The sequence below is a fragment of the Lithobates pipiens genome, unplaced genomic scaffold, assembly GCF_037356315.1.
Source record: "Lithobates pipiens isolate NorthernLeopardFrog02 unplaced genomic scaffold, aLitPip1_a1.2 Scaffold_18, whole genome shotgun sequence".
Taxonomy (NCBI): domain Eukaryota; kingdom Metazoa; phylum Chordata; class Amphibia; order Anura; family Ranidae; genus Lithobates; species Lithobates pipiens.
The window spans coordinates 505,999,365-506,071,453 of record NW_027507758.1 but is presented as its reverse complement, the minus strand read 5'-3'; the positions used below and the strand labels follow the sequence as shown (position 1 = coordinate 506,071,453).

At 40.3% G+C, this 72,089-nt stretch overlaps 1 protein-coding gene across 2 annotated transcripts; it reads right to left on the bottom strand.

Annotated features, from left to right (window-relative positions):
• Window positions 1-22,875: 22,875 nt before the first annotated feature.
• Window positions 22,876-53,471, bottom strand: CLDN18 (claudin 18). Of its 2 annotated transcripts, none has more exons than XM_077488693.1 (5): window positions 53,197-53,471; window positions 37,084-37,248; window positions 29,755-29,893; window positions 29,515-29,625; window positions 22,876-29,190 (listed from the first exon to the last, which is right to left on the bottom strand). In XM_077488693.1, the coding sequence occupies exons 1-5, from the start codon at window positions 53,414-53,416 to the stop codon at window positions 29,043-29,045; spliced, it is 783 nt and encodes a 260-aa protein (XP_077344819.1). In that variant the 5' UTR covers window positions 53,417-53,471; the 3' UTR covers window positions 22,876-29,042. The 2 variants fall into 2 exon arrangements, with proteins under 2 accessions (XP_077344819.1, XP_077344818.1); XM_077488692.1 differs by lacking the exon at window positions 53,197-53,471 and adding an exon at window positions 38,826-39,118.
• Between the last annotated feature and the right edge of the window lie 18,618 nt (window positions 53,472-72,089).

The window sequence follows — 72,089 nt, the reverse complement described above, 5'->3', positions numbered from 1 at the left end:
CCGTACTCAGGAGAAGCAGCAGAATTTATTTTGGGGTGTCATTTCACATATGCCCATGGCATGCGTGAGCAATATATCATTTAGTGACAACTTTGTGAAAAAAAAAAAAAGTTTGTAATTTTCCCGCAACTTGTGGCAAAATATAAAATATTCCATGGACTCAACATGCCTCTCAGCAAATAGCTTGGGGTGTCTACTTTCTAAAATGGGGTCATTTGTGGGGGTTTTGTGCCATCTTGGCATTTTATGGCCTTCAAAACTGTAATAGGTAGTGAGAAGTGAACTCAAAAAATTACGCCCTTAGAAAGCCTGAAGGCGGTGCTTGGTTTTCGGGGCCCCGTACGCGGCTAGGCTCCCAAAAAGTCCCACATATGTGGTATCCCCGTACTCAGGAGAAGCAGCAGAATTTATTTTGGGGTGTCATTTCACATATGCCCATGGCATGCATGAGCAATATATCATTTAGTGACAACTTTGTGAAAAAAAAAAAAAAAAAAAAAAAGTTTGTAATTTTCCCGCAACTTGTGGCAAAATATAAAATATTCCATGGACTCAACATGCCTCTCAGCAAATAGCTTGGGGTGTCTACTTTCTAAAATGGGGTCATTTGTGGGGGTTTTGTGCCATCTTGGCATTTTATGGCCTTCAAAACTGTAATAGGTAGTGAGGCGTGAAATCAAAAATTTACGCCCTTAGAAAGCCTGAAGGCGGTGCTTGGTTTTCGGGGCCCTGTACGCGGCTAGGCTCCCAAAAAGTCCCACATATGTGGTATCCCCGTACTCAGGAGAAGCAGCAGAATTTATTTTGGGGTGTCATTTCACATACGCCCATAGCATGTGTGAGCAATATATCATTTAGTGACAACTTTGTGTAAAAAAAAAAAAAAAATTTTTTTTTTGTCATTATTCAATCGCTTGAGGCAAAAAAATAAAATATTCAATGGGCTCAACATGCCTCTTATCAATTTCCTTAGGGGGTCTACTTTCCAAAATGGGGTCATTTGGGGGGGTTTTGTACTGCCCTGTCATTTTAGCACCTCAAGAAATGAGATAGGCAGTCGTAAACTAAAAGCTGCGTAAATTCCAGAAAACGTACCTTAGTTTGTAGATGTGACAACTTTTGCGCAAACCAATAAATATACAATTATTGACTTTTTTTTTACCAAAGACATGTGGCTGAATACATTTTGGCCTAAATGTATGACTAAAATTGAGTTTATTGGATTTTTCTAATAACAAAAAGTAGAAAATATCATTTTTTTTCAAAATTTGCGGTCTTTTTACGTTTATATCGCAAAAAATAAAAATCGCAGAGGCAATCAAATACCATCAAAAGAAAGCTCTATTTGTGGGAAGAAAAGGACGCAAATTTTGTTTGGGTACAACATTGCATGACCGCGCAATTACCAGTTAAAGCAGCGCAGTGCCAAAGTGTAAAAAGACCTCTGGTCATTTACCAGCAAAATGGTCCGGTCTGAAAGTGGTTAAGGGGAACCCCGAGCCAAAATGTAAAAAAACAATGGCACGGGGATCCCCCTCAAAATCCATACCAGACCCTTCAGGTGCATATAATGTCCCTCGGTTGGTCCGAGGAAAAATTGCGGGGACGAAGGGCTCGATGCACACGGTCGAACCACAGCGGCTTGGTGACCGGCTTTCCTAGGATTGTGTTAAGGATGCCCCGGATCGATGGTTCAAGATCGTTGTCGCCAGTGGCCTCCGGGAGACCTTACACTCACAGATTATTCCTGTGATTTCTGTTCTTGAGATCTTCGAGCTTATAAGATGAGGCCCACTGGGCAAACACTAGTTGTGTAACCGTCTGTTGCAACTCTTTGATAGTGGAGGCCTGCGAATCCTGTCTGAGTTCCGTCTCCTCCACCCTATCCGGAATGTGCGCCATATCCGCCCTAACCCCCGGTAATCTCCTTCTTTATGGATTTTTCCAGTCCATGAAACATACCCGCCAATTCCTTCTTAAGGCTGCTGACTAGGCTTGACATGTCGGAGCCCCCTGGGGACCCAGGGTCATCCATAAGATCAGAGCAGTAGGAGGAAGCCGGTGAGCTTTCCCGAATAGATGCGGCAAGAGAGGAGGGGAAGAAGTTGCGCTTAGGGGTTCTGGCATGGCTGCCCCGCTCGCCTGACACCAATTTCCCTGTGGCAAGGAAATTCTGTATTGATCCAGAGCCTCATTGAATTAGTACGGGCCCCTTTCCAGATCCCTTGTTGGTTGTTGAACGAGATCTACAGTAAGTGACCGCGATATTGTGTCAATCTTGCCGCTTCTATCGGCGAGATTGACACCCTACGAGCCCCGTCGCGGGAGCCAGTGACGAGCTGGCTCGCATCGGGAAAGGAAAATGTTTCTTTTCCTTTCCCGATAAATGGCAAGCATCGCTGGCCGGGTTCACACTGGTGCGGGGATCCGAATTGGATTCCCGCCAATACCCTATCCGAGCATGCAGCCCGGCCGGTCAGGAAAGGGGGTGGGGATGAGCGAGCGCCCCCCCTCCTGAGCTGTACCAGGCCGCGTGCCCTCAACATGGGGGGGTGCCTTAAGGAAGGGGGGGCCGCGCGGCCCCCCCACCCCAAAGCACCTTGTCTCCATGTTGATGAGGACAAGGGCCTCTTCCCGACAACCCTGGCCGTTGGTTGTCGGGGTCTACGGGCGGGGGGCTTATCGGAACCCAGGAGCCCCCTTTAATAAGGGGGCCCCCGGATAGCGGCCCCCCACCCTATGTGAATGAGTATGGGGGTACAATGTACCCCTACCCATTCACCTGTGAAAAAAAATGTACAAAAAAACACAACACACAAGGGTTAAAATAGTTTATTGCACAGCTCCGGGGGTCTTCCATCTTCAGGGGTCTTCTTGCCGGACTCCTCCGCTATCTTCTGCTAGCTCTTTTACTAGCAGAGGAGCCCGGCTTTCTCCTTCGTCGCCGCCCTCTTCTTCCGACTTCTGGGGTCTTGTCCCCCTCTTCGGGGGACAAGAGGCGGGACAAAAACAAAAAACACACATGGCTGGAGAGGTGGTCGCGAACATCTGGGCTGTCGGGAGGCAGATGAGAAACATACAAACAGAGAACACAAGTGATTCCACAAAAATAGTGGTGTGTCTGTACCGCAATAATGGCCTATACTAAATATGAAAAAAACAAAAAAACACCACAACGATATTAGCAAAAAATGTGTAAGCTCCATCCAGGAGTGTATACATGGAAAGTGAGTCACAGCATATAGATGTATGCCTTAGCATCAAGTGTAAGATCATATATCATAGGAAACAGGTATTCACCCAGGACTATATACTTGTTGGGTGTCAGTTTGATTGTATGCACTCCTTCTATCATCCTTTACGATGGTTATGATGATGTAATATGAAGCATTTAATGCCTATGTAACTAACATCTAGTTTAGTTTCTAGTACTAACTATCAGTACTAACTATCAGATGTGGTTATTAATGTGGCCATTCTGTTTCATAGAATATATGATCTAACACTTGAAGCTAATGCATATTCTGCATATCCATCTATAGTGCCTTGCAAAAGTATTCACCCCACCCCCCTTGGCATTTTTTTGTGTTTTGTTGCCTCACAACCTGGAATTAACATGGATTGTTTGAGGATTTTCATCATTTAATTTACAGAACATGCCCACAACTTTGAAGATTTTTTTTTTTTATTGTGAAGCAAACAACAAATAGGACAAAATAACAGAAAAAGTCAATCTGCATAACTATTCACCCCCCTAAAGTCAATAGTTTGTAGAGCCACCTTTTGCAGCTATCACAGCTCCAAGTTGCTTTGGATAAGTCTCTATGAGCTTGCCACAGCTTAACACTGTGATTTTTGCCCATTCCTCCTTGCAAAACTGCTCCAGCTCCTTCAAGTTGGATGGTTTGCGCTTGTGAACAGCAATCTTTAAGTCTTACCACAGATTTTCTATTGGATTGAGGTCTGGACTTTGAATAGGCCATTTCAACACATTTACATGTTTCCCCTTAAACCACTCCAGTGTTTCTTTAGCAGTGTGTTTTGGGTCATTGTCCTGGTGGAAGGTGAACCTCCGGCCTAGCCTCAAACCGCACACAGAGCGGTACAGGTTTTGCTCAAGAATATGCCTGTATTTAGCACCATCAATCTTTCCCTCAACTCTGACAAGTTTCCCAGTCCTGACTGCTGAGAATCATTCCAACAGCATGATGCTGCCACCACCATGTTTCACTGTGGGGATGGTGTTCTTTGGATGATGTGATGTGTTGGGTTTGTGCCAGACATAGCGTTTTCTTTGATGGGCAAAAAGTTCAATTTTAGTCTTATCAGACGAGAGCACCTTACTCCATACATTTTGGGAATTTCGCAAACTCAAAATGTGCTGTTTTGTTTTTTGCTGAAAGTAATGACTTTCTTCTGGCCGCTCTGCTATACATCCCAACTCTATGAAGCGTACAGCATATTGTCGCCCTATGTACAGATACTCCAGTCTCTAGTGTGGAACAGCAGCTCTTCCAGGGCTACCCTAGGTCTCTGTGCTGCCTCGCCGATTAGCTCCCTCCTTGCCCAGTCCGTGAGTTTTGGTGTGAGGCCATCTCTTGGCAGGTTTGCTGTTGTGCCATGTTCTTTCCATTTGGTTATGATAGATTTGATGGTGCTCCTAGGGATCATCAAAGATTTGGATATTTGTTATAACCTAACCCTGACTTGTACTTCTACTCAACATTGTCCCTTACTTGTTTGGAGAGTTATTTGGTCTTCATGGCAGTGTATGGTTAGTGGTGCCTCTTGCTCAGGTGTTGCAGCCTCTGGGGCCTTTCAAAAAGGTGTGTATATGTAATGACAGATCATGTGACACTTAGATTGCACACAGGTGGACATCATTTCACTAATTATGTGACTTCTGAGGGTAATTTGTTGCACCAGAGCTTTTTATGCGCTTTATAACAAAGGGGGTGAATGCATACGTGCATGCCAATTATCAGTTTTTTATTTCTAAAAAATAGTTTTATGCATATATTTTTCTAATTTCACTTCACTAACTTAGACTATTGTGTTCTGATCCGTCACATATAATTCAGATTGACAAAACATTGAACTAAAGGCTGTAATGTAACAAAATAGGTAAAAAGCCAAGGGGGAGAATACTTTTGCAAGGCACTGTATGTTGCTTCAGTTGTTTCTGCACAAACATCCCCTACAAAACATACTAGACATTTACACCTGTGTTTTTGATTCATAGATGTAAACTGTAGGTAACAAGGCATCTGTCATTCCAAAATATCCTGAAGTCCTGAAGAAGCGGCTCTGACAGAAAAACGAGTTGACTTTTGGTAACTATGACAACTGGCATTACAGTTTTATATATGATGACACTGCTCTTTGGTTGTTACTCTTATGGCTATTTATATTTTATATAATCTTTTGTAAAAAAAATATATAGCTATTATGAATTTGGAGTTGTGTACAATTCCAACCTGGTCGGTCATTCATGAAAAACCCTTATTTTTTACTTTTCTTCCATTAAACTTTTTCAGGTTGATGATCCATATGTATGGCTGAGCTAGCATTTTCTTTGGCATAAGCCTCACACATATCTGTTTTTATTTTGTGGAGTCACCTCATTCCACAGCTACTAGGTTTTACTAGTAGCTGCAGTTACCGGTTTTATCCTCAGCAATACTGGTAAAATCTGGCATTGTGATGCATTGCTTCAGAGAACCATAGTATCTACATGGGCATAATTCATACCACCCTAGTTGCAACCACACTAGTATGTTATCTGAGTTGTGACACATGCTGATTATAAACCCATGCAGCCAACAAAACTGGAAAGACTTCTCAGTGTGTAGGAATCCTTCCTCAGCTCTTCAATGGTGGTAGGAGGTTATTTAGGTTGGAGCCTTGGGATATTAATAACATTTACAGCATAACAGTGGGCAGCGTTGGTATTAGAGATGGGAAAAATCCAGTTCCTGCTTCCTAACCATTGGTTTGTTAGCACTGGGGGTTTGAGTTGTGGCCAGCTGTAGGGTGGAGACAAGACATACCCTTAAAAGTTCAGTGTGAAGGACCACCTGGCACCCAACCTGGTGCCTCCACCAAGATACAGCTTCCTCCACTCTGGAACCAGGAACCAGGTATTATAGCTAAATATTGCATCCTAAAACTAGGACACTAGCTTAGGTGCAAACTGGAACTGACCCTTTATTGTGCATTCACACAGAATTTATACCACACACAATCAGGTAAGAGCTTGATCACATTAGCCTAAACTATGCAAACTGTAAACAGTAATAACAGTACATCTAATGAACAGCTGACATAAACATAAACAGTGATCTAATCAAACAGTAATTGAATTAACATAAACATATAACATCCCACAATAGTTTGCAACGAGGTGAAGCGAACACAATACTAGCAGACACATAGAAACAATGAGTGACTCAATTAACAGTGAGAATCCACATCTAGGAGGCACACAATGAGGAATTATACCATGAGAGAAAGACACCTTAATAAACAGATTATAGCAGGAGACCCCAACATCAGGTTGTTTTTAACTGATTATATTAACATTAATTCTGAGTCTCTGAGTCTAGGAAGGGGGTGAAGCAGTCATTGCTGATTTGGGCACAGAGGCCTAAATTAGAATCCAGGTTCTAGGTTCCCAGAGTCTGTTTCAGGGAGGCATGGACCCAAATCTGAAGCAAAACCTTTGCAAGCCCCCCCCCCAGGTGCATACCTTCCAAGAATAGAACTCCTTCAAAAGCCAGGGCCCATAGTCAGTAGGCAAGTGGCTAGCTTGCAGTTTCCAACAAAAGTCCCTGTCCTGGTTGGGTCTGTCACAGTCAGCAAGCAGACATGTTCTAGCGATTGAAAATCATGATTTGGTAAAGGGTCACCTCAAAGTTAAGGCTTTCTAAAGAATCTTAATGAAAGAAGCTTGTGTGTGCAGAGACACTTGAGCACTTTTTAGACTGCCATGTAAGCACAAATGGAATAATCCAGCTGCTCTCATTCGGTGACAATAACCCTGTAAAACAACTGCTGCACTGTACTAAGTAAATGCAGGTGGTATAACCATGATGGTACTAGTTACAATGCTGAGCTATAATTATAAACTATATGGTTGAATGGAATGTAATGACAGAGGACCAAAGGACCCTCTGGTTGGCCCAGCGTATATAAGGTAAAGCATCTTTAACCGGTTCCCGACCAGCGCATGCCGATGTACGTCGGCAGAATGGCACGGGCAGGCATATTGGCGTACAGGTACGTCCAATCTTCAATGCCGCCCTGCCATCGCGAGCGCGCCGCGGGCATACCCACGAGCGTCTCATGGGACGGCTGAATGGATAAATGCCGTTGTAAACATAATTTCTCCATTCTACCTAGCAACTAGTGATGCTGATCTCTGCTCCATGTGATTGGAGCAGAGATCAGTGTTCACTAAATGAAAGCCCAACACCCCACAATTAGTAACACACCCCTAGGAACACTTAACCCCTACACTGCCACCCACTGGTTAACCCCTTCACTGCCAGTGTCATTTACACTGGAATCTGCATTTATATAGCAGTGATTGCTGTATAACTGACAATGGTCCCAAAAATGTGTCAAAAATGTCCGGTGTGTCCGCCATAATGTCACAGTCCCAATAAAAATTATTTATAAAAATGCCATAAAACTATCCCTATTTTGTAAACGCTATAACTTTTGCGCAAACCAATCAATAATCGCTTATTGCGATTTTTTACCAAAAATATGTAGAAGAATACGTACTGGCCTAAACTGAGGGAAAAATAATGTTTTTTTATATATTTTTGGGGGATATTTATTATAACAAAAAGTAAAAAATAATGCGTCTTTTTCAAAATTGTCGCTCTATTTTTGTTTATAGTGCAAAAAATAAAAACCGCAGGGGTGATCAAATACCACCAAAAGAAAGCTCAATTTGTGGGAAAAAAAGATTGTCAATTTTGTGTGGGGGCCACATCGCATGACCGCGCAATCGTCAGTTAAAGCGACGCAGTGCCGAATCGCAAAAAGTGGTCTGGTCTTTGACCAGCAAAATGGTCCGGTCTGTAAGTGGTTAAAACGCTGGTGAGTGGGAGCTCTTGCTCAGTGGTTTTAATTAAGTTTTTGCTCTACAACTATACAAATACAGGGCCACCTACTGTAATTGACAATTTTCTAGGCTGTCAATTACAGAGCTTTTCCTGTCCTCTGTCACTGCAGCCACCTACCTCAATAGTTCTGCTAAAATGGCTTATACTGTCTGTTAGTGCTGCCTATCACCTACTGTAATATGAGTGCATTATACTACTTTTTTATCAATGAAGAGCTTTATACCGTGTCAAATATGGTGCTCTCTCTTTTGTTCTACATTTTAAGGGGCGAAGTCCCCACCCAACATATTTTGTTCAATAAGCAGTGTTTTCAGGCCATTTCTATGTTTCATAAAGCTAGTTAGTGCAGTAATGCAATTATAGAGTATTTTGTGGGTACAAAAGACAGTATCAAATGTGTGCAGTGTGTATTGTGAATAGGCTCAGACTCTTTTTAACCATGCCCCTCTAAACCACACCCAGTATTCGGCACTTTGTAGCCATAGTCAATTTTTACTGCAGCACACTTTGTGCACTGTGCTTTCTATTCACGCTCATGACAGTGAGCGCTCCTTCTCCCTTACTCCCACCAAGTGTATAAAATTAAGGGTTGACTGGCCAATATTCACAAGATTGCTCAGTGGAGTTGCTGTGAGTTTCAGATTTCACCTACACATGGCGACTGGGCAAGTCTGTTCCACACCAGCGATGTATTGTCTGCACAGACCCCCCCCCCACTAAGCCAAGTACAGACCCCCCCTCCTCACCCTGCACAACCCTGCTCAACTATGCTGAACCATGCATGTGCACACAAGGTGTGGACAAGCAAGCCATGCTCTAAGTTCCTAGGTGAAAGCAATGGGCTTTTAAGTGAATCTGGAAGTCAGAGGGTCCACCCACCCAAGGTGGGGCCCATGCCAGGCCCTCTGAGTTTCCTCTTTTACATACAAGACCACCGGGAGTATCTTGGTGCAGGTGCAGGTGGTAGTGGGTCACCACAGGTCAACGTTTGCTTTAGGGCCCACAAGCTTCAAGCTACGCCTCTGTTTATAAATATCTCCAAGTCTGTTCTGACTATACCGATTTAATTTTTATTCAGCTGACTGCTAATCTGAATTGCAGTCTTCAGTTTCTCAAAGCCTATGATACTACAGATCGACCTGTGTTTTCAATTTTATTTTTAATCAATGACTTGTTTATCCAGCAAGTGTCCTGTGCCCTCCACATACAGTACTGCCCTATTACATAAACATAGAGCCTACTGCTGTTGTTTAAAATTGTTTAAAATTGTTTAAAACATGTCTTTGCATGGAATCTGTGATCCACATTTCTACTCAATTGGTAAGTTTCCATTTTAGCTTCCAATCTACATATTCTGCAAATCGGATTAAAATAAGTGTGGTACAGTTAAAGAGCTATTGTTCACTAAATCAACAAATACAAACAGTACACAATTTAATCTAGTCACCAAGGTTTTAATTACTTCTGGACAGGGAGGAACAAAAGTGCTTATAGGTGCTATTTTGCTGAGAATGGTGCAGGGTTGGCCATAATTACTTTATTTCAGATGATCAAGCACAGTGCTTACAGCAGTGCAATGCCATAAAATTAGTTTCTACAAAAGAAATTCCTGTGAGGGAGTTATAATATTGTCTCCATCACCACCCACTAATGCTAAGGAGAGGTATTGGAAGAAACTCTGCAACGTGACATATGGATGACAAAAAATATGGAAAAAGGAAAAGTTAACAAAAATTTGCAAGTGTACATGGATGCATAGCATTTTAATTTGCAGTTTCATAGTGTTTGCATTCTTAAACATTAGGTACGCATTTCTCACCATCGACTGCTTTCATTTTATGGTGGTCCACACATTCTCATCCATTTTCCTTAGAGTATGGTTGGAGTAACATTGCAGCCAGCATCTTGTTTCACATATCTTTCACCTTCTGAAACAAATGCGGTGGTATGTTGAGACAGTGCTTCTTCATTGGCAGGCTGTACCTTGAATGAATGATATGCTCTACATTACCAGCACAAAATTGTTTCATGAAATGCTCATTCATGAGCCTCACATCACTGCCTCTCATCGTGGGTACTATTTTAACTTGGGTACGAACTTGCTCTGCCCCTGTCACGATCTGGAGTCAGGCTCAGAGACCAATAGCTATAGCAGCAGAGCAGATATTCACACAATTCACCCTGGCTGATGGCACGGGTTCACCTGAGGTGCGGGGTCTAAGCACTAACCGGTATTCACCAGAGCTCCCAAAGGTGGAGATGGGCTTGGCTGCATGTTAGTGCCAGGTCGCGGTCCTCAGGATAGCCCCACCAGGAGGTGAGCAAGCCGGGGGTCTGGTAGCAGATATAGCAGGTAGAGATCAAGCAGAAGCGTAGTTGAGAAACAAGCCAAAAGTCGGTAACCAATAGTTGCAGGTTGGGATTCAGCAGAAGCGTAGTCCAGGAGCAAGCCAAATGTCGGTAACGAAAGGTAGCAAGGATACGGTCGGCAGCAGGAGAGATAGAAGCAAGATATTGGCTGGTAAAGGCACAATATTCTGGCAAGGAGGAAGTGCAGAGACATGGCTTATATCAGGAAGTTCATTGGAGGAGCAAAGGGTTCAAGGTTCAAGGCAAACAAGATTCAAGACATGATCACTAAAGGAATTGTCCAAGGAGCTGTCCAAGGAGCTGTCCAAGGAGCTGTCCAGCATTCCAGGTGGCTCAGCAAGCAGAGTCACTGCCAGACACACCAGAGGTCCCAGGTTCAAGCCCAGGTCCTAACAGTACTCCCCTCCTCCCAGGACGTCCCCTGGACGTCTTAGGGCCAGGTTTCTGAGGAAACCTCTGGTGGAATTCCCTTGTTAATCTAGGGGCATGAACATTCTCCTCAGGCTCCCAAGAATTTTCTTCTGGCCCATATCCTTCCCATTGAACCAAATATTGCAATTTGTTCCTAGAGATCCTGGAGTCAAGAATTTTTCCCACCACAAATTCTTCTTCACCCTGTACCTCGACAGGTGGGGGAGGAGGATGAATTCTTCCAGAAAAAGTATTTTCATGAAATGGTTTGAGTAGTGATATATGAAACACAGGGTGAATCTTCATATTGTCAGGAAGTTTTAGGCGAAAAGTGACCGGGTTGATTTGAGCAGAAATCTCAAAAGGTCCCATAAACTTTTGACCCAACTTAGCACATGGAACTTGAACTTTTAAATTTTTGGTAGATAACCAAACTTTCTCACCTACTTGAAAAGTGGGAATTGACCTACGATGTCTGTCAGCAGCCCTCTTGTAATATTCCTGCGCCTCCTTCAATGTATCAGTCAATTTCTCCTGGATCTCATGTAATGAAGTTAGTCTGTTGGTAACAGCAGGAATTGAAGTTGAGATGGGGAGATCAGGAATAAAAACTGGATGATACCCCGTGTTTAAGAAAAATGGGCTTTGGGATGTGGAACTATGTTTAGAGTTATTATAAGCAAACTCTGCCGTAGGAAGGTAGTCCACCCAGTCATCCTGAAGATAACTCACGAAGCATCGAAGGTATTGCTCCAGAGTTTGATTGGTCCTCTCGGTCTGACCATTAGACTGCGGATGAAAAGCCGAGGACAGATTAACTGTTACACCCAAAGCTGAGCAAAAACTTCTCCAAAATTTTGAGGTAAACTGTACCCCTCTGTCAGACACCACATCATCAGGAATTCCATGAAGTTTAAAAACTTCTCTAACCATTACCTCAGCAGTATGTTCGGCGGAGGGTACCCCTTTAACTGGAATAAAATGAGCCATCTTAGTGAGACGGTCAACGACTACCAGAATGGTGGTCATCCCTTTTGAAAGAGGAAGGTCAACCACAAAGTCCATAGAAATTGACCCCCATGGTCTTGATGGAACAGGTAGTGGTAGAAGTAACCCCAGAGGAGAAGATCGAGGTGTCTTATTGCGAGCACAGGTTAGACATGAAGCCACATAACTCTTAACATCTTTCTTGTACCCAGGCCACCAAAAGGAACGTGATAAGAGTTCTTCTGTTTTAGAAACCCCAAAATGACCAGCAAGCTTAGAGTCATGTACCAACCTGAGGGCTTCTACCCGAACTGATTCAGGTACATAGAGGCAATGCGCTTGAGTCCAAAAACCATTGTTGTACTTGAGGTTAATGTCCTTAGGAGGATTATTAAGAAGTGGGTCATTCTCATACCCCTCCTTGAGAAGATTAAGAAATGTCTTTGAACTCATGGCCCCTAGAAAGTTCTTTTGAGGCAGGATTGTACATTCAGAGGTGCTTTCCTGGAGAGCCCCAGACAACATCCGTGATAGGGCATCAGCCTTACCATTCCTTGACCCAGGGCGGTATGAAATAACAAAATTAAACCTGGAAAAGAAAAGGGTCCAACGTGCTTGTCTAGATGACAACCTTTTAGCAGACCTAATAAATTCTAAATTTTTATGATCGGTGAGAACGGTTACAGGGTGCTTAGCTCCTTCCAACAGATGCCTCCACTCAGCAAATGCTTCCTTAATTGCCAGCAGCTCCTTGTTTACAATGTCATAATTCATCTCGGCTGAAGACATCAGTCGAGAGAAATAAGCACAAGGATGAAGCTGCATTTTTTCTCCCATTCGCTGAGAAAGGATAGCTCCCACAGCAGAATTAGAAGCATCAACTTCTACGATGAAAGGTAGTTCTGGATCTGGATGTACCAGTATTGGTGCAGAAGTGAAGAGAGTTTTCAGTTTACTAAAGGCAGCCTGTGCCTCAGGTGACCACAAAAAGGGCACCCCTTTCTTTGTCAACTGTGTTTGGAGCAATTACCCTAGAGAAATTCCTTATAAATCTTCTGTAAAAGTTGGCAAATCCAACAAATCGCTGTATCTCTTTAACATTCTTAGGAGCGGGCCAATCCACCACAGCTTTGATCTTATCGGGATCCATGCTTACCCCTTCAGAAGAGATTATGTATCCCAAGAACTGGATCTGAGTTTGTTCAAACTCGCATTTCTCTAATTTTATGTAAAGTTGATTTCGCCTTAATCTCTCGAAAACAATACAGACATGCTTGCAGTGTTCTTCCAAAGTATCAGAGAAAATGAGAATGTCATCCAAATATGCTATTACAAACTGATCAAGCAAATCTCGAAAAGCATCATTAATAAAATGTTGAAAGGTTGCAGGAGCATTGCAAAGCCCAAAGGGCATGACCAAAGACTCAAAATGTCCATATCTGGTTCTGAAAGCAGTTTTCCATTCATCACCGGAACGAATGCGGACAAGGTTGTATGCCCCCCGTAAATCTAATTTGGTAAAGAGCTTGGCAGAGCGGAGTCTCTCAAGCATTTCTGGAATCAGTGGGAGTGGATAGCGATTCTTAATTGTGATCTTATTTAAATCTCTGTAGTCAATACACGGACGCAGGGTGGAGTCCTTTTTCGTCACGAAAAATAAGGCTGCGCCAGCAGGAGAGGTTGAGTGTCTGATAAAACCCTTCTCAAGATTCTCATTAATCCACTCCCTGAGCACTTTCAGTTCAGGTTCTGATAAAGAATAAAGGCGACCAAATGGTATTTCTGCCCCTGGAAGCAATTCAATGGGACAATCATAAGAGCGATGAGGAGGCAGCTGATCTGCGTTCTTTTTATCACAAACGTCCCGAAACTCAAGATATTGTGGAGGTAGCTTGTCATATGACTGGATAGTTGCCAAAACTGCTTGTAAATCTTGGGTTGGTGGAGGGCTTATTTGATAAGATTCTTTGCAATGTTTCTTGCAATGGTCAGATGTAAAGCTTAAAGAACGTGTCTCCCAGTTGATGGAGGGATTATGGATAGAGAACCAAGGAATGCCCAGGATAATAGGGAACTTGGGTGATGTAATCAGCTCAAAGCTGATAGTCTCCTGATGGTCAGTTTCAATTAGGAGTTTAAGTGGGATTGTCTCGTGGGTAACAGGGCCTGAAGTCAAAGGTGAGCCATCCACAGTTTCCATATCAATTGGGGCAAGTTTATTTCTTATTTGAATGTTATTACTTTGGGCAAATTCGATGTCGATGAAGTTTCCCCCAGCCCCTGAGTCCAGCATAGCAGAGCAAGGTATTTCATTGCTTTCAACAATAAGCTTTATAGGGATGACAAAATGAGTTGATAAAGAATTAACTTTATTTGCTTCCTGAATCAAAGGAGAGATGGACTGAGAAATTGAGTTTATTTGTTCAGATACTGTAACATCCATTGCTGCAATTGTTCTTTTAAATTTATTGGGACAATTAACTGCGCAATGTCCAGAGTCTCCACAATAAAGACATAAGTTTTCTGAACGTCGTCTTTCTTTCTCCTGAGTAGTAATAGATCTTTTAATAGCATCCACCTGCATAGGTTCAGGAGTGTCAGAATCAGGAAAAACTCTTGGAACCTTAGGAGGATACTGAGTAGTAGAAAAACGCATGCCACCATTACTGCCTAGGATTCCCAGTCTCTCCTTTCTCCTTTCAGTAAGTCTCTGATCAATTCGAATACATAATTTAATAAAAGCTTCAAGGTCATCAGGACTTTCTACTCTGGCAAGCTCATCTTTTACTTGTTCCGAGAGTCCTTGACGGAACTGACTCTTCTGTGCTGCTGGATTCCAATTGGTATCTGAGATCCAACGTCGGAATTCAGTTGTGTACTCTGCAACAGAGCGTCTTCCCTGACGTAAATTGTGCAATTTTGCCTCAGCAGTAGCACAGCGGTTAGGATCATCGAAAACTTGGTTCATCGCAGTCACAAAAGAATCAAAATTATCCAGGATGACATCATCTTTCTCCACATAAGGGGAGGCCCAGGCTAAGGCTTCCTCAGTCAGGAGGTTGATAATAAACAGCACCTTTTTCCTGTCAAAAGTGAATGCAGCAGGTTGCATCTGAAAGTATATACGACATTGATTAAGGAATCCTCTATAATGGCGGCGGTCTCCGCTAAACTTGAGTGGTAGGGGCATTCGTGCATTAGTTTCTATGGCAGCAGTATCTCGGGCATGAAAATCCCGCAATTGTTTGTGTAGATCAAGGATTTCCTCTTGTAGACCTTTCATTTCAATTTGTAACTCAGAAAATTTTTCCTGGTAGTCAACACCAAATGCCTGTAACTCAGCGATTTGAACCCTGAGAGGAGCCACGGCAGCTGCTACAACGGCCTCCATGTTTTTGGCCAGAATATTCTGTCACGATCTGGAGTCAGGCTCAGAGACCAATAGCTATAGCAGCAGAGCAGATATTCACACAGGTCACCCTGGCTGATGGCACGGGTTCACCTGAGGTGCGGGGTCTAAGCACTAACCGGTATTCACCAGAGCTCCCAAAGGTGGAGATGGGCTTGGCTGCGTGTTAGTGCCAGGTCGCGGTCCTCAGGATAGCCCCACCAGGAGGTGAGCAAGCCGGGGGTCTGGTAGCAGATATAGCAGGTAGAGATCAAGCAGAAGCGTAGTTGAGAAACAAGCCAAAAGTCGGTAACCAATAGTTGCAGGTTGGGATTCAGCAGAAGCGTAGTCCAGGAGCAAGCCAAATGTCGGTAACGAAAGGTAGCAAGGATACGGTCGGCAGCAGGAGAGATAGAAGCAAGATATTGGCTGGTAAAGGCACAATATTCTGGCAAGGAGGAAGTGCAGAGACATGGCTTATATCAGGAAGTTCATGGGAGGAGCAAAGGGTTCAAGGTTCAAGGCAAACAAGATTCAAGACATGATCACTAAAGGAATTGTCCAAGGAGCTGTCCAAGGAGCTGTCCAGCATTCCAGGTGGCTCAGCAAGCAGAGTCACTGCCAGACACACCAGAGGTCCCAGGTTCAAGCCCAGGTCCTAACAGCCCCATTCCTACCAGGGTCACTGGTAGTCCCTTCAACAGAAGGCATTCTGCCACCTGCAATTCTGTTAGAAACATTCAAGGGCTTATCTACACCTCTTCAAAACTTCAACTCGCTCGGTTAATAGACCTTATCTTTCTAGGGTCTCACCTAGGACACCAGGCTAGCACTTTGATAACATATTTCCCTAAAAGTCCTACCTTGCTTATTGCAAGAGTGCAAGCATGGTTGGTGTGCCTGCTGCTAGCAACAATATTATTTCCTGTCAGGCTGGAATCCTAATGTATCTAAAAGACCTAATGCCATTCCTTGTGTCATCATCCCCTAGTGTACCCGCTATCACCATGACCTGTGCCTTTGCCATATTTGCGGCTTTTTCCACACAGTTCCCCAATATCTTATTTTTAACATCCATTTGGTTAGCTCCATTGTTGTGTTGAACATGTCTTCTGTGTATTATTGCACCAATGTGCCACCTTCACCACCATTCACCAAACCAGGATGATCCCCAAATAGTAGGTCAATGCACCTTATCCCTTCTGGGGATCAATAATACAGGAACTGGACCAAATAATCTCACCCCAAATTCTTCAGTCCCCTCAAAGGAAGCCCAAAAAGAGAAAAGCTCCAATAGTGTGAAAATGTAATTTTATTTTTAAAACACACAATAAAAACAAAGGCTTATGCACTTACATTATATTGTGCATTTCGCCTGCACAATGCTTTATCTTATTGCGGGTCCGCTACACCATACCTATTATGAGCCAGACTGCCTTGGTAGTTGGTAGAAGAGTTAGTGAGCATATGAATAATATTAAAGCGGGAGTCCGCCGGGAGTCCGCTGTTTTTTTTTTTTTTAAAGCCAGCAGCTACAAATCATGCAGCTGCTTACTTTTAAAACAATGACACTTACCCGCCCAGTGCGCCCACGATGTCGGCACCCGAAGCCGATCTCTCGATCGTCTCTCGGGTGCTGCCGCCGCCCTCTTGGTTATGGGAATCAGGAAGTGGAGCCTTTCGGCTTCATTTCCCGGTTCCCTACTGCGCATGGGCGAGTCGCGCTGCGCAATAAGGATGGTCCCCGCTGTCGCTGGGATCCGTATGTTTCCCAGCAGGCAGCGGGGGACCTTCGGAAAGGGGCGTAGATTCTGCGGAAAGGAGCGTACCTTCTGCAGAATCTACGCCAGAAGTGGGTGCAGATACCTGTACTGTACAGGTACCTGCACCCCCTCCCACCTGAAAGGTGCCAATTGTGGCGCTGGAGGGGGGGGAGGGTTCCAATGAGCGGAAGGTCCACTTTAGGGTGGACCTCCGCTTTAAGAAAGGATATAATAAGTACAGTGTATCCAGGCACTTTAAGCAATACTATAATAAAGATGCAAGCCAACAGATCTTTTATGGAATTGACAAAGTAAAAGTCCACTGGAGGGGACAAAACAAAAAATGTAAAGTATCTCAGAAGTAGACTTAATAGATTTACACACTAAATACAATAAAAGCAGCTGGCCTAAATATAGATTTGCATTGCTTTATTGTGAATGTTTAGGATTTTATTGTGATTTAATTAAGTCAGAATAATCGCAGAGTTCGCCATACGTGAACAGATGTGGCTGGTAAAATAGTGTTTTTATGAGAATTATTTAAGGTGTTTTTATGCAATATATGGTTTAAATTAGCTTTATATAAAATTAGAGTAAAGAATTATTCCAGCAGATCTGATTGAATCATTTAGTAGGATCAGCAAGTTGGTGTATGCACTTTTGTTTGGGTGTGCATTCTTATTTAAATAAAGGTTGGCAAGGAATATGGTGGCATTCAAAATACAGAATTAAGTTGGAAATTAAGTCTTAATGTATACAGTACAGTAGCGGAAAAGTTTATTGATTGGCAATTAAAGAGTTAACTGTTGTACTTGAGGAGTATTGAGACCAGAGCTTCCTATAATGCCTCCTGAAGATGTCATCATGATGAAACGTATGTCAGGGTGGAGCTAAAGGAAGTGATGTAATTCCATAGGAAGGAAGTGTCACCAGCACACCAGGATCTCCAAAATTGGGTCCAAAATTGTAATCACGTATTAATTTAAAATAAATATTAGCTACTATTTATTTTTTTGATAGTACGTGATTTAAATTTTGGACCCAATTTTGGAGATCCTGGTGTGCTGGTGACACTTCCTTCTCATGATTGCAGTTGGTTCCAGCAATTGGTCATTTTAAGATACAGCCATTTTTGCAGGTACGTGTACGTTGGGATTATTGCATTGGAGGTCATTCCATAGGAGACACCTGGAAGTGGTGAGATATATGCCCAGATGGCCTCGCAATTGGTATTGTAGAGCAGGACGGCAATGAGATAAATAGAATGAACAATATAATGTAAGCACATAGGCCTTTGTTTTTGTGTGTTTTAAAAATAAGGTTTTACACTGTTGAAGCTTCTCTCTTTTTGGGCTTTTTATGAGGATAAAATTTGGGGAGAGATTATTTGGTCCGGTTCCTGGCTTATTGATCCTCAGAGGCGATAAGGTTCATCTTGACCTACTCTATTAAGGGGGTCATAGTGTTTTGATGTGTTCTCTTGAGTGTTGGTGAAGGTGGCACATTTGTGGAATGATATACTGAAGAAATGTTATGGATGTACAAAGCAGTTTTTCGAAAGACTTTTCAGCACTTTACATTAACCACTTGCTTACTGGGCACTTAAACCCCCCTCAGTCCCAGACCAATTTTCAGCTTTCAGCGCTGATGCACTTTGAATGACAATTGCGCGGTCATACAACACTGTACCCAAATGAATTTTTTATCATTTTTTTCCCACAAATAGAGCTTTCTTTTGGTGGTATTTAGTTACAGCTCGGAGTTTTATTTTTTGCTAAACAAACAAAAAAAGATGCAAAAAAAAAAAAAAAAAAATCATGTTTTAATAGTTTGTTATAAAATTTAGCAAACGGGTCATTTTTCTCCTTCATTGAAGTGCGCTGATTAGGCGGCACTGATAGGCTGCATTGGTGGGCACTGATGGGCTGCATTGGTGGGCACTGATGGGCTGCATTGGTGGGCACTGATAGGCTGCACTGGTGGGCACTGATAGGCATAGTTAAGGCGGCACTAATAGGCACAGATAAGGCGGCACCGATGGGCACAGATAAGGCGGCACTGATGGGCAAAGATGGGCACAGATAAGATGGCACGGATGGGTGGCACGGATAAGTGGCACGGATGGGTGGCACGGATGGGCACTGATAGGTACCACAGATAGATGGGACTGATGGGCACTGATAGGTGGCACTGATAGGTGGCTCTGATAGGTGGCACTGCTGGGCACTGATGGGCGGCACTGCTGGGCACTGATGGGCGGCACTGCTGGGCACTGATGGGCGGCACTGGGGTGCAGCACCTGAGGCAGATTTTGGGTGGCACTGTGGGTGGCACTGCTGGGTGGCACTGTGGGTGGCACTGTGGGCACTGCTGGGTGGCACTGTGGGCACTGCTGGGTGGCACTGTGGGCACTATGGGCACTGCTGGGTGGCACTGACAGGGGGGCACTTACTTTATTTCAGGATGGCACTGCGGGTGGCAGGTGGGCACTGGCAGGGGGCAGGTGTCCTTTTACATTGCTGGCCGTGATCGGGACTGATGTCCCGAACACGGCCGCCGGCGATCGGCTTTTTTTTTTTCTCCTCGCGCTGTCAGCGCGAGGAGGAATACTAGCCGATTACCGGCTCCGTTTTATCACATGATCAGCTGTCATTGGCTGACAGCTGATCACGTGATAAGGGGTCGGGATCGACCCCTTACATGGATCGGTGATCAGGCGAGTCTCACGGACTCGCCGATCACAGAGCGCGCCGCGCGCGCCCCTCAGGGGGCGCGCAGGCCGCTCGTAACCGGGACTACGTCAATAGACGTAGTCCCGAAAATGTGGGTCCGCGCTATTGCCGTCATTTTGCAATAGCGCGGATCCCAAGTGGTTAATTAAGGACTTTTTTGAGCACCTTAAATGAAAATTGGTAATTTTCTAAATTATTGTTAGCACTTGTACTGGAATAAATTATTTTGTTAGTTTCACTTAGGAAATGGGGTGGGATATAGTAAAGCGCTGTGCACTATAAACATATACATTTTTAAAACACTAAGGGGTTGATATATTAAAGGTAAATCCACTTTGCACTACAAGTGTACTGCAAGCACACTTGAAAGTGCACTTGGATGTGCCGTTGCTGTAAATCTGAAGGGAAGATCTGAAATGAGGGGAAGCTCTGTTGATTTTATCATCCAATCATGTACAAGCAAAAATGCATTTTTTTTTATTTTCCTTGCATGTCCCCCTCGGATCTACAGTGACTGCACTTCTAGGTGCACTTCCAAGTGCGCTTGTAGTGCAACGTGGATTTGCCTTTAGTAAATCAACCCCTAAGTGTGTTTTACACAGCAGTATTATTTTTGAGGGTTGTATTTTGAAAGCACAGGTGATTTGTCTTTGTATATGCTGTGCAACAGCATAGCGTGCCTGTATCTTTCGTGGTCAGTGTAAGATCATGCCAACCACTCATCACTCCTACCTTGACTAAAGGTGGTGTCTTCCCCATTCAAGTGCTTCTCCCCTCCTCTTTGTAAAGAGGCTTGGAAAGGGGAAAGTGACGTAATACTGCCTGGTATGGTTGCGTTTCATTGCCTTGTAAATGTGGATGCCCGGCGGCAAAATTTCCTCCATTGACATAGATGTCCCACTGTGTTCACACACACCAGCAAGTCCGTGAATCGCTCAGTAACATACAGTTACAACGTGAACTGTATTTTAGAAGCCAGAAAAGTAGAGACAAGTTATTTTTTTATTTTTTTTAAGACACATGGATTTATGATACATTTACATTTATCCAATAAGTTAATTAACACGTTTTAAACTACTGAAGTTCACAACTACTTTAACAGATGCAGTTTGTGTATTATCTACCCTCTGGACATTTGAACATTTACAAAACAAGATTGGGATTCGCTGTAGGGGGCTGTAAGTGGTGCATATGCAGCTAGAGTCTAGAGATTACCTGAACGTGGAGCTCCTTGTGTTTTGCTAGTTAGTTCTGGGGTTTATTAGAATGCTTCTGATTTTCCTTCCCAGGGTACAATATCTATATAATCCTTTAAAGTAGGGGTCTCAAACTGGTGCCCCCCAGCTGTAGCGAAACTACAAGTCCCATGAAGCATTGCAAGGCGACAGTTAAAAGCATGACTCCCATAGGCAGAGGCACAATGGGACTCAGCTATAACAGAAAACAGATATTGCTTCAAAGGGCACTGCAGACTTCATATCAAAGCCTTCATTTCACAGCCCATTCATAAAATGCAGGCCATATTGTTGTGCCTGTGGTGTCTTACAGTTTTCCCTTTAACACATTGCAGAATACTCTATGATTGGAGAAGAGTTGATCACATGAATTTGATGGAACATGTGACTGGACTCTCCTCCAATTTTTTTAATTAATTTTTGAACCCTTATATTTTGTATCATTATATTGAGATGGAGCAATAAAACCTGACAGAAAATCCAACCCCTCCCGTTTCTATCTACAACTAAAAGACATTTTTGATGTGGTGTTGATTTGATCAGAAATATGATGTTTTTTCTATTATGTTTGCATCAACATGAAAAAAAAACTACACATACATGTCATATAAGAATTAGACTTGTTTTTACAAGTGAGCAAATATTTCTCATTGATAAACCAACTACAAAAGTATGTCTCCTTTCTTTCCTTTAAGTTAAAATAGGGATGTAGTATGGCATTCACAGCTTATCTCTGAAAGCAACATGACTCAGGAATTATATCTGAAAATGGTAAGTCATTCCAATATGGAATAACAGGGTTGGGTGGCTGATGTGAAAGCCCAGATAACACTCCAATTATCTACTGGTCGACTTAACTAAGTCAACATTAGGGTGCTACTTAGATAAAGGCAGGAACAGTGTGCAAGCTAACAGGTTTCTGTTGGCTGTTGTTCTGCTGTCCATTTTTAATTGTAAGGGTAAAATATTTGCTTGTATATGTTTGCGTAGGTGTTTAGTCAAAGGGTTTATTTAGGTTTACTATAAGTACAAGCCATTCAAGGCATTTTCAATGAAAAAATACGAAGTAGATATTGCAAATTGAATGTACCCAACTGGGAGCTGAAACTAAATGTTAAATTCACAATTTTGCAATAACGTTCCACTGAACATTATCTTCTAGGGCACTTTTTTCTACTAGGTTTCAGCTATATAAGGGGGTTATAACAATACATAATCTGTGTTATTTTTAAAAAGCTAGTCTTTCCCATAAGAACATGAAGTATGGGCATTTTAATGTGTTTAGAACAAAACCATGAGGAATTCAATAATCTCAACTTTATAGCTTCCTAGGCTAAGAAGCACCTATGTTCTGAATTTTGAAATGTTACGTTACGGTGACACCTTGAGCAAACAAATCAGCACAAACCCTGAACAAACCCACATTCCTGTTCTGGCTTCTTTCAACCAATCAGGCTAATATGAAATTCAGAAAAATAGAAATATACCTGAGATTATGTTGTGTATTTGAATTGAGCTTGTGCCTATATTAATTTCCTTGTTGTTTCTGCCCTTTCTAAATTTTTATCAGACAAATCCATAATGCTTTATAAGAGCTTTGCAAGAGCTGCAATGATTCTCACTCTTAATAGCTTAGAGAAAACATGTTAGATACATTCTGACAGTAAGTATAAATAAAATATGATTTAATCAATTATATACCTGCATGGCCATCTGTGTTGTGTGTACTTTCACTGATCTATTTTTACCAAATGTTGACATTGGCTGTGTCCATGCAATTACCTTTTTCACTTTAAAATTGAAATGTTTGAATGTCCTTTAAATCAGGCAAAGCAGAAAGCAAACTCTGAACAACATTTACCATTTTTCAGATTTATTGTTGAATAGCTACAATATAAACTATAATGGTAGAACATTTTCTATAAACGAAACTATCAAAGAAGTGGGGTTAATTTGGTATAGGGGCAGAGGCTGTTAATACAACAAAGTGTTTGTTCACTGGGCAAAGTGAATGTTAGTGGATAAGGTGAAACTGTTAATACCCAATTATGTGCTGGAAACATTTTAAAACAGCATTTTATGCTAGCACACAACTGTTCATAATAAAGACAGTGTCACGTTATTCGCTAACATTGACTTTTACAAAGAGAACATGGAATTTACTAAATGAACAGCCTCTACTCCTTTATCAAATCAACCTTGCGGTGTGTAACTTGAATGCAGTAACAAAAACTTGGTGTTCAATTATAGATTTACACAACATTTTATTAGCACTACAATATGATAAAAAAAGTAGTAGAACATGATATAGAGAACAGCACAACATAATCATTTTTGTACTTTATCTTAAAAAAAAAATAATTATAATATTTTGTGCTCAAATACAGGAGTGGAAACAGTGGCCATATGCTAAATGTTTTACTAAGATTTGCTAGACAAGTGATTACACTTACAATCCAACAAGGTAAGGTTTCCTTTAACCACTTAAGGATTTGGATCATAAGAGATACATCCTAATAGACTTCAACCAAGTTTTTGGAAAGCATCTTATATGTTCAGCTCCTTTTCATTGGCCACTGTTCACTTGCTACTATTACCTGCAATTGCTGGGTGTCAAAATGACAGCCAGGAATTGCTTTGTATTACATAGCAGGAATAGCTGGTCTGAAAATGTCATTGAGTGAATACAATTAATTATTATATTGTTTCATTGTATTTTCATTTTTTTTTCATATGTAGATCAAAGGTGCTGTCATCTGCATATGGCATTTGATAGCTGTAAAGGTGTTTTTATTTTTCAAAAATTTGAATCTTTCTTCCTAGTTATTGTTTTTTCTATTTTTTAAACATAAAAATGCACAATATAAAAAAAAATGTAATCTAAAAATAACTGGCATGCTTTGTACAAGTAACATCATGCTAATATAGTTTTAAATTAAACAGATTATAGAAAAAAATTATACTTTTTATTTCCAGTAAAAACTTTTTTTTGAGCTAACACTGGTCAGAACAGAAACAAAAAAAAAATAATTTTTATTTTTGGCTGTAGATTCTATAGAAAATGAAAAAAAAAATTGTAAAGCAATATTGCCAAATGAAAGCCTAGTTTTTCCCCAAAAAACAATGTGGATTATCTGAAGTAATGACAAAATTATCACCAAAAAAACAGGTGGTAGAAATGGGAAAATTGCTTTGGTCCATAAAGGGTATACAGATATACCTTGAATGAGTGTTTCCACTAATCATTACCTTGAATGGGTGTTTCCAGTAAACATTGATTTTAACCTCATTCTCTTTTTGGAAGCAGTGATCTCTCTGCAGAGTCCTGATGCGCCTCCTATTGATTTAGAGATAGAGCGCTCTATTCAGGCTAGGAGCTTTGCTGATAGCAGAGCTATAAGTGTGACTCAACAGAGAATTGTAAAATGTGGCTGCTTTCTAAAAATAATGAAGTGTATGGCTATGCATTTCTTTAGATATACCTGAAATATAGTTAGCAAATGAAAACTGAAATTGCAGCTGCACTTTAAAAGATCATAAAGCATTATTTAATGTAAATTTTATGTTGATTTAAAAAGACTATGCCACTGCTAATGTTACAGAAATGGTTATGAGAAATTATCTTCTACCCCTTAGGGATTACTGTTAATGTTATGGTACCATTATTTCACTTTTGTCATACTATTATTTATTATATATACACTTTCATTTTAAAACCTAACTAATATAATGCTTTAATCTAGGTAATCAGATGACAATTTTTAAAAAATATTAAAATTTGTTTCTTTTTGAGTGATGTTACAAATAAAATATCAAGCTTTCTAGAACTATCACAATTCAGTGCAGCAGAGAAAAAAACACAGTTCTATCTTATCCAATATTTATGTTAACATGGAAAAGTACAGGGCTTTTTGAAATGAAATCCATCTTTATTCAAAGAACAGGAGTAGAATTGCAAATTAAACTGTAGTGATATTCCATATAAGCTTAAAATGGTGCAACTCACTGATTGTATATGACAATAAAATCCTAGAAAAGTCTGTATTTGGCTTTCAAAATGCAATAGAGATGTTTCCTCAATGCCTCTTTCTTGCTTTGCTATAAAACGTCATAGAACTTTGACAGTATGTAAAATCTGAATTTATGTCATTTTTAAATTTACAGGAGGAAATGTTGTTGCATCAAGTTTGCAGGAGCTATGCCAGCAAAGGAATGAACTGAGATATAGCAGATACCAAAATATGAATAACAATTGCTTCATTCAAAGGCTGTTGAAAAATTCTCTCTCCTGTCCTGGATGTTCTATCACAGAATTTCCATGTTTATAACCTTGACCACCTGTGAGGGAAACTTATTTTGGATTGCATACTTTTTACCTATTTTTGTATGGAATTTTTAAGAGTTTTGTTATAAGTTATAAGAAAGTATAAATTGAAAGAATAAAAGTTTTAAAAGTTTTTAGGTTTATAACAGTGGTGAGCAACTAGTTAAAAATATCTGGATGAGGTGTTTCTACTTTACATAAAATATCTTATACAATTTAAAATAATTTCTACATACATAGAGGAATTAATTTACTAAATTAAATGTTTGTTTACAAAGTTAATGTTCATTAAAGTGTTACTAAACCCAGAACCTGCATGCACAATATTTGGTCTCCCACAGTGCACAGAACATGGAAATGCAATTATTTTAGTAAATATAAACTGTCAACTACCTTTTCTCATCAGCAGTATACAGGCATACCCCACTTTTAAGTACACAATGGGGTTTATTTACTAAAGCTGGAAAGCGCAAAATCAGGCTCACTTCTGAAAGAAACCAATGAGATTCCAGATTTTATTACCAAACCTTAATTGAACAATCTGAGGTTAGAAGCTCATTGGTTTCTAAGCAGAAGTGAGCCTAATTTTTCACTTTCCAGCTTTAGTAAACAATACCCATTGCGTACTTAAAAGTGGGGTATGCCTGTATAGCAGTCTTGTGACTTCTATCAGTTCATAGTAAAGCTTGTAGGAGGAGTTTTCATTCTACCCCGATCCTCTGTCTGGACATGTCTGGACAGTGCTGATTGGCCCTGTGCTGATCACATGCACTCTTCCAAGAAAAAAAAAAACTCTCTAGCAATACACACCAAACTGAGCACGTGCAGCCCACCCACTGGCTTTGTAAATATCATTTTTTTTTTTGAGACAGTGGAAGAAGAGGATCAGAGAGACATGAGTGACATATGAGAGAAATATGCTTTACTGCATATACACACTGATTTTAATGTTGTGGGTTTAGTAACATTTTAAGGTCGGCCAAACATGGTTCACATCTTGGCCAGTTTAGCAGGAACCAGCCAAGATTCCAACAGTTAATGGGCAGGCTGAATGTACCAAGTTGATCGATCAATCAACTTAGGTACAACCAGCCTGCTGGATTCTCTTGCAATTATCACTAGCGGCTGCAATAGCCTCTAGAAATAGTCACTGTCTTCTCTCAGCGAAGACACCTTTCCCCACCTCAGGAGAAGATAATGGCTCAGCAGGAGGGATTCCCGTATCAACACTGTGTTGATGGGGGAATAGAGCAATTTTTTTTCCTGCAACCCGTGGTTGCAAGAAAGAAATTTGCTCCATGTATGGCCGTCCTAAATAATTGAAGTGAAGCTGTGTTCACCTTAAATACCCAATAATGGGCAGGAATTTTTGATTGCAAATGGCTGGACAATTGAAGTTTACACAGCTTCTCTTTATTTGCTTTAATAAGTAAACTGTCTTTAAATCAACTTGATAAAGTTAAAGTAATGGGGCTGTTATATTTTGGTGCACATTCTTATGAATAAAAGCTAAAAAGACAAGATAGCCCTACAATATCTGCAAAATATTCACATGAAAATAATCAATTTAGGAGTTTGGCACTACACACAAAAAGTTTCGCAATGTTTCTGTAAACATATTTTTAAACCCCAAGGTACAAATTCTCATTATTCTGCTAAAATAAATTCATATAAGAAAACATTTTAAATTGGATTTTGACTTTTAGAATATACTGCATATTTCTTACTGTATTGAAAGGAATGGAGAAAAATACACCATTAGAGCTTGTTAACTAGCAAAACATTAAGTACAAACTATATAACAGTATATATACAGTATTTATTAATACATACTTCTATCTAAAACAAATGTCCTAGCAACTAACCATAAACATTGGGGCAGTTACCAAGTATTTAATATGCTGAGGGAGTAAAATCTACACAAATAAAAACTTTCATCGATATATTGTATGTACATGTAACGTGTGGCAATTATTTACCCTTTTGGAAAGGAATTTAAAATATATAAACTTGCCACAGTTGATTAGATGCTTGAAACACACACAAGTCCATTGTGCCAAGTCTGAAAATGGACTTTACAGTACATCTCTATTCTTCAAGTTATAAAATATCATATCAGTGTTTTTCTTCTGTCCTGTAATATAATTAAAAAAAAAATGGCATTCAAATGCGTTTTAATAACAGGACCCTTTAAAAACTATTTTAACTTAGTTTGGCGCTAAAAAGGAGCACTGACTAATGTTTTTAAAAAAGCCCATAGTTACCTGCACTAACTGCTATCTTATCAGTCAATGTTTATCTTTTTTGGTTTTGGATAGAGTACTAAAAAGTCTGAATAGCTGCATTGATAATTCAACTATGACATTTATATATGTCATTCAACTATGACCCCACTAGACAGAATTCCACTCACTTCTTTTTAATCATAAGACCAGAAAAAGAAATGAGGGGAATGGATGTCCTAAAAAGCAATACACTACTAACAGATGTTTTACTAAAATCTGCTGCTAAACAAATAAATATTTCCAATTACAAATCATAATCCTTCCCTACTCCAACCAAAACCAATAATGAGACTTTTTTTTGGGTGGCATTAGTGGCACACCTATAGATGCACAGCTTTCTGTTCCTGTTTTATAATTTGCTGCATCTACACTGAGCACACTGAAATGATATTAAATAAACATATAGGAATAGGGATGTTATTAACATAAGCAGTATATAGACTGAGCAAAACTATAAACGCTACACTTTTGTGTTTGCCCCTATTTATCATGAGCTGAACTTAACGATCTATGCCTTTTATGCACATAGAAGGCCTATTCCTCTCAAATATTGTTCACAAATCTGTCTAAATCTGTGTTAAGCCCCATACACACAACAAGTAGAGGCGCAAAAATCACATAATAATATACTCAAAAAAGGCGCCCCCTTCTCCTTCTTAAGCCCCATACACACTATCCGATTTTCTGCTCATTTTTATCTTCAGATTTACCAAAACCATGTAATGCAAGGGCCTGCTTGCTTGCATACAAATTGAAACTTCTAAGGTTTGACCTCATATTATATGGTTTTGGTAAATCCGAAGGAAAAAAACCCAGCAGAAAATCTGATAGTGTGTATGGGGCTTTAGAATGGCCTTTTTTGTGGCCAGCCTAAGGCCCACCTGTGCAATAATCATGCTAATAATAATCAGCATCTTGATATGCCACACCTATGAGGTGGATGGATTATCTTGGCAAAGGAGAAGTGCTTGCTAACACAGATTTAGACAGATTCGTGAATAATATTTGAGAGAAATAGGCCTTTTGTGTAACAGAAAAAGTTGTAGATCTTTAAGTTCAGCTCATGATAAATAGGGGAAAACACAAAAGGGTTGCATTTATAATTTTGCTCAGTGTATATACTGCTTATGTTAATAACACCCCTATTCCTATGTGTTTATTTAATATTACTTAGTTTTTATGGTCTAGAATAGAATATTAGTTGTGCTACTAAGTGATACAATAACTAGTGTAATTTATTACAATGTAATATAATGTAATTTTAATCGCACGCATAAAGGCCTTCATGTTGTAAGCTGGCAAATCCTTTCTGTTTTGTGCCCTAACTGAGCACATTTCTGAAAAAGAAGGCTCTTTAGTTTGCATTACAAAAACACTCAAGTCTCGGTAGACTAATGGGGACAAATGAAAGGTTACACATAGTCATATTTTGATGGGTAGCTTTTGCCATCCTCGCTTTTTCGAGACTCATTGTATATAGACTTCTTGCTCTTGTCCTCATATGCAGATGTCTTGTATCCTGGGCTTTTGGCTGACACATGATAGGAAACTGCTTTGTAACTGTATGAAAAAGACAAATTATTACAGACATGAATAAAAACATATACTCTAGAGTCCAGTATTCAGATCTAAAGGAAAGAGAGCTAATATCTACCAAGCTTCCCCTATTCATTTGAAGGTTCATCTGCAATGCTTTCTTTAACACCTTATTCTCATATGTCATGTCTTCCAATATAAATAGCTTTCAATTACTGACTAAAGTTAAAATGAACCAATTAGCTATAACACAATTAATCTTATTAAATATAAATCACCTGCAGTTAGTATAGATTTTACTATAGAGTTTTATAGCATTTATTTTGTGTAGTGGTTAGGGTGACTTACGTAGTCTCTTCCGGCATTAGACCTCTGCATGCAATGCACATCATGACACCACCAATCAATGTAATACCACCAGCAACCCATCCAACAAATAAAGCAGAACCAAAAGTGTATCTGTTGAAAGGGTACAAAAATATGTGTTAGAAAATGTAGCATATACTTATGTTTATAGAGAATTGGTGTGGTCATTATTACAGGCATCCTTTGTTACAATCTTAATACAGAGATTTTAAATAGGCATACCTTGTCTGGAGAGTCTGCATGCCTCCCATCCCTCCCATACCACTGATGGCGCCACCTGTGTACATGCTAGATGTGGTCATCCAGAAGTTAGTCACCAACATATTGGCAAAGACAGACACACCAATTATTGAACAGAGACCTTAGAAAAAAAAGTAAGGAGAAGCCAATGAGTACAAAGTAGTCATATCACTATCACTATATGGAAATAAACTGTATCTGAGCACCGCAAACTGAAAATGCTATTTAATTATTTTTTCATATTGAAAGCAAACTCACCCATGCAAATCACTTCAACCCCCCCAGCATTTCTAGCTGTGGCCATCTTAAATAATTGCAGTTGGTTCATGTAGCATTTACTTTCTGGAATCTGTCTGCCCTTAGTGCAAAAAATCAGGCAGGAAGATGTGCTTAGCTGAGAAAACCCCTCCTCCTGTCCCCCACATAAAAGAAAAAGAAATGTCCATGAAGGCTCCTGGGGTATATAACTTAATTGTGGTCTAGGCCAGAAACCAAGAAGCGAGGCAAGCAATGTGAAAAAAAAAAAAGAAAAACCTTCTAAGTTTCAGATTAGAAAACAGTTTAACCACTTCAATACCGGGCACTTATACACCTTCCTGCCCAGACCAATTTTGAGCTTTCAGCACTGTTGCACTATAAATGACAATTGCGCAGTCATACAAAACAAAATTTTTATCATTTTGTTCCCACAAATAGAGCTTTCTTTTGGTGGTATTTGATCACCTCAAATTTTGAAAAAAAATATATTTTGTTTCAGTTACAAAACATTGTAAATAAGTAAGTTTTCTCCTTCACTGATGGGCACTGATGGGGCTGCAGTGATGGGCACTGATAAGGCGACACTGATGGGCACCAATGAAGTGGCACTGATATGTGGCACTGATAGGCAACACTGATAGGCACCACTGATTGGTGGCACTGATATGCGACACAGATAGGCACTGATAGGTGGCACGGATTCAGAGAGTCTTTACCGAGATCGTAGTTGTGGTGTGTCAGACTGGGGGCACGCAGAAGCATAATATTCTGTGGACATCATATGATGCCCAGTCAGGATATTGAAACCGCTTTGCCGCCGTCATTCTGCTATATGGCGGGCGGCAAGTGGTTAATGTACAATATTATGGGTGCAGTTCTACGTTTGGTATCCAAACATGTAGTATGTTTAACCCCATGGAAAATGCCGATCAAGGCAAGAAATTATAAATCTCTCTGCAGATATAATACATGCTAGCTATTAAGAGATTCTAGGAGAAGAGAACAAAAGGGTGAACCGCTTTAGCTATGACTAAGCAACAATGATGTTGTGAAATGCATCAGTGTTTCTCCTGCTTCTGTTGTCACATGAACGTTGACTATTCATTACAATAAAGGCTTTTATCAGCGTGCAGCTGTCCAGAATCCATTTCTTCAATATTAGGAGATTCTAATTTGGTTTTGTTTGGCGATATGAATTATTGCAAATTAATAATTTGTTTTCATATTTTCCTCCAACAGGTGGTGTTCTAAGCTCTATGTTTTATGTTTTTCTGGCTATTCTTATTTGCTTTGGCGAAAAAGAAACAGCTGTTAAAAAATGACCTCAAGCTGAAAATCACACACAACTAAATGAGTCAGAGCACCAGCTGCATCATACTCTTTTTTCCCCTGAATGTTAATATGGTTCTGTCCAAAGTTTCATTAAAAGGAAGTTCAATTGAACGTAATGCATACAGGGGAGGAGCCACGCTCATTTGACGTCACCCGCTGCCATTAATACGTGTACTCTGTTACACAAAGAGCCTGTATTTACTTGTTAAACGTGAGTAGCCTGATTTTGGGCTTTAATAAAATTTTACTTGAATATACTGCACAGTGAGCACTTAGATCCTTCCTTTCTCTCTTATACATATTTGGAAATCCTTACTGATGTGAAATCTTTGGAGGATTCATTTCTACTGAAATTTACCAGCCGCCTACCTATGTGTGTGGGATCTGCCTGCATTGACTGCCTGTCAGCTCAGGAGTCCATGCATTGAGGTGAGCGTAGACATACTACTAGAGGTGTAGAGTCTGTCACCAATTGCTTACCGCTGTTTATTTTTGCTTCGGTGGATCTCTTTTCTGAACCTTCTGAGACTTGTAGTCAAACGGCTTTATTTAAGGACTTCTATTGGACTTATTGTTATTTATTCGCTATTATTTTGTGATAATTTTTTGGCGCTGCACTACTTTATTATATACATGTCTGTTTTTTTTGGTGATAAAACTTTAGTGTTCAGCTTGCATTTTTAAAGGGGGTTTTTAATTTTTGCGCTGATTGCATTTTACTATTTTATTAAAAGAAAACCTGAAAGAAAACAGCCTCTGCTTTGCCCAAAATACTCCATGAATCCCATGTACTAAATGTTTATCTGCTAAACAAAGATTTTATACAAATATTAAAAAAAAAAAAGATTAAAAAGTCAGTAAAAAATATGCAATCTACAAAAAAAGAAAAGAAAAAAAAGATCATTATAGTTTTTATTTTGCTTTAACAGGCTGATTACTTGTGACTTAATAGAGCCATATTTACGTTTGACATTTAGCTGCACGAAAACACAAATATTGATCAATGAGTTAGCCTACGTTAGTTTTAAAAAATGGTTTGATAAACATTCTTAAGTGGATCCATGATATTATCAGCATGTCCCAGTCCATTTAGTTGACAAAGAATGTATGGAGGTCCTGCCGTTTCATCCTCAGTGGAGATGTTTAAAAAAATTGAATGTTTCTTTATGCTATTAATGACACAGGAATGTTAATCATCCAGTTATCATAAAAATATGATTATTGAAAAAATCTAACTGGAGTTAAATGCCCTTGACATTATATGGAATATATAATGGTTAGTATATGTTGTAGGCATTTTATTGTTAGGTTTTAACAGCTGCTAACATGTAAACATTATTTGCTCCTCAAATAAAGTGAACAATGTTAGTTATATCAGCATACCTTTAAAATGGTTCTAAAGGAAGGTTTTTAACCTTAATGCATTCTCTGCATTAAGATAAAAAACTTTCCTCAAGCCGCCCCCCCTCCCCCCAGCACCCTTTAATTACTTGCCTCTCAATCCAGCGATGTGTATGGGAGCAGAGACTCTCCCTTCTCTCTGGCACTGGCACCTCATTGGTTCAGACACAGCAGAAGCCATTGTCAATCAAATCCAGTGAGGAAGGAGCAAGGGGCGAGGTCAAGCCTCCCTCTGTGTGTCTTATGGACACACAGAGCTGGCTTAGGAGCAAGCATGCACAAGTTTCCCCATAGCAAGCCACTTGCCACTCTGTGGGGGAAAAAGCCACGAGCGCTGGCAGGGGACCCAAGAAGAGGAGGGTTGGGGCTGTTTTGTGCAAAACCATTGCCCAGAGCAGGGAAGAATGACATGTTTGTTATTTTAATTAAACAAATGAGAATCGCTTTAAGGCATACTGCCAAGTAATGTATTACCTAATCATCAATACAATCTGATCCCAATGTTTCAATTACATAGAAACATATAGCATTATATAGCATATAGCATTAGGTATTGTATTTATTGTTATCATCTGGACTATATTTATGATAATATTTTGTCACATATTATCATATGGAAAATAGTAAGGCTCATATATGATTATTATTATATATTATCATATGAACAATATAAAAGCTCATAGATTATTATCACATATTATCATATGAACAATATTAAGGCTCATATATTATTATCACATATTTTCATATGGGCAGTCATATACGAGAATAATATCTGCCATAGCATTCTTTATGCTATGTACATGTATTCTCTGTACTAAATAAAATATTTTGTCGTTTGTATATTTTCTTTCTTTACTTATCATTACTGACATTAATATATTTATTTGTATAAAAATAATTTCATGTTGATATTTTGTATTTCCATTTTCAGCAAGCAGATGGACATTTACACCTTTCTTCCTGTGTTTTCCAGGCAATCCTAAGCTACTTTTCTGAAAGATACTAGGTCAAGCTTATATTTACATACACCACTGAATAAGTCAGGAGAATAGCTCACCTCCTTAGAGGAGGGCTTACAAGGTTATAATTAGAGAGAGAGAGTTTAAAAGTAACCAGCTTTTGCTGTGCCATGTTTGTTTAGAATTCCCACAGAGCTCTGTGTCCATAGTTTCATGGCTGCACCTTGCATTTACCGCTTCAGCTTCAGCCCCGGAAGATTTTACCCCCTTCCTGACCAAAGCACTTTTTGCATTTTGGCACTGCGTCACTTTAACTGACAATTGCGTGGTCGTGCGACATTGTACCCAAACAAAATTGACGTCCCCCCCACAAATAGAGCTTTCTTTTGGTGGTATTTGATCACCTCTACGGTTTTTATTTTTTGTGCTATAAACAAAAGAAGAGTGTCAATTTTAAAAAAAAGCAATCGTTTTTACTTTTTGCTATAATAAATATCCCCCAAAAATATATAAAACATTTTTTTTTCCTCAGTTTAGGCTGATATGTATTCTTCTACATATTTTTCATTAAAAAAAATCACAATAAGCATATATTGATTGGTTTGCGCAAAAGATATAGCATCTTTAAAATAGGGGATATTTTTATGGCATTTTTATTATTACATTTTTTTTACTAGTAATGGCGATGATCTGCGATTTTTATTGGGACTGCAAAATTATAGGGGACAATTTTCACACTTTTTTTGGACCATTGGCATTAATACAGCGATCAGTGCTATGAAAATGCATTGATTACTGTAAAAATGTCACTGGCAGTGAATGGCTTAACCACTAGGGGGCAATCAAGGGGTTAATGTGTTCCCTATTGCGTATTCTAATTGAAGGAGGTAGGGGACTGTGCAGAGGAGATGACAGATCGGATGTTCATACTCTGTATGAACAGACGATTTGTCTGTTCTCCCCTCAGAGAACCGGAAACTGTGTGTTTACACACACAGATCCTGGTTTTTCATGTGTCCCGAGCGATCGCAGGAGCCCAGTGGTGAGCGCGACCGCTTGGCACTCACACAGTCTCCATGGGCGAGCAGGGGGCGTGCACATGCCTCTGGCGGCACGCACGCACCCCCTAGTGGCCAAATATGTTACCAAAGTAACATGACGGCGATTCATGCAGCTGAGCCATATTGCCGCAGTACAACTGCAGTGGCTGGTTGGCAAGCGGTTAAACGTTTACTTTTAAAACATAAAAATATATATAAATAAAAAAAGAAAGAAAATCTGTTTAACCTCCCTGGTGGTATGATTATTTCAGATTTTAGATGCTGAAAGCGGTACAATTAATTTGCATGAAAATTTGGCGTTTTATATTGTAGTCCTGTAATTCTTAGGAAACCAGAGTCTAGCAGACATCCCGGGTATGATAAAGTTTGAAAAATGAAATCATAAATTATAATATAATAAATAATTATAAATAATTATACTAAATAATAATATAACAATAATAACAATTATTCAGTAATGTAATCAAATAAAAAACACTGAAATGTGCTCAGTTGCAGAATTGTCACTGTCATTACTTTTCAGTATTTGATGACGGATCTCCCCACAAATCGCTATCGCTCAATTCTGCGAGTGATTCTAATTTATTATCGCTGTTTCCCAGCTGGTCTAAAACCACTTTTGATGTAAAGGGACAGTTTTGGTTGCTATGGACAATCTCCAGTTTCCAGGCAGAAAGAACAGTTTTTATAATATAAAACTACATGCAGGACACTGGACAGAACACTAGGGACAAAGGGGATGTGAAATAATTACATAGAGCAATGTAATCTGTAAGATTACATTATACTGTATGTAATGTGTGTGTTTCACTTTTTGAATTTGGCGCCGTTCTCCATCCCCGTGCGTTGCAACGCTCGCAGGGAACGGAGATCGGCTCCGTGATAGATCGAGCGGAGCACGGGTCGTTCGTACAGCGGGGGGACATCGCTGGATCCAGGGGAGAAGGTAAGTAAGCTCTCCCTGCATTCAGTGATGCGGTCCCGAGTCTGCCTCGGGGCTACCGCTTTTGGTATAAAATCTCCACCCCGAGCCAGACTCGGGAATACCGCCAGGGGGGTTAATAAACATATAGACATATAATTAAATTAAATAAAATTGACCCGGCACCAATATAGTTCCCCCTTTGCAAAGAACCTGTCACCTATATTTATCAAGTGTTCTGGGAACCTATGAACTGGTGCCTCAATGGTTTCATCAATTTAATCCAAATGTGCACTGGAAAATTACAGTTGGAACATGTATAGTTAAATCTAACTGGGTGATGTGAGGCAATACTGTCTGTATGAGACAATTACTCCATTAGGTTTTGATAAAAGAAGTCTAATATATTGGCTGAAGCAAGAATGTCCCTCAGACATTCTTGTCTCTAAATTATTGGTGAATGAATGATATTCTTCTTTTAATTTCCTACAGTATGTTCTTATAAATACATATGATGCATTTTAAGTAGGGATATAATACCATGATAAAACTATTATACATTTTAACCAGACCAGCCAAAGAAGTGGTGTTGCTAATCTTCATTTATTACACCAACATTTTTCCACAAGTACCCTGTATTTTTCCCTTACCTCTGTTTTTTTCCCTTTCAATTAATATGTTTTCTCATGTGCTCTGAAAGCTGTGTCAGATATTTCCAGTCCAATATTTACTTGATTGATCAAATATATTATTTCAACTTTAAAATAGAGTTTGTTTTAGTTGATGTTGCCGAGATTTCTGCATGCTTTAATAACATATTTATTTACTTTAAATATACTTATATATATTTTCAGGATGTGATGCTAAATTGATCATTTCTGTTTTTAAAATTCTCAGCACCAGATTAATATTTCAGTTTGAAATAAATCTAATTATCTAGTGCAATAAAAGGATGTCAAAGCAAGTTTATTACAGTTTACAGTATATCACTGTGCATTGATAATGTTTACTGTACAGTGTATAGTGAGCGGGGACTAAAGGAATAGAAATGCCCTCCAACTGAATCAGTGCATAAGCTAGTAAACAGAAAATAGAAGGTATTGCATGTCTTAGCCATTGCATATCCCAAAACAATAAGATTATTCGTCATTTCAGGATTGGAGCCATGCAGTTTATTCCTTTACACCCCAAACCGCCAAACCAGGACTGCTGGTGTATACTGCAAATATAGCCCAACTTTATAGAGTCATGGTTTCTATGGAGTAGTTCTTGGGATCCAACAGTGAGTAGGAACTATTACTTACTGTGCAACAGACTTTTTGTAGATCTCCCAGACTAAAAGTGTTAATGTAGAACCAAAGAAGGAGTAGCTCACCTGATACGATGAACAATATTCCAGATGTAAGAGTAATGTTGGCTTTGGCAGCGTCTTCCATGTTTCCAATTCTGATACATTTTAGCGCAAAAATAGCTATAAGCAAACCGATTGCTCCTAGAACAATCCCTACAATCATCAATGCTCTGACTCCCTGGAACATTGCTGCAGGAGAGAGATGAAGAATTCATATTATTATTAGTGTGTTTATTTTCCCTCATAATATGACTTTCTTTTATGCACTTCTAGATAATTCTAAAATCATGATGGGTTCAATTTATATTTTCTAATAAATGTAGGATCTTGTTTACATTTTCAATGTAGCAGTTTATGTTATTATTTTATCCTAAGGATATGGCTTGTTTTATTTATGGAAATATGGGGAAAACCAATTTAATTAATTTACTTCTAAGTAAAATTCCATAGTAATAAAATTATAATAAGAGACCACTTATGTTGTGTACATAACAAGACCAGATCCTGACTAATAAGCATAGTCAATTAGAACCACATACAAAGAGTGATATTATAATTCAATGTCAGTATTGAACCCAACAGAAGTTCTTCAACAAGAAAAATATGTTTATTCTCCAATACCATGCAGCATCTTAGTAAAACCATAAAATATTTAAATATTTCAAAATAAAGATATGCATGCAAACTGAAGCTCATTATTTCTTTATTCAAAACCCATTATTCATCAACAGGGTGTGGGTGGCAAAGAAATCATGCATAACTAAAAGGAAATTGCTGATAAGAGCCAGTACACCTGAATCAAGGCTGATAAGATATGTTCTGCCTTTGGAAAACAAAAGGCCAGGTTCACAGTTAGGGGGGAGGTTTTATCAGCCCTCACATACTGAAAGCCATTGCCCCATTTACAAAACATAGAGCAAAAGCTATGGAGAAAAACATATGTTGTGTATAATGTCTTTGCTTTTCTACACAGAGAATTGTATCCTGATAACAGTTTGAAGAGATATGAAGTAGTCTTTCCCCATTCCACAGCCAACGCTCAAGTATGCCAATAACCTTCAACCACACTTAATAGTAGATAGTAGAAACTTGTGATTTGAAAGTTAAGTCCTGAACAATTAATATAAGGCAGAGACAGTAGGGTTGATTTACTAAACCTGATGAGTGAATAATCTGGTGCAGCTCTGCATAGAAAGCTTCCAGGTTTTTCATCAAAGCTTAATTAAACAAACTGAAGTTAGGAGCTGCACCAGATTTTGCACTTTTAGTAAATCAACCCCAGTGTGTGCAAGCAAATTTCTAAAATGGACTGTAATTTATCTCTACAAAAACCTATGAATATTTAGTGACAATTATTCATAATCTAGATTAATTAAATTACAATAATTCTTAATCACTGATCCATGTAAGATTAAGTAGGGGTATCGTTATAAATCAGTGAATGTGGCATTTACCAAATTACAGTGAGTGATTCACCTACATGAATGTTATGCGAGTGTTAAATTCACTACTTTATAAATATACCCCAAAGAGCTAAATATGTTAAAACTGCATCAATAAGTAAAATAAAACTATTTTAATTATAATAATATTTATTGTGATTATTACTAATTCTGCCACTATAAACAAAAAACTAAAAAATCTTAATTATATATATAAATCTTTCCTAAAATAAATCATTCTTAGATAAAGAAGAAAATACACACATATACACAAAAATATGTAAATACAGTAGCAGAATATGCAATTAGAGAGAGTAAATTAACCTGGTAGCCCAAGAATGGTGAAGTAGGGTCGACATTCTGTTAATCCTGAGCTCTGTCTGACACAACTTCTCCACAAGCCTTGGTACTGATATATAGCAGTCACTGGATTATCATAGAGGTCTTGTGTGCTCCACATATCCAGTCCTGTGGCTGCAATGATTCCAGCAAAACCCAGGGCTGAGACAATGAAGCCCATCGTTTGGCACATTGTGACCGACATGGTTGAAATTTGTTGCAGGTCCCAGCTGGCTGTGTCGACTGCTACTTCTGTTGCTTCTGTTCTACTGGAGTACCATTCTGAAGGACAATTATAACCACCTTTTTTTTTTTGTCCCTGCTTTGTTTACTCAGTATGTTTTCATAAGATATCACAGTTTCGCCCTTAATGTGGGTAGTGTGGACAAGTTTCACATGACACATAAAAGCGAAGGGAAGTGATATCACTGCCACTAGCCTATGGCATCATTAGTTTCTCTCATCATCAGTTTCTGTGTGTGATCAACTCTTTTGTCTAACATATACAGTATATAGTTAAAATTACCTATTTTTATAAGTCTTAGGCTCGGTTCACACAGGGGCGACTTGTCCAGGCGACTTCGCCACCTGACAAGTCACGCTCCGTTCTGTACTATGGAACCGTTCTAATAGGAGAGACTCAAGTCGCTCCGACTTAGAAAAAAGGTTCCTGTACTACTTTGGGGCGACTTCAGGCGACTTGCATTGACTTCTATACAGAAGTCGTTTTGCAAGTCGCCACTGATCGTGTGCAGGTCGCGGCGCTGCAAGTCGTGCCGCCCACTGTGTGAACTGAGCCTAAGCATTGGCATTTCCTAGAAATGTTGGGGAGTGCTTATAGACACATGCGTGTTGCCCAATTGTACCTGGCCAGATGGGGTGAAGCCGATTTTTTTTTTCTGCTCATGATTTCTACATTTACAATGTACCATTAAAAGTACCTTAAAATGGTACGTTGTATTCTAAACTAACTAACGGTGCCCATAAACGTTGGATTAAGATTTTTAATCCAATTTTAAGCTCCCCAAATAATAAAAAAAAACATGTACACTGCCAATGCTAAACCCCTTTCTGAAATTTGCCTGGCTGCATTACTGATCCTTTTGCTTTAATACTCTGGCATGAAACAATTATGCTGCGTACACACGACCGGACTTTTCGAAGGACTAGCTCCGACGGCCTTCCCGAACGGACTTTCGGCGGAGCTCCGACTGACTTTCTGAATTAAGGGACTTGGCCACACACAATCACACCAAAGTCTGACGGATTTGAACATGACGTACGACCAGACTAGAATAAGGAAATTCATAGCCAGTAGCCAATAGCTTCCCTAGCGTCGTTTTTTGTTCCTTGGACTAGCATACACACGAGCAGATTCCTCGATAGGTACTGGATCCGGGGACAAAATTTTGAAGCATGCTCTATTTCTAAAGTGCTTCAGATTTTTGGACAGCAAAGGTCCGATGGAGCCCACACATGATCGAATTGTCCGACGGATTCGTTATGTCGGACCTTTGCTGTCGAAAAGTCTGGTCGTGTGTACTCAGAATTAGATAAATCAGAATTTCTGATGTTACGTGTATTTATTCCATGCCACTAAAAGTATGACAGGCTGCCAGCTACCGTTTTCAGATGGTGGTCTGCAATAACACCTTTTGTATTTACCCTGACTGGTTTATTCCATGACAAATATATCTAAATATTTTTTCCAATTGATGGAATAGGGAATAGTTAAAACCCCTGTCTACTATTTTTCTTATCTTGCTCCCATTCAAGAAACTGCCCTACCTTCTCAGACACACCTGGATGTAAGGGGAAATTCACCATGAGATAAATCCCCCCTTAGACAATTGTCACCATAACAAATGTCCTGTTCTGGTAACAACTCGTGAAGTGACGTCAGCGGTAGGAGACAATAACCAGCAACCAGCGTGGACCAGGTTGATAAAGGAACCGATGAGATGTTCCAAAACGCATTCCTCTTTGATGACTGCTTCCTGTTTTGCTTCCTGTTTGTGGTCCACGCTGGTTGCTGGTTATTGTCTCCTGCCGCTGACGTCACTTCCGGGATCCCCGTATTTTGAGACTGTGATTGCGGGCTGGCCTGTCAGTTCTCTTGGAGCTCCCTGCTGGTTTTCCCGTTGCCATTCCCTGGACCTCCCTGCTACTGGACACACACAGCCTAAAGAACTTGTATATGCCAGTGACCACTGCATTCATGCCGGACCACCTACATGGATATTAATGATAAGCTCTGCCAGTCTACATATCTTGTAAGTGTTTTTAACCCTTTTTGGGGAAGTTAAACAGCTTTTAATTCTACACTGAGGCCGCGTACACACGGGCGGACTGTTCGCTGAACAGTGTTTCAGCGGACAGTCCGCTCGTGTGTGGGCTTCAGCGGACAGTTTCAGCGGACAGTCTGACGAACAAAGTTTTTCGGAATTTCCGTAAGACAGTCCGCTGAAACTTGGTTTCAGCGGACAGTCCGCTCGTGTGTAGGCTTGTTCGACAAACTAAGTTTTGCGCATGCTCAGAAAGGATTTACACGGCGAAGGTTGCATTGCAGTGTATTGGACGTCGAATTTCTCGTCCCGTCGTACGCGCCGTTCACGTCATCGCGCACGCTTTCAGCGGACTGTTCGTTCATCGTGTGTGGTCAAGTCCGTTCATGCAAATTTTGAGAGGACTGTTTGTCAGATTGTTTGACGAACAAAGTTGGGCGAACAGTCCGCCCGTGTGTACGCGGCCTTAGAGGCGCCTTTTCTTTGTTTTTCTGTTTAAGGTTTTACTTACCTCCTCATAAAAAGAAATCAAATTTGACAATTTCTGTCTTTCATGAATCCATGCTGTCTATTGTTTAAAATACTTTTTTCTAGTAAGAACTCAACTATGTGGTCTTTTATTAAACTTTCCAGTATTTTCCCAACTATAGAAGTTAAGGTCATTGTAAAACCTCAAGATTTTTCATCTTAATCACTTTCCGACCTGCTCACGCAGATATACTGTGGCAGGTCGGCTCTCCTGCGCAAAAGCAGGATAGAGGACGCGCGGACTCAATGTCTGCAGACTCTATGTCCGCCAGCGGCCTGCAATTGTGGCAAGGAGAGGCAGAACGGGGAACTGCCTATGTAAACAAGGCATTTCCCCATTCTACCTAGTGACATGACAGGGATCTACTGCTCCCAGTGATTGGGAGCAGTGATCTCTGTCATGTTTCAGTAAGCCCACACTAGTCCCTGTTCTATGTTTCCTGCTCACGATCGATTGTGCGTGGCGGTCATCGCGATTGTCAGCCATGAGCAGTGCTACCCCCGCTGTGCAGCAGGCATGCAAGCTCCGCCTGCTATCCCGACCCCACAAGCCGATGTATAGCTATGACGGCTTGTGCAGGGGAGCCAACCTACTGCAGTATAACTGTGGCGGCTGGTTGGGAAGCAGTTAAAAAACAATAAACTCTTTCTACATGTTAACAATAGAAGTTGTAAGACTAGGAAAACATTTTCAGGGAATAGCTGGCACTTCATAAAGAAACTTACAGGGTTACAGTATACTGTATCAAAAACACTGTTTCTAAGTAAGACAGAGAAACAAAGAGATAATGTTATCTTATGAACAAGAAAAAACACAAAATTGTAGGAGTGTTCTCTGTTTTATGAAACATTGCACATTGGAACACACCTATACATGCCACAATAGATTGAATATGATCTTTCTTCCTGTTTTTTGCACTCACTTAGTTTCATGTATTTGAGTTGATGCCTCCTGTGTCTAATCTGTTTTTGGTTCTGATTTATAGACCAAAAAGCAATATTAAAATGCAAAAATAAACAGCAACCAATGATTAATTATCTTTCAATATTCTGAAAGTTCTTAATTAATTAAGATTACAATTAATTAGTTGGTATGAATTTCTTTTAGCAGTTACACTCCTTTGTTTTTTTAATTACGGTACTTACAAGTAAAAAAAAATTTTACAGGGATAACTTAACTCCCCTGTGTATGCGCCAGAGATAAGTCATCCCTGGCTGGTCAATCAAGATCCTGAACCCAGAAGAAGACTGAGCAAAGATGTCAGTACATGAAGGGACCTCATGGACATTGCATCACTGAAGTGGAAGTGAATATTCGAGGACTTCAGTTCTACTAGACTGTCAGAATATTAGGTCTGCCATTGCTGACCTTTCCTACTAAAAATGCTAGATGCCTGGCTGCCAACTTTATCCAATTACTTTAATACTATCTTAACCTCCCTGGCGGTATGATTAGTTCTTGTTTTAGGTGCTGAAAGCGGTACAATTATTTTGCATGGAAATTTGGCGTTTTATATTGTAGTCCTGTAATTCTTAGGAATAACTCTCTTAAATCTGTTCAAACCAGAGTCTAGCAGACATCCCGGGTATGATAAAGTTTATAATATAATAAATAATAATAAAAATTATTCAATAATGTAATCAAATCTAAAAAACACAGAAATTTGCTCATTTGCAGAATTCTCGCTGTCATTAAATTTAGTGTTTGATGACGAATTTCCCCACAAGTCGCTATCGCTCAATTCTGCAAGTGATTATAATTTATTATAACTGTTTTCTAGTTGGTCTAAAATCACTTTTGACATAAAGGGACACTTTTTGGTTGCTATCGACAATCTCCAAATTCCAGGCAGAAAAAACAGTATTTATAATATAAAAGTGCATGCAGGGCACTGTACAGACCACTAGGGACAAAGGGGGTGTGTAATGTTTTTATACAGTACTGCAATCTGTAAGATTACAGTACTGTGTGTGTTTTTACTTTTTTGAATTTGGCGCCGATCTCCGCTCCCGTGCGCCGTAACGTTGCAGGGAACGGAGCTCAGCGAAATTCGGGCACTGTGTAAATCGAGCAGAGGACAGCTCGATCACACAGTGCGGAGGACATCGCTGGATCCAGGGGACAAGGTAAGTAACTTGTCCTCCCTGTATCCAGCGATGCGATCCCGAGTCTGGCTTGGGGTTACCGCTTATGGTGCTGAAATCCCATCCCGAGCCAGACTCGGGATTACCGCTAGGGAGGTTAAGCTCAGACCTGAACCAGGTATGCAGATCAGGGATTCTGGCTTTGTCATCTGTATGTTTTTTCAGGGTTAGTGACCAAAATATTAAAAATGGAGGCATTCAACCAACTAATATTATGAATAGAAGGTAAGGAATGAAAGCCCTGGAATTCCTCTCAGATCAGATTTCGTCTCACTCAGTTCTTAAAAAATATTGAGATCGGGGCATTACCATAACTATGCCTAGAGTAAGCAATCCAATAAAATGGCTAACATCAGGTAAGGAAGAAATTAGCCAAAGAATCAACCGCAAGGCCAAAGGTAACTTTAAAGGCGAGCAACAGCTGAGAAGGCGGAACAGCCCATGGGATAACTAACCTATGTGAGTCACATAGCTGGAAGAGTGATGTGCAGAAAGTTATTTATAAGTAAAAACTATTTAAAATCCAATGTCAATAGACCGGTGTAAAAGGAAAGACCGTAGGAAATTGGGGGGGGGGGGGGTGGGACTCCTCAATTTTAAGAAGTATTACCTGGCCTCACACATAACAAGAATAGTAGATGGACACTGCCGACAGGGACACTAAAGACTGGGTGCCCTTAGAGACTGGTCTGAGCCCCTTCCCACTACTTTTTTCACCATAAAACCCAGGACTCTGATAAAAACAGTTATTACAACTACACCCACTGATGAGGACCACGTTGATGGCCTGCAGAGAAGCTGCAAAACATCCCGAGGTAACCTTCTTATTTAGCCCCCTAACGCCAACATATGACAACCCAGACTCCCCCCTGGGATCAGGAACAACCTACTCCACCACCAGACAGCTAACAAGCCCTTACTAGCAGAATGTTTCCACAGAGAAAGGCTCAAGGATTATGTGGCACTGAAAAGGGACAGTGGACTCCCTAATCTACCATTATGGACATACTTCCAACTGCGTAGCTATACAAACAGAACAGTTAAACAAGGCAATTTCACCAGACAGTTGACAGAACTAGAACAGATCTGTGCCGAGGGCAAACATGTATGGAAGGTGACTTCTACGGCATACACATGGCTACAGTACACAAACCTTAATGCAGAGGTTTACATACAGATTCAGAAATCATTGGTCTAAAGCACTTAGAATGACCATAACGGACAATTAGCACCAAGACACGAGAAATGTCGTACAAATTACTGACTAACTGGTATGCCACACCGGCAAAATTTCACATATGGAATTCTCAAACTCCAACTGCTGGAGATGTAGTAATGACACCCTTGTCCACATTCAGTGACGCTGCCCTCCCTTGGCTTTGTTTTTGCCTCAAGTCAGGGAACAGATCAAACACATCACAGAGACAAAGATGGTGCTTGATGCTGCCTGTTGTCTTCTACGTATCTCAAGCTTCCCACTCAAATGCTACAAAAATGATTTGACCAAACACCTGCTGAATGCAGCTAAGGCATTGATACCAACTCTCTGGAGAACTACACGAGTGCCTTCTTTGTCGGAGTGGCTGGCTCGGGTAGCTGAGATATGTGAAATGGAAGAGACACTAGCACAAGCCATCGATAGGGTGGACAGATACCACAAAACTTGGTCACCTTGGGTTGAATTATGCTACTCTGATGGTTACAAAGAACTGAAAGCAGGCAGGTATATTATACTAATAACCTCACAATTGTTGAGCAGATAAGCTAAAGTACACCTACTCGCACCCAGCCAGCCCTAGGGCCCTCCACCATCATGGCAAGAGTACCAAGCATCACTGGGGGGGGGGACACAACAGAAACTCACATGTGTTTAACTTCACATCCACCTTTTGAAACCGATCCAAACCCCCATCTCATTGTTCTAGCCTTTATCTCTATATTCTCTCACCACTGTTTAGTCATTTTCTTTTAGCATTTTGTATGGAACATTTCAAGAGTAATGAAAAGAGTGCTTCTGCAGGATAACTATATAGATTATAATTGACTTTACTAAGGGCTCACCTTGATAATAGGTGTTATACGAGCTTACATACCATTGTGTTGCTATTGCTGTGGTACAATCTCACTTTTAAACTCGAGACACTTATACGCGATACCATTACTGCCAAACACAATATCTAGTTATTATGCCATTTTACTATTTATGTCATTTCTATACATGATAGTACGCACTCTGTAACATTGTTGAACTTCAATAAACCTTGAATGTATAAAAAAAAGCAAAAAAATAAAATAAAACTTCTACAATGGGGCCTCTGAAAAGCAAAAAAACTTTGAGTTAATGCTGCTGAGGGGCTGCATTACTTTATGAGCATGTCACTGGCAATAATTTCCATTTGTTTTACATGGCTCTAAGGGTAAGGCAAACCCAGCACGTCAGGTTTCTTAACTGTAACAGCTTGCCAAACTTGCCCATTGAACTCAATCTGAATGCGCTACAACTGTGTGCTAAACATTTCACCTGCCATTGTGGCCTGGTAATTCAGTGTAAAATCACTAGACATGTGCATTTGTTTTCGTCCGAATTTCAGGTATTTTAATTTTCATTTTGACAAACGATAACTAAAGTGCAGAATCCGAAAAATGAAAGATCCGACATAAATAAATGCTTTATTTTTGTTTTCGTTGTTACAACAGTTCGATATAGAATAGGAGATTCGACATGACTCTGACAATAACAATCTGTCTATAGAACCTGTGGTCGAATGTGCCTAACCTTACCTCTATTAGTCCAAGATTATATAGAGAAAATATTAGACAGAGAGAAAATATTCGACATAGAGAGAAAAGATTTGACAGAGAGAAAAGATTCTAAAGTGCTAATTTTAAAGGCTAATATGCAAGTTACTGTCCTAAAAAGTGCCTGGGGACCTGAGTCTTGCCCCAGGGGACATGTATCAATGCAAACAAAAGGAAACCTGCGTTACATCAGAGGGGGCGGGGTCACCCATACGTCATTGGGGAAGCCCGGCTTCCCCATTTGCGTCAGAGGGGGCGGGGTCAGGTGACGGGTGGCCACGCACTCCGCATATAAGAAACGTCAGGCCGCCGGGATCCCGCAGTGTCTTCTCCGTGGAGAAGACAGAAGATGGATGGATTTGCTGCACTGGATCAGATCAGCCATCGCTGGACCCCGGAGAGATGATCATCCGTTGCTGGATAGCAAGAGTGGATTACCACCGCTGGAATCTTCTTTTATTTATTTTTAATAAATGACTTTTTCAAAAGTGTGTTTGTCTTATTTTTTACACTTATTTTTTACACTTTCTTTGTAAAATGGTAGGGGTGCTTTTTTACCCCCTTACCATTTCAAACAGGGGGGGCCCGGATCTGGGGGTCCCCTTGTTAAAGGGGGCTTCCAGATTCTGATAAGCCCCCTGCCCGCAGACCCACACAACCAACGGCCAGGGTTGTGGGGATGAGGCCCTTGTCCCTATCAACATGGGGACATGGTGCTTTGGGGGGACCTCCCAGTCTGGGTGGCATGTGGCCTGGTAGGGTTCAGGGAGGGCACTCTCTCGTCCCCCCTCTTTTCCTGTGGGCTGCCAGGTTGCGTGCTCAGATAAAGGGTCTGGTATGGATTTTTAGGGGTACCCCCACATCAATTTTTTTTTCAATTTGATGCAGGGTTCCCCTTAATATCCATACCAGACCTGAAGGGCCTGGTAATTGAATTTGGGGGAACCCCATGCTTTTTTTTATCAATGACTTTCAATGAGTGTTATTATGGGAGCCGACAATTCATTATAGCTGCAAGTGATTTTAACCACTTGCCACCCGCCATATAGCAAAATGACGGTGGCAAATTGGTTTTAATATTCTGACCAGACGTCATATGACGTGATTAGGATATTAAGCCGCTGCGCACCCCCGGGGGCGCGCATCGCGGTGATCTTTGTTGCGGTGTGTCAGTCTGACACCCCGCAACTACGATCTTGGTAAAGAGTCTCTGACGGAGACTCTTTATCATGTGATCAGCCTTGTCCAATCATGGCTGATCACAGTGTAAATAGGAAGAGCCTGTGATCGGCTTTTCATCACTCGCATCTGTCAGACGCGAGTAGAGGAGAGCCGATTGGCTGCTCCTCTGACAGGGTGGTCTGTGCTGATCGATTATCACCACAGCCCCCCCCCGAGGAGGCCCTCACTGGACCACCAGGGACACCACCAGACCACCAGGGATGCCCAGCACCAGGTATGCCCCCCTAGACCACCAGGGATGCCAGTCAGTGCCAACAATGGATGCCAATCAATGCCCATAATGGATGCCAATCAGTGCCCACAATGGGCATCACTGATTGCCATGCATTATTGTTTGGCACTGATTGGCATCCATCCCTATACAATACTGTACACTACAATGCCCATCCGTGCCACCTATCAGTGCCCATCCGTGCCACCTGTCAGTGCCCATCTATGCTGCCTATCAGTGCCCATCCATGCCGCCTATCAGTGCCCATCCATGCTGCCTATCAGTGCCCATCCATGCCCATCCGTGCCGCCTATCCATGCCCATCCATGCCACCCATCCAGGCCAATCCATGCCACCTATCCATGACAATCCTTGCCACCTATCAGTGACTATTTGTCACTATTTGTGCCACCTATCAGTGTCTATCTGTGTCGCATATCAGTGCCATCTATCAGTGCCGCCCATCAGTGCCACTTCATTAATTCCACATCATTGGTGCCCATCAGTGCCAGTCACTGCAGCCCCATCAGTGCCCATCGGTGAAGAAGAAAATTTACTTATTTACAAAGTTTTGTAACTGAAACAAAAAAAAATGTTTTTTTCAAAATTTTCGGCCTTTTTTTATTTGTTTAGCAGAAAAAAAAAATCCCAGAGGTGATCAAATACCACCAAAAGAAAGCTCTATTTGTGGGAACAAAAGGATAAAAATTAAGCTTGGGTATGGTGTAGCATGACCGCGCAATTGTCATTCAAAATGCGACAGAGCTGAAAGCTCAAAATTCATCTGGGCAGGAAGGTGTATAAGTGCCGGTATTGAAGTGGTTAAATTACTTTTTCCTGCAGAAATGACACTTTGTGCAGGGACAGTTCTAAGCACGGGAAACATGCGCCCCTTCACAGGCATACTATACAATATTACACTTTTATTTTTTCACTTTAACCATTATTAAAATCACTGCTCCCGAAAAAACAACAGTTTTTAAAACTTTTTTTTGCATTGATACATGTCCCCTGGGGCAGGACCTGGGTCCCCAAACACTTTTTAGAACAGTAACTTGCATATTAGCCTTTAAAATTAGCACTTTAGATTTTGAACGTTGGAGTCCCATAGACTTTAATAGGGTTCTAAAGTTCACACGAAGTATGCTATATAGAGTTTAGTAGCTCCGTCGAATCTTCTTTATACATTCGACAGACACCATAAGCCTTCAAAGACAGACTCGACTGTAATTCATGTGGATTTTCTGACGATTGCAATTTTTGAACAAAAAACAAAATAAATAAAAACGAATTTCGGGAGTAACTAAATAAATTTTAGTTTTCGGACGAAAACGAAATTGCGAAACAAAATATTTCACTCTGCACATGTCTAAAAATCACTGGGTAAAAAAAAAAATATTATATAGGCATTAAGGAGGCAGCAATATCACCTCCTAAGGGCCAGCAAAATGGCTGCAAACTGCCTCTAGAAAAGTGATCTACCACAGATTCAGGGTGGGGCATTACAGTGAAAGAGACCTTAGAGAGTTTTCAATTACATCAGCTTGTATCAGGTAAAATGTACCGCACTTTTTCACACTATGCCCCAATACAGTATTTCAAGTGCTTAGGATATCCCTGGAAGAGGTCCATGCCCTAAAATGATGAAAGGAGTCATATGGGTCAAAACCAGTGCCCCCCATTTTTAGATGTAATAAAACAAATGAGGCCTTTTTGACTTCCGTAAGGGGGCACCTGGCAGAAGGATGAGAAAGACATTACTAAGAAAGACATTTCATAAACAATATCTATTGAAAATTGCTGGAGCATATGAACACCAAAAGAAAACAAAAAGAATTATGGGCTGTTGAGACCAAAGCAAGAGAACTGGATGACCTTAGGAGATGGATCTTTGGTTTCTTGAGCTGCATGGAGTTGGAACTGAGCATGCTTAGGCTCTGAACAGTGGCGTAACCAGAACCTTCGGGGCCCCATTGCAAGAAACCATGAAGTGGCCCCCCTGAACCCCAGCCAGGGCCCTTCCATCCGAGTCCAGCGGTAGAACTCCAGGGCGTGGTCACAGGTATGACCTTTGTGAGCACTGTAGTTCCACCACTGGTATCAGTAGTTTTTTTTTATTATTATTTTTTTTATTTTTAGGTGCCCCATTGGGGGACTGTCCCTGTCCCCAGAAGAGATGAGGTCCTTTTCTCCCGGGCAGATGAAGTTACTGCCCCCAAGTGAGAAGGGGTCCCTGTCCCCAGGGGAGGTGGGGGTCCCTGTCCCCACGTGAGAACGGGTCCCTGTCCCCAGGGGGAGATGGAGGGGGTATGTAATGGTGTGTGGGGGATGGGGTCCTCTCACTCACCATGACCAAGCTATAGGCCGCGCACTCATCCATGTTGGCCTAGGCTCCATCCAGTGTGCTGGATGGGCGGTCAGCATATCTCCCAGAAAGACCTTTCATAATCTATGTATGACGGGGGAGGAGGGGGGCTGGCAGACAAGCTTGCAGTGTCCTCCGGGGGGCTCTCATAGGGCTGCACTGCATCTGTGTGCTTAAAGTTTGTTTACCCGGGAGAAGTATGCAGTGCAGTGTGGGCTGGTCTCAGGGGGGACGGGACTCTGGCTGGGGAGAACAGACATCGGACTGAGCTGCAATACATGGAGCAGGAGAGGGGTACTCTGAGGAGCCGGCCGAGGACACAGGTCATGTGGGGCATGCACAACTAAAGAGCAGCCAGTGTGAAAGTCGAGCATGGAGCTCTGCCAATCACCCTCCATCTCCACCCACCCTTGTGCATGGTGCACTGGTACCTCTAGCTGCCTATGCTGCTGCCGTCCATATGTAGAGGGGGCTGCATGGGCCCCCTGCATCACAGGGCCCAGTAGCGGTCGCGACTGCTGCACCCCCTATAGTTACGACTCTGGCTCTGAAACAAGGTTGGTGTTCAACTGCTAGGCCACCCCAGAGCTTGAGATTTTAAACATTGATCATTGTCACATGAGACCCCATAAGACTGTACTGTAGGTATTTCATTTTTTAGCATAAAGTATATGAAAATGCACTTATCAGTTTTAACTGAAGAACTAACAATTGCCTGCCCAATTTTTATATCTGTTGTTAATGTAATTTAAACATACAGGTTTTTGTCTTTTTTATGTTTTTAGTTATATTTTATTATGGTTATTACTGATTTACAGATAATTTATTTGACATCCCCAATGCTTGTATTATTTAATTATTATGTGTACTCGCACTGGTGTACTTGACAGTGGTGATGTTAGCAATAGTAACGTTATTACCATAATATGATATTCATACAGCACAATCATTTGCATGACTGTAATTTTTTTCCAATGACATAAATAATGCATACATAATTTAGGTGTTAAGTAAATGAGTCTGGCCTGCAACACTCTGTAGGGTTTCTACCCTAATGAGAAACACCTCTATTGTGTACGGTTAATGGCGATTCCTAAATCCTTCCACGCAGTATTTAAGAATACTGTTCAGCATTATACTGATGGCCATGTATGATCTGCCTTCAGTTAGAATAAATACCTACCGATGTTGCAAGACATCAGTGAGGGTTCATTGTATTATGTGGCTAAATGGAACCAACCGCATAGATAGCTTCATTTACTCATAACCACTGAACGGATCCATCAGGGAAATATTACATGCACATCAGGAGCACTAAATCAAAGCAAGCTGTTTTGCTGTGCAAATGGAAGACAATGTATATATGCAGGAGTACAGTATGCATGTGATGCTATACACTATTATAAATAGAAAGATCAGTTAAACTTTGGTTCAGCCAACAGTGTGCTATATTGATAAATACATAAATATACATATATATATATATATATATATATATATATATATATATATATATATATATATCAATAAGTGTTTATAAACATTGCATTTAAAAATATTAGCATTTATAATTCCTACATAATACTGAATTATACTAAAATGAATATATAATAATTCTGTTGTGTAAATAATAGGGAATAAAACACTACGTTCAGAGAATATCCAAACATGATAGAATATCAGAAACACAACATTTTTGTTACATGTTATAAATATTTCATTTGTTTGCTTGAATTTAAATATTTTTACATAAACATATTATTTACATGTTTTTTCTTTCTAAATGAAATGCTTAAGTGCTTTGTTCTGTTCATTATTACTCAACATTTAGCATAAAGTATATTTGAACTTTGTAGATTTAGAAATAAAATAATGTAAACAATACTGCAGAGGCATATTTCTCAATATAAACCCCATTTTAAGTACCTTTTTTTTTACTTTTTTTTTTATTTTTTTTTTTACATAATACTGAATTATACTAAATGAATATATAATAATACTGTTGTGTAAATAATTGTGAATAAACCACTACTTTTAGAAAATATCCAAACTTGATAGAATATCAGTAACACAAGATTTTTGTTACATGTTGTAAATATTTCACAGTTTGCTTGAATTAAAAAAAAAAAAATACATAAAGATATTATTTACATGTTTTTTTCTTTCTAAACTAAATGCTTTAGTGCTTTGTTTTTTTTTTGGTGTTAGTCAACTTTTAGCATAAAGTATATTTGAACTTTGTAGATTTAGAAATAAAATAATGTAAACAATACTGCAGAGGCATATTTCTCAATGTGAACCTCGTTTTAAGTACCTTTTTTTACTTTTTGTTTTTTAAATAACGATTTTAAACTACACTTTTTGGTGTTCAAATGAATTATTCCAGTTACAGGGAGATTTCAAATCAAAGAACATAAAGAGTTTAGGATAATTATTTTGGATAAATAGTTCTAGAGCACAATGGATCCAAAATATTGCAGAAAAATATAAATAGTTTTTGCCACAAGAGCCACTGTACTGTTAACATGTACAGTGTTTCTTAATGTTTTCATTATTTTTATATAGAGGATTTATACGGTATAGTGCCCACAGTTTATGCAGCGCTTTACAAAATAAAATTACCTTTATTTTCCTATAAACTAAAATGAGAAATCATATAGAATAAATATAAACGCATATGGATGCAGTAAAAGATCCGTTAACTCTTTCTAGCCTTTTAAACGTTGTATTAATCAGTAATTACAATAAGGCAAAGGAAGTAATTAAATAAAAATGTCTCACCAGGCAATCCCAAGATTGTGAAATATGAGCGGCATTCAGTGTATCCAGAGCTGTCTGTTACGCAGGTTTGCCATAAGCCCTGGAAGTTGAATGTCTGTGTCACTGGGTTATTTTCAAGATCTTGGGTGCTCCATTGGTTCATGACAGTAGCTGCTATAATACCAGCAACTCCACCAACCGCAAGCAGAAACCCCAAACACTGGCATAGAGCAAGTGCCATGATGCCTCTCTATCTGCCTGAGCACCTACAAGAATGGATTGTTAAGGAATTAGTGTTAGACCACTAGAGATTTTTTATTTTCAAACATGCTGTGTTATATATGTCATATATTGGACAGGCCAGCGGCATGGGTTGAGTTACCGCCCCAGACCTAATCTGATGCTGGCAGATAAGTGTGACTTTCAGTACCAGGTAGCTTTTGTCGTATCAGACCTTCTGTGTTTACCAAGGAAAAAGCCGTCTCTCTCCACCCCTAACATAACCATGACTAACGGCCAGCTTAGGAAAGTGACAATGCCTTTTCTGAAGTCTAAAGAATTAGGAATCTTTGTTTGCCTGTTGTTGAAAGTAAGTTATTAAAAGAAAGAGTCTTGTTCATTGAATAGTGAGCAATAAAGATTTAATGATGGGAAAAAGAGCAAGTAAGAAAAGAAATTCGAAAACTAACAACTGTAGTTTTATAAACGTTTTCACTCGTGAATAAGGAATTTTACATCCACTGGCTCTGGAACAGGAATCATGGATGTTGGGGGTAAATGTCACTCCCTCCATATCGGTCCTCATCTCTACCTTTGTGATATGCCCATACTTCCATTTTTTTCTGGCTTGATAAGATATGTAAAAGGTAGCTGCAGATCATGATGGTAGGAGGTAGCTGTAAGCTATGAAGCAAAATGAGACCCTTGATTCATACCATCTCATTAGAACACTATGTGAAGATGTGACAAAATCAGTTCTATTAGGAATGGCCCTGGCCAGGAGCCATAAATAACTGTCTGCTGTTTTTTCCCATTGTGCATGTCAATGTTTTAGGTGTTGCTGGTGCTTTCTGCTTTAAAGATTCGCAGTAAGCCTGGCAATACATTATACAATTTTCTTGTACAATTTTTACCAAAACCATATACCTGTAATATGAGGTCAAACCTAAACTGTGTCAATTTGTAAGCAATCAGGCAGGTCCTTGCACTACATACTGGTAGTTGCTATGCACCACAGTTACCAAATTGTATAATGTATGGCCAGCTTAAGAGTCTATCCTACAATGTCACTGAAGTGTTATGCCTCATGCACTAGTTTATTTTAAATGCTATTTCTCCTGACAGAAAAAAATCAGCGCTAAAAAAACACCTAAGCCATAGTTTGTCAATGTGTTTAGGCACTTGACACATTCATGGTCATTCAGGAGCAGCTGGCATTTGGGCGTTCATTTATTTCATTGATCAGAATTATAATGCATTCTTCCCATTGAAATGAATAAACGCTCAAGCGCTAAACTCACCAATTGCTTAGACACCCTAGACACATTTAGCATAGAGCATATTGATTATCTGATCCTCCTAAGACATCTTGTTCTCTAGTTCCCTTGTTACCTCCTCCCATGCTCGCCTTCAGGATTTTTCCAGAGCTTCTTCCATCCACTGGAAATTCCAATCCTTGTATGTCTGGTCAGCTCCTACCCTGTCTGATCCTTAAAAACTCATTTATTCAGGGAAGCCTAACCCACTTCCACCAAAAAAACTATACCTGAGTCACTTCCATCGGATCATCCCCTGCGTTTAATACCTTTTGTATCACCACCACCTCCTTTAGATTAGATGTAGAAAATGGCTGTTACTGTTTGTTAATATTCAGCTCCCATTGACTTGATGATTTATAATGATGCTTGGATTGGTACCTTAACTTCAGTATATTTCACAGAACTTGCACTGTATTGAACCCAGTACCTTTGGTTAATTTCTAATTGCAATCTTTATTAATGTAAATTGAAGGGATGATGGGCAAAGCTACCTAGGTCCCCATTCTGCCCTAATCTATCTCTGGTCATTAAATGTTTGTTATAGTCAATGGTCAATTAAATAGTTGATCAGTTAATAGTTAAGGAAACATAAAAGTTCATATAAGCACCAGCTGATAAGTGTGTATCACAGAAACAACACAAATAAGAGAATTCCTGTCCTCTAGTTGCATATAAAAGTGGGGTCTGAAATGTATCAGAATTATAATCTACTATATAAAATATATTTAAACACAAATGTGATATACTCCTGTTTACCAGTCTTTTTTTAGGATGAGTACATTTTTTATGAGTACAACAAAACCTGCAATTAATTGTCCTTGAAACTGAAAGTGGACTGAACTGAAATCATCCAACAACTACTGTATGTAGTGCAAAGGCCTGCCTGATTGAATGTAAATTCTTTGGATATTTTAGGGAGGTACTCATGTTAAATAGTTTTGTTAAATCTGAAGCGGATTGTGTATGGTCAGATTGTAATGTGTATGGAGAGCTTAATGAAAATTAGGAGAGGAGGAGGTGTTTATAGTACAAATCCGGAGAGCACCCTAGGTTGACAACAATGCCCTTCCCTAAATACAATACAGTAAGAGAGTATTATCAAACAGGAAGTGTGTTGCTGATAGGATCATCAGGTGAAAAGAAAGGGAAAAAAGCCTTAAAAAAAAACGAACACAACCTCCACATCTAAGTTCTGGTAAACTTCAATATATTGCAATTTTGTTTTTGTTTTTGTTTTTGAGTTAATGAACACTAATTTTACCTCTATATTTCCCTATATTGCCGATCACACATACACAACTCTATTATACAGTGAAGGGGCACTTAAGTGGCGATTGGTTTAAAAGTTCACCAGCAGGCTGTGAGTGTTGGAGATCCTGTTGAAGGTTACTGTACATTGAATTTGCAATGTGCTGTACCTGCTTAGCATTAAAGGAATGGACTGTCAGCCAAGTATCCTTGTGTTATGCCTAGAGCTTTCCAAATGCATTAGCAAGGCCTGAAGCTCACCAAAGCTGCCTAAGGCTGGCCACAGACAGTGAAATTTTCTTTCTTGCAACCATGGATTGCAAGAAAGATATTTACACAATTCCCCCATCAACACAGACAGTGCTGACAGGGGAATCCCTCCTGCTAAGAAATTGTCTGCTCTCTGCGAGGGGGGCGGGCAGGGGAAGCCGTTCCTGCCGGAAGAAGGCAGTAATTATTGTTATCGTCTATAGCCAGCCTAAAGGCCCATACACACAATCAGGAATTCGTAAGAAAAATATTGCTTTTGAAGCGATCATACGATAATCTAATCATCAGTATACAGTTTTCGAAAGCCAATCATGGCAGTTCATCCGATATTATCTGATCAGAAAAGCAAGAAAATGTTTCCGTACGATACCAGATCATGCAATTTTCGTTTAATCAGTACAGTTGTCGTTTGAAAATACAATACAAATATACAACAAGACATTATATCACTTCCGAATCTTTATTCTGTCGTATAAGAATTTTCGTCACTTTAGTAACCTCTTCATTTTCAATATGAGATTAGTTTGCAAAAAAATAAATAAAAAATGAACGATCATTGGTCAAATAATCTCATTGTGTGTACCGGACGTACAGTAAGTGAATCAGTCATAGCAAAATCAAGGAGCTGGAGAGTTCTATTGCCTTTGCACAGTGTAGACAACAATAAGGAACTAGAATTTTTTTTTTCGTTTTCATGCTATCTCCCCATTCCCAGCCAGGGGCATACAGTAGTACAAGATTGTATACTTTGAATACATACAATAAAATGTATACATTTGAATGTATTATTTGTATAATATTATACAGTAGATATACAAATTTCTCTTACATTCATTTGACATAATTTTAAAATATAAGAGATGGGAGTTTGAAAAAAACCTTTACTACCTTTTCCAATCTGACCAAGTGACCTATGTTTCACATTACCTGATCCAGAATAAAACAAACATCTGCTCACTGCATATGAGCTAAAACAAACACTACTGTATTTACTAATGCCGATTAGATTAATTCCACACCCTACTTTCTTTAGATCAGAAAAACTGGACTTTTCTCAATTTCCCGTAATGGTTCATGCTGCTGGTCCACTTTCTTGTCACCCACATAAAGCAGACAGAAACCCTGACTCACTATGCCAGAGGAAATACAGTAATGTTGTGGACAATGCATAGGTGATATGGTCAAGTGACTAACCTTATGTATCAATTGCACCTCTGTTACTACTGGTAGTTTTTATTTTGTTAATTATAGACTGTTATCAGTTTCAAGAACTAAGTATCGAAGTAATATTATTAATAGAGGAATAACAGCAGTGCTTTGCTTACAGGCATTGCTGACTGATCCACAATATTTTCTTGCTTTACTGGTTTGGTGGAGGAGTGCCACAGAGGGTATTATTGGTGGGCATTTTTTGTTTATTACTGAATGTTAACGTTTTGAGTACCAAAATGATCACACCTGAACCTAATCAGTATCACTACACATAAGCAGGATAGTTCCCCCCTATCGTAAATTAAGCAGATATAAAATGTAACCTGTGGCCTTATCTTACCTTCTACAGTGGCCCCAGGTCGACAGAGTAGGAACCTGTATGCTTTTGCTTGGTATTCATGCATCATCATCATGATCATCAACTGAGCATCTTTGCATTCCCTGTAACTTGAGCACCCTAATACCTTTGGCACATATTTCCCTGACACTATTGGCTAGTGGGGCTGTCCATTGTATTTAGCAGTCTGTAGCAAGCTACCTTTGGTAGGAAAGCACAGGGTCCAGATTGAATGTGCAAGCTGTGGTCAATATATTATAGTACAGGTACAGGCAGGCTGAAAGGTGGCTGACCTGACCCCAGCTTGTGCCAGGCCAAAGGCAACTGGAATAGTGATCTGTGATGATTTTCTCTTTGGTGTTCTTGCTGGAGCACACACTGCATGGTGTAATAACATGGTCACTGGAGGAAGAGAAAAATATCCTATTGTCTTAGGGCCAGCAAGATCCTTTGCCCACTGCCTTCATCCATAGTGGAAGAGGCAGCAGAAGGCAGAGGTGGAGTAATAGGAGAAGGTTTGGGGTGCTGGTGGTGAGTAGGAGTAGGATTCTGATGTTGTAAAGCAGGAGGGTCAGTGGTGCTAGCAATGAGGAGGATACCATTTTAGGAGGGCTTCAAGGGGAACTTTTCGTCCCTCCTTGATCAAAGAGGAAAATGGTACAGGGATCTCTGCCACCATCCAAGAAGGAGCACAAAGCTCTCAACTCTAAGGTAGTATCGCAAAGTACCTCTTTGCCATATTTTCTAATAGTGACTGGAGCCCCCATTCCACAGGCATCGATAAAAGGGATAACACCTAATGGGAAAAGGCTATCTGTTCTCCCAAGAAGATGGTTTTGGTATGCAGACTTGATACTGGGGGCAAAGCTTGTGGCAAAGCTGCCTTTTGTGTGCAGCACATGATCACACATTCTACCACTTGCCATATCTACTCTAATATTTATTTCATCTGGTGGCTTTATATCATCGTAGTATTGGAGCCATAACTGTAGGGTGAAAACCAAAGGGTACAGACTAGCTGTCAGCACACAGGTTGGGTTTGGTTGTTCCACTTGTCCCTGACATCCTGACATAGACATAGCCCCCCTTTGCACACTGTCCTTTTCTAATGTTAGTTTTTTTTTGTATTCAAAGATTGAGAGGCCTATAGTCTCTGAAACAAAGAGAGACTTAGCATAACACCGACCTTTGAAAATGCTGAGAGCCAAACACTGGTCTGGCCCTACCCATTTCCCTACCACTAACATTATCTATTTATGCATGTTATCTATATGATTCAAACTTGGTATCATGAAAGTTTTGGAGGGAAAGAATGGGTAGGGAAGATGAGAAGAGGTGGGGGGAGAGGATAAAAAAAAAATCACATCCTAAAATCCAGTAACCTTCCCTTTTCTCAGGAGAGAAAACCAATCACCTCCTCTAAAAGGATGATCTACCCTCTCAATAATCTGGATTTTACCACTATGGTGATCTACAAAATGTTGTCCTATATTGGTATTTCTATTTGTCCTAATATTGGGGAATCTCTGACCTGATCACACAAACAACTGTTGGTCCTTCCCACATATTGTTTAAACAGGGCATGCAAGAAATCATGCATACAGTTTGACAACTGGAATAATCTGAATGTATTGAAGGCCTGCTTACACCAACTCAGTGCTATGTTACTAATAAAGCAATAACAGACAATAAAATCAAATGAACATTAGCATAAAGGCAGCCACTATAAAAACAGAACAATTGATAAAGTAATAGTATAGTATAGTAATAGTAATAGTATCCAGTCCAAAAGCACCACCTGTTTTCTGGACTTTTTACTCACCAAAATGTCCACAGCTTGAACACATCTATACATCCCTGTTGTATTTAACCATGTGCCTGGATTGAAGAAACCAGGTTTTAACATGTTACGATGGGTGCTGTTCTAGCAACAAAATGGACCCTTCCCCCAATCCAAATTATTTCTTGAAGCTGTGTCTCCAACTCTCCATATAACACTGGCAAATACCTATAAATGATATGCTTTACTGTATAGCTTCAAATACTAAACTGTATTGAGTATAGAAAATAATGGACCTAAGTCTCTATTATGATATTCACTTTTATTACACTTTTAATTTCTGCCTAAAAGGATTTCTTGTAAAGTGTCCATGGGCTTTTAAATATGCTTCTTCATATGCTTCTCCTCTCCATGATTTTAGCCTCACTCTCATATCCCACCAAGGCACCAAGGTGGAATGGTTCCTTGCATTGCCCTGCCTTTCCTTTCCCTTCCCAATTTCCTATTTTACCCCCCCCCCCCCCTTTTTTTTAATTCAACACATTTTGTGGTGAACCTCTGCAACATCTCCTTTTAAAAATGATCTTCCTTCCTAATATCTTAGTCCCTGCATGAATATTGAAAAGTATTACCACAGTGAATGAGCTCCTGCTTGACAACAAAACCACAGGGGGAATTAATAGAGGATATGCAACTCTCCAGTACTCAGTTCTTAAGGATACTTCGCATTTCTCAATTCCTCAATAAATACCCCATCCCAACACTGACCCTGCACACTAAGGCCGCGTACACACGGGCGGACTGTATGGCCTACTTAGTCCGCCGAAACACATTTCAGCGGACAGTCCGCTCGTGTGTGGGCTTCAGCTGACTTTTTCAGGTGCAGTCTGGCGTACTAAGTATTTCGAAATTTCCGTAATTCTGTCCGTCATACTTTGGTTTCAGCGGACAATCCGCTCGTGAGTAGGCTACTTCGACGGACTAAGAATGGCGCATGCTCAGAAAGGATTTACACGGCCGAAGGGTGCATTGCTGTGTATTGGACTTCCTATTTCTAGTCCCGTCGTACGTGCTGTACACGTCATCGCGCAAGCTTTCGACGGACTGTTTGTGCATCCGTGTGTGGTCAAGTCCGTTCATTCGAAAGTATGACGGACTGTCCGTCGGATTGTATGATGGACTAAGTAGGCCATACAATCCGCCCGTGTGTACGCGGCCTAAGGCATGGACATTTTTCACAGCCCTTTATCTCCCCCTTTAAAGGTATATCGCTTTTCTATGCTGGATTTAAATTCTGTGCTGGATGTAAATTTTCAGTGGGAAGCCCATGACAGATTTAGATTTTGTTTATTCTTTTTTGGATGTTTTTTTTTTTTGATTTCCTAAAAATCTCCTTTAAAGACAGTTTGCTAATTTCTCCTTTTTTTGGGGTGTTTTTTGTGTGTAAAACTTACCACAACAACATTATTGCATTTTTATCTTTGTTTTTTTGTTTTTAATCTACAGGAGGTTGTTTAGTGTTGGTACCCCTTGTTATTAATTTCACTTTGTATTTTTGAAATGTACCTGCCTACTCACAAATAAACTGGCCTTTTGGAAGGAAAACACATACACAAGTATTTCATCAAACAAAAAAAACCTTTATTTTGGTCGCAATAAAATAAAAAGAGGAACGCAGCGCTGGAGAAACTTGTTACTTTGGTGCAGCCTTTGGCCCCCAGGGCAGACATGAACAAATTAGAATAAGAAAAATTGGTGGCCTGAGGAGTACATATCTCAGGGAGAGAAGTCTGGTCCTGAAGTCCTAGAGAACAGGAAATTCAGATGCCATTTATGTCCCCGGGATGTGGTTCTTCAAGAGGCTGCATCTTCTGGCAGACCAGACCATCACTCACTTGTCTTCTTTAGGCACTTCCCTTCAGGCATCCTTCGAGGCTGTGGCTCGGCTCCTGTAGTTGGGGCAGGAGGATGAGAAGGAGGGCGTTGGTCGACCTCCTGGCTGCCACTTGCCACAGCCTCCCCCCGACTGAGGTCTTCCTGTGTATGAAAAGGGGACATAGTTTTAGTTTTTTGATCATCAATCACACCAGTTTGTGCTCCTGGCTTTTGCAAATTGAATGTTACCAAATAGAACAGACTATCATTCTGAGCCCAGCATTTTTCTTTCCCGTCCCAATCATTTTTGGTCACTACTGTCTCTTGATATGTAAACCACTTTGTTAAATCACAACTTACTGATCAATAAGAACATCTAGTTAACATCATTAAATGTAACACAAGAAATATGTTCAACAATGCAATACCTGTCTCAAGCTGGGCCCCACCACATGTTGCTGCCTGGAAGGCCCAGGTTGGACATCAGAAGCCTCAGCTGGGGGTGAAGGATGCCTTGAAGGAAGACTGGAGAGTGGTGGCCTGGGTACCCCCTGGTCTACCAGAAAATGCAGCCTCTCAAAGTAAACCATCCTGGGGTAATAAACGGCATCTGGATCTCCTGCTCTCAAGGACTCCAGGTGCTTCTTTCTCTCCCTGAGATATGTAATCTTCATGGCCCCAATTTTCCTTTTCAGATAGGCCATGTCTGCCGTGGGGACCATGATCTGCACCAAAGAAAGAAGTTTCGCCAGCGCTGCGTTCCTCTTTGTTATGTCGTTGTAAAACTCGTTGTGGAACTGCCACAGGCAGGGCATCTCCTTGTATAGTTCGGGGAATAGCCCCATAAAATTTGGGTTTTTGAATGGATCCATATTGTCTGCAAGACACAACACAAGACAAACTCTCAAATACTAATAATGCCATGAAAAACCCTCCTAATCTTGTCCCAACATCGGCCTAGATAGAAGCAGTCTAGTCTAGTGATGCACCAAGTTAAAAATGTTACCTTTGTTTGCACGATCGTCGCGTCCGCGCCTCACTCTCTTCCCAGATCGTACGGACGATACACGCGTGTTGCGTTTTATATACAGTGCGCATGCGTGAAACTCCGCCCGCCCCTGACGTTCTTTCTAGACTATTCCCCACCCCTTCACTTCCGGCGCAGTGGGGAGAGCACATGGCGGAGAGAATGTAGGTGCGCACTAATAATAGTTCCACTAACGAGGAGGAGGGTGAGGAAAGCCCGGAGCCTGAAACGTCCTGATCCAGGAAGAGAAGATTTAAGGCCTCAAATATGTCTTTTGGAGAGATGTTGGAGATGGTGGACATATTGAACAGGACCGACTATGATGGGAAGTATGGACCTCACCCAAACCCAAATATCAGAAAGGCCAAGATCATGACTAAAGTTGTGAAGAGTCTTCATAAGAATTTTGGGGTACGACGATCCAAGGATCAACTGAGAAAACGCTGGTCAGACCTGAAACTGAGGGAGCATGAGCAGTACCTAAGGATCAAGCGTGTTCTTAAAAAAAGTAAGTAGTTGTTGTGTGTTCATATCATTATTCTTGCTTGCATACTACTCCATGTGCTTTGATTTCATGTTGTGCATTTTAAAATGGCCACTTTCAAGTTCATGGTTTCATTCGTTCGTAAGAAACATCGTTCTGCAGGTAAGTATTCCAAACAAAATAAAACCCATATAATACAGCGCTATTCCTACAGACAAATACTGAAAAATTATTTTTTACGTGAAAAAACATTTTTTACGTGAAAAAAAATTATGTGACAAAAATTTGTGAGTATATATAATAAATACAATAAAAGCAGCAGCAACTTAAGTGTGAGATACTCACAATTACAAATACCATCTTTTCCAAACAAGCTGCGCTATAATGATTCAAACCAATGTGTGAAACAAATAGATAAATAAAATAAAAAAAATGTATATCCAAAAATACAGACAAAGAAATCTGTATATAGATATTCAAATATTAGTTCATTTCCCAGTCAACAGTAATTCTGCTTATCATCTCCATCGTGTTTTATCACATCGCACCAATGGGAAGAAGTGTCATCAGAGTTGCAGAGAAAGGCTTTCCACCACCAATAATACTGACGCTTACCAGCTATACTGATCCCATCTCAGAGATCAGATGTCGCCATTATAAAATCACTCCCTCTGAATATGGACTGCATGGAGGATGTATCTCTTTAAGCGCTCTGTTCAAGTGGTTGGTATGTTCCTACGGCCACACCGCTCATTGCCCAGCACATGCATAAACAAGAGGAATCGCCATAGTGTAATATAGTCGAAAATTTTAATAAAATAAAAAGACTTGCACTTACATCAAATATTAAATTATTAAATATTATAACGCAGCTTGTTTGGAAAAAAAAAATAGGTAAGTATTCCAGCTTCACAAAGTGTCCCCAATAATGTTCTCACCTTTGGACTCGGCTAAAAAACAATTGTACAACACTTCCAAGCAATGTTTCATATTCCTATTTATGCCCTCTGTGTGCTAATTTTTTTATTTTTACATTCTCATGGGGAGAGAAGACTCGGCAAGTATGAGGACACCAGGGACCACACCCCTCCTAAAGAAGGGCAACTTCGAAAACCAGAAACAGAGGAGCAGGAGGAGGAGGAGGAAGGAGAGATCATCGAGGTTGGGCAAATTGTCACCCCAACAGGTGAGTGTCGGAGAACACAGCTTCCGGTAAGCTCATCAATGTATATCACCATATTTTTATTGTATGGTGTGTTTTTTTGCTTTGTTTTGTAGGTGATGTGGAAGAAGATTCCTGTTTTACCAGTGAAAGTGCCCAGATCCTGATTGGGGAGATAATGGGGTGCAATCGGGATTTGGAAAATATACAGCAAAACATCAATGATGTTAAAAATAAAATGAAGAACATCATTGATGTTTTGGGGAGAGTGTGAAACAGAAAAAACTAGATAGGGTTTTATTTTTGATATTTTAAAACACCACTTTTGTATTTATCGAAATTACAAATTTGGAAGATGCACAGAGTGTGTAAACATGTGCTATCTCCCATCATGGGGGATCAATGTACGCGTTTTGTGGAAAGTGGCTGAGATGAAGAGGTTGCAGCCCCAAAGCATGTACATTGATCCCCCATGATGGGAGATAACACATGTTGACACACTGTGTGCATCTTCCAAATTTGTTTTTTTCAGGGGTCACCCCCCATGTGATGAAGGCAATATCAGCCCAGTTTGTACATGCTCATGTCTGATATTGTCTTCACTTTTCAAAGTTGAACTTTGTAAGTTCCTGTGTTCTTTATTTTACGGTTTGATACATGCCTGTTTACACATTTTGATTAAACTCTGTTTTTGATACACACAATTTCTTGGTTTGTTGTAAAAACCTTTTCTAAACGCACATGTGAATGTGCTTGTATTAAAAAGTTTAATTATCAACAATGTGTGGTGTTCATTGTGCCAAAAATGTATTTGTAGTCAAATTGTAGTTTGTGCTGAGAAGGAGTGTGATTTACTAAAGGAAACTCCACTTTGCACTCCAAGTGCAGTTTCAGGTGTACTTTTGCAGTGCACTTGTAGTGCATAGTGGATGTGCCTTTAGTAAAAAACACCCACAGTGAGGTGTAAATTTGGACAATCATGCCATTTTCCTGCCATGGTGCTGAAAATGAGCACGATTTAGGTCAGTAATGCACTACATACATTAGTTACAAAAACAAGGTGTGTGTGTGTAGCAGACCCACAACATAATAAGATTATCTGAAGAAGAGACTGTCCCCTCATCTCGCTCTGAACTTGGGTTTGCACTGTTGTTGAAAAAGGCACAACTTGAAAAAAACTGGCAAAGTTGGAGGCCACAGTCTGCCATTCCTGTGGCGTTGAAGGACACTGTGCAGTGAAACAAGAACAAAAATTAGTAATTTGGCAAATCAACATTGCAAGCAGATTAGACACCAAAATTTTTTGACAAAATTAGTATAACATTTTTTTTAACTGAGTATTTAAAGCCTAAAGTATAAGGTCCCCTTATGAGAGTCATCACCCCCCCCCCCATCCCCCCCCATCTGATGGGCCCTTGCTAAAAAAAATGAGGGGGGATGTTTTGGACAGGTAACCCTCTCCACTTGATTGAGAGCTGAATGCCTAAATAATGTGTGATACGTTGGGAAGCCCCTCCTTAGTTACACTATTGGCATTGTCATAATCCCAAAAAGAAAACAAAATGGAAGCACATTTTGACATTCTGCTATTACATATCCAGATAATTAATATGTTAAAAAACAAAATAAAACTAGCATTTGAAAGTATTGAGGCAGGCCCTTGCACTACATGCTTAGGTGAATTCATCAATAAATGTGAGCATCAAAAAGGTAGGTTTAGTGTGTATTGGGTTTGGTAAAGTCATCAGATAGAGGATTGCTATCAGCTGAGCTAGCAGTTGGGGGAGGGGGGTTCCTAATGAGTTTGGCACAACCCCAAAAATTAAAAAAAATGCGACTCTGCATGAATTGAAGCACACACATCACATTTGTAGACATTATAGAGGGTGTTTAGGGGAAAGCAATACTATGGAGCTGACAAAAGACATTGGTAAGAGACTAGACTATAGTTTTATGGGCCAAGAAGAGCATGGTGGGGAAGTTAGGACAAAGGGGCAGAGCATATGAGTTAGAGCATATTGCAATGATGGTAATTAGGGAATGAGTAAAGAAATGCAAGACATTAGCAATCATGAAATATATAGAATGTGATGTTTAAGGATAAAACTTATCTTCATATAGTCCTTCTGCAGGACCTGAATGATGGCAGAGCAGGTCTCTTGAATAATGATCCCCAGAGCCTGGGGGGAGATGCCTGTAGAGAACTTGAGGTCCTGAAGGCTTCTCCCTGTCGCCAAGTAGCGCAATGTGGCGATGAGCCTCTGCTCCGGAGTGATGGCTTGCTGCATGCAGGTATCCTGCCTGGTGATATAAGGGGTCAGCAAAGCCAGCAGACGGTGAAAAACGGGGTCCGTCATCCGGAGATAATTCCTGAAGTCATCACGATTATTCTCGCGGATCTCACAGAGCAAAGGCATGTGCGAGAACTGGTCACGCTGGCACAACCAATTCTTGGTCCCCTCCCTGTTCATGGACCGGGCTTGTGTCAAAGTAAGAACCCCAACACGAAGCCCCTGCACAGCACAAACTCTACAACGAGTACGTAGACGAAACATGGTTTCAAAACAGTCGGCTCGTCAGAACGGACAACAGAAAGCACCGATAAACAGCAAGGCCTGAAAGAACGACCTGAATAGCAGAAGCAAGCAGACAATAAGAAATGCCTTTCAAAGCGTACTATACCAAGATATAGTCCACAATGATAAACAAATACTTACTGACTGCACGCACTGATTATCGGATACGCACACACAAGCACAAACCGAGGAGCAGTAGCGATCTGAATCACTGATCTGAAAAGCGCGAATCGTCTCTCACCAAACTTCTACTAACATGAGATCAGCAAAAGGAGCCCAAAGGGTGCCGGACGTGGTGCTGAACTTCCCTTTTCTAGTCCCACCGTACACGGCTTACGTCACCACGTTCTTGGCAACCGCAAATTCCGACAACTTGGTCCGACCGTGTGTATGCAACAGTTTCAGACACAATCCGTCAGACAAAATCAGTCGGACAAAATCCAATGGATTTGGTTGTTCGTGTGTACATGGGCTTAAAGATATGTGGCCAGGTTAACTACCGGCAGCTATTCACTGTGCGTTCGGCGAGGAGATCATCCCCTTGAGTGCCCTATAAATTCGGGTGTTCACGAAACCAAGCAATGAACTGCTCGCCGCACACTATTCATAAATTTTGTGGATTTTAAAGTTTTCATATAATAAATTAATTGTTCCTTTTAGCAGTTATGTATGTATTGTTTAGTTAAACAATCTATGTAGATGTAGCCAGGTGCTGGGTAACTTGCCTGTGTCATTGTGGGACATTCTGTAACAACGACTGCAGTTTGTTTCCCTCTAGTGTTCAGCCTGGACATAGTGTCATCATCTCCTGAATGGAGAGAGAGGGAGACCATTACTGAAAACAGGGGATCGTGGGATATGTGGTCTGGTGAGCTAGGATTTAAATTGGATTTACATTGGAGCCAGTGCTGCTGCAGATTAACATACTGTCCACACAGCTTAGGTCCAAGAAGATATGTCATTGCATATATATATATATATATATATATATATATATATATATATATATAGGCATTTGAAACAGAACAGTTAGGAAAAGAAAGAGAAAGTCTGAGTCTGAAGAAAGAGAAGTGTCGTGATGAGAAGTGAACGGTGGCAGAGAGCAAGGTGGACACCAGTGATTGTTCCTAATGTCACTGTTGAGAAAAGGAATACAGTCTAAAAATGTTTTTGCCACTGTGAATGTTTAGGTATTCTGTTATTTTGAGCTAGATAGCCTACAAGTATACCTGCAATATGGATGCCGAGTTGCTTTGCAAAGAAGGGGAGCCCACAGGTTCACATAGATATTTACCGAAGCCCATATAAATACACATGACTGCATGGAGCAATGTGTTTTTTGTTCACCTGTTTTCATTGCTCCTTTTTTCCAAAAAACAATTGCAGATATTTATTTTAATGGATGGTTCTAACCTTGAAAGTTGGGTAATAGGTTCTCCTAAAAATGGAGTCACAAATAGATGACAGGACTATAGACAAAACTATGGCATGCAGTGACCTAAACACAGTGAATGTACAGCAGTTCCTTTATCTTCATACGCACCAGAATGTGAGGATAAAAGGGGCAGCCTGTTTAAAAGCCCCCCTTTACTTCCCATGCATTTGTTTGAATAGGGAACTGGATAGGTCAGTTGAGGTCAAGGGGTTCCCTTGATAACATCCTATTGGACAAAATGCTTCAGGGAGGAGCTGTATGATCCTGGGGCGGCAGTAGCTTTTTATGTAAGATATTTGTGCTTTTACCTATATTATTGTGCATTTCACATTAAAATACTACACTGTAATGCCGCGTACACACGATCTGACTTTCTGGTGGACTTTTTCTTCCCAAAAGTCTGGCAAACACAGAAATAAGACTGGCTTCAAATTTGTCCGCCGGACTCGGCTTTTAGCGGACAATCCATTCGTCTGCGTGCTAGTCCGACAGACTAAAACTGACGCTAGGGCAGCTATTGGCTACTGGCTCTGAACTTCCTTATTCTACGTCATCACGTTCGAATCTGTCAGACTTTTTGAGTGATCGTGTGTGGCCAAGTCCGTTCGTTGAAAGTCCGACGGACCTCAGCTGCAAAGTCCATTGGATTGTCCACTGGACCAAGTCCGTTGAAAAGTCCGGTCGTGTGTATGTGGCATTAGAGTACTATTTCGGATCCCAGTGAGCTTCATTTATCCTAGTTTGACCCTACTAAGAAGTGTATATGCTGTTGTAATGGCAGTCATCTTCTCTGGTGAGTGTTTACTTGACAGGGAGGTGGTGGCTGACCTCTGAACACTTTGGATATGATTTATTCACTTTAGAAGGTGTTGGATTTCCTCTACATCACTTCTTCACAAGACCTGATTTCTGGATTAAGACTCTTCTTTCACAGATGATTTATTTTATTGATGGACACTTTGCACAGTAATAAAAAAAAAATTTTGTATCAGTATTATATTTATTATAAATTGGTGCTGCACATTATATATTTATTTGTAAGTTCAGTATACTACTTGTATGTGAAAGCTGCCATCTATTTTGATGATCACACCACAGTGCAGAAATGTATTCCCTATTATTTATTTCTGTTATAACATGCTGACAAAACATGCCAGGGGGACTCAACTGAATCATACAAGCTGATTTTTATCTAGTTGAGATCTGCAGCACAACAGTGTGTTTTTAAAGCAAAATGGTCACACTCGGCCAAATAATAATTTAAAAAAAAAATGGCTATGTGGAATAGGCCCCAATCCATAATAGCCAATCAGAATCTGAATTTGGCCCAAATCTTATTGGTTGGTATGGTTTTATGGGTTACTACACTTATCATGCTTGCTTTTTGTATTGAAAAAGTGTAACTATTTTCCTATGTTAATACTAATTGTTAAATTTAAATGGCGTTAGAATCTCTAATGACTTCATATTCTTGTAGACTTTAGTGAAGTTTATAAGTATAATTGCCTGGAGGTTTTTATTGGTGCTTGACAGCTACTTCTGTACATTAACCGAGGTGCAGTAATAACCCTGGAGTTTATTTGTCTGGTATATTAACAATGTATGTTCATCAGTCACTTGGCAGGGTGCAGATATTATCTCTGTCATATATAATAGCCTGACACGTTGTGTGTACTGTACACAAGGGGACTCTATATCAGTGCTGTGATCACATTCTGCCTGTGTTTGCACACTTGCTCCTGAGAACTGATCAATGATTTATGAGGCCATTAATCTACAATGCCTCCCATGCTGTAAGTCTTTCTATTAAACGGCACTACAGTTCAGTAGCATTTATAACAATTAGTAAATATAGTAATTGTGACTGACCTTATAAAATAAGCATATTCTAAAGTAATATAAATGAAATGTAATCAGAGAATGTAAATAGTATAATGGGATTATTATGACCACCACATGATAATTTATAGGGCTATGGCTGAAGGTATGTTCAATGATAGCTTCAAGCAAAGAAATATATCATAACTGCCTTCAACACAGTAAACATTAAAGTGAACCTGTCACTCGAAAATACAGTAGAAATAAAAAGGGGTTGACTTTTGCAATGGAATTTTCCCCTTAGGTAAATAAATGCGGTGAATATTTACATCCAAGAAAAATAAAATAACTGTTTTTTTGCTTGCATATAATTGGATGATATAAGGCAGCAGAGCCTCATCTCATTACCTAAACTAAGGAAAAACTCCCTTTCAAAGCACAAATTCCCTTCCAAAGTGAACAATGTATTCGCCATTATTAAGTCAACTCCAAGGTGTCTAACTCTGTAACTATACCAACTTTTACTAGTGTAATAGTATAGTGGGAGAGTAGAATGACTGTAGTAACAAACACAGGATATATTGCAGGAAGAGCTTTTGGGAATTTTGCCTTAGCTGCACTAGTCACCCATGATGCTGCCTTACTAGGGAGATCTTGGCACAGTGTAGGTACCCAGATTACTTTTCTGGCCACTCAGATCCCATATTGCCAAATAACACTTGGGAAACACACCCCTAGTGTCCAACACATGCATAACATTAGGGTAGACAAGCTTAATAAAGAGGTGTGTGCTATTCAATAAATCTGCTTTTCCTGGAAAGCCTTAATGAAGATGTTTCTCTAAGCTTTTTTCTTTTATTCCAATTTTTTTGCATTTCCTCACCCATCCTCTCGGTTGGTTTTGCTCTTTCTGAAAAATATAGTCTCTTCTAATGCCCTGTACACACGGTCGGACATTCCGACCACATTCCACATTCCGACAAAGATTTTGTCCTGAACTTGTGTTGCATACACACGGTCGGACAAAGTTGTCGGAAAATCCGATTGTTCGGAACGTGATGACGTTCGTACGTTACGATGGGACTAAGTTGAGGCTAGTAGCCAATAGCTTTGGTCTCGTAATTTGATATGAGCTTGCGTGCCACTTTGTCCGATCAGAATTCTCTACAAGGGATCGGATAAAGTCCGATCGGATTTTTTTGGCTCCTGAAAAAACTGCAGTTTTTAAAACTTTTTTTTGCATTGATGCGTGTCCCCTGGGGCAGGACCCGGTCCCCAAACACTTCTTAGGACAGTAACTTGCATATTAGCCTTTAAAATTAGCACTTTAGATTGTGAACGTTCGAGTCCCATAGACTTTAATAGGGTTCTAAAGTTCACACAAAGTTTAGGTCTGTTTGCAGGTTCTGGTGCGAACCGAACAGGGGGGTGTTCGGCTCATCCTTACCGGAGGCCTAGCCAGCTTGGGTATTTGTTTTTAAAAAATTTTTTAGCTGCATTCCTAAACGAGGTGACTTTCTTTGCGTATGATGGGACTACGTAGAGGCCAGTAGCCAATAGCTTTCATCTCGTAATTTATTCTGAGCATGCGTGGCACTTTGTCCGTTGGAATTTTCTACAAACGATCGGAAAAAGTCCAGGCTTCTGATGATAGTATGTCATTGTTATCTATCACTGGTGAAGCTTTAAGGGTCGCAGGATTCACAATTGTGATCCGGCCCCATGATCCAGGGGGCTCTGGTGGTTCCCCTGTCACATTTAGTTCTACACCTGGATAGGAGGGGTGGCAGGGGGCAGCATATAGAGGAACCAATGCCCTAACTTTTCCTCTGGCAGCCGCTGAAAGCCAACTTCTCCTCCTCTCCCTCCTATTGGCATTCAGTGGCTGCAGGAGGTAAATGGAAGGCATCAATCACTCTATATGCCACCCCCACCTCCCCTCCTGTCAAAGTTGCTTGTTTCCTGCTGCAACCAGCCTCCTGGGTGCTCCCATGGCCCCCCTCCCACAGCACTGCTGGCTTCCTCCGTTCCTTTCTCCTGTCGGCTTCTTCAAGATGGAGAGTGAGAGGAAGAAGCCGGCAAATATGTCATATATCAGTCCTTCCTTTTCTGAATTAACACAGTAAGTGATTGATACTGATCACTCACTGTG

Excerpts from the sequence above, each read along its gene's own strand:
- CLDN18 (XM_077488693.1), bottom strand. The coding sequence starts at position 53,416 with ATGGCACTTGCTCTATGCCAGTGTTTGGGGTTTCTGCTTGCGGTTGGT. Across the intron at positions 29,894-37,083 it reads AATATTGTTCATCGTATCAG|GTCTCTGTTCAATAATTGGT; the intron begins GTGAGCTACTCC and ends TTTTTTTCTAAG. Across the intron at positions 29,626-29,754 it reads ATGCAGACTCTCCAGACAAG|ATACACTTTTGGTTCTGCTT; the intron begins GTATGCCTATTT and ends CCCTTTCAACAG.